Source organism: Pleurodeles waltl, chromosome 8 (genome assembly GCF_031143425.1).
Source record: "Pleurodeles waltl isolate 20211129_DDA chromosome 8, aPleWal1.hap1.20221129, whole genome shotgun sequence".
Classification (NCBI taxonomy): domain Eukaryota; kingdom Metazoa; phylum Chordata; class Amphibia; order Caudata; family Salamandridae; genus Pleurodeles; species Pleurodeles waltl.
This window is the reverse complement of record NC_090447.1, coordinates 92,234,133-92,306,221: the sequence shown is the minus strand read 5'-3', so window position 1 is coordinate 92,306,221 and position 72,089 is coordinate 92,234,133.

The following is a 72,089-nucleotide window of genomic DNA, read 5'->3' as shown; positions in this document are numbered from 1 at the left end:
ACCCGCAGCAGCTACTGTTATCGACACAAGCCTCCAAGCAGCGCGATTTCTTGAAACCGTGCAACCAGATTTTGAAACAACATTGCTGGCTGCGGAAAATCAAAGCAAAGCCTGCCCGGACCCGAGGTGCCTGTAGAGATTGACAGATCACTCTCTTGTGGGGGAAAAGAAACGATGCACGTCGGCCCGACCTGAGAAGGAACGACACAGGTTCTCTTGCGGGTGAGAAATTGGCGCATCAATGGCCTTTTTCGACGCACACTCGCCCGTGCAGCTTTATTTTTGTCGCTTCCCGGGTATTTTTGCACGCTAACAGCGTTCTCATTGTTTCCTAAAGGATTTAACACTCTTTTGCTTTTTAAATTCATATTTTGACTTGTGTATGTTGGATTTTTGTCGTTTTGGTCTTGTTTTGTTTAGGTAAATATTACCTATTTTTCTAAACCTGTGTTGTGTCATTTTGTAGTGTTTTCACTGAGTTACTGTGTGTGTTGGTACAAATACTTTACACTTTGCTTCTTAAGTCTAGACTGCCTGCTCTCTTCAAGCTTCCAAGGGGGTGAGCAGGGGTTAACTGAGGATGATTATCTCATACTCTGACTAGAGTGAGGGTCCTTGCTTGGACAGGGGGTAACCTGACTGCCAATCAGATGACCCCATTTCTAACATTGCTGATCATGTTTTGGGATTGGACTTGCATTTGTACTTGACATACAATAATTAAGTGTACACTACTGTTTTCAGTGCAGACCACCACGTGACCACACACTACTTGTCTTATGATTCCTGCTTTTTGTCTTTTTTGGATTTTTCCCTACTTCCATATTTTTGGTGATCACTTTATTAATTCTTTGAACTCTATTTGCAAACTTCTTTTTTTGCCTTTGGAACTTTGCACTTTCAACTCTTCTCAGTATGGAGATGCATCAGCTTTTGCTGCTTTTGATTTAGGAAAACTGGAGAGCTACACAGTAGTCCAGTTGAAGCAGTTCTGAAAAAACCTTGCTTGTCCCATTAAGGGCTCCACCAGGAAGGAGGAGCTGCAAAAAGCACTGAGTGCCTGGGTAACAGCCAAGGAAGCTGTAGGGCACACAGAGGGGGAGGAGGAGCATGAGGAGTAGGAGGTGCAATCCATTCACAGTGGTATAGTGGGTGGGCCTGTTATGTCCAGGGAGAGGGTCTCCAGGGCAGGTAGCAGTGTGTAATCCGAGGGGCTGACTCCTGAAGAGTTACAGGACAGACAGGCACAGAGGGCTCACCAGTTGGAGTTGGAAAGGTTTTGGATGCAAAGGGAGATGGAAGAAAGCAGGATGGCCATACAGGAGAAAAAGATACTGCTGGCTCATGAGCTCAGCTTGAGGGAGCTGTATAAGAGGATCCAGTCCAGTAGGGATGGCGGCAGTGCAGCCTGAGAGGAGGGTATACATTCTCAAGGACATTGGGAAGGATTACAAAAGGGAGGATGGCATACCGTTGTGGTTTAAGGGGTATAAGTCTGCTGTCCATATGAATCTGGTCCCTGAAGCTCACTGGGGGGGCGGGTCTGTGGAAGCACTTCGAGGTAGAAGGAAGGGATACTCTGACATCTCCAGGGGCCCACTTACCCTATCGTGAAGGATGCCCTGATCACTAGGTATGGTCTCACCCCTGATCAGCATAATGACAAGTTTAGGTCCTATAAGAAGAAGGAATGCCAAACATGGTTGGAATGTATTGATTCTTTTTGCAGGTCACTGGATGGTTGGGTGAAGGGCAGTAAGGTAACAACAAATGAGGGGCTTTACAATTTGATTGCTTGGGAGCACTTGTACAGTTTATGTTTTCCAGAGCTGTGCCAGCACCTAATTGACAGCAAGCTGACTGACCCCAGGAAGTTTGGGGAGGAAGCCGACCGTTGGGAGAGCACCAGGGTCCAAAAGAGGTATGGGTGAGATCATGCCAAGGGTGGGCAGAGTCCCCATCAGAAGAAGTGGGGGGTAACGGTAAACAGGGGGAGTTCTCTAAAGGGCCCCAACCTAGTTCTCAGGGTAAAGAATCCCAGCAACCAGTAGAAAGGAAACCATTTGTCTATACAGGGAAACCTGCAGAGAAGGGGTCCCGCAAGTGCTTTGCAAGTGATTAGGAGGGTCGCATGAGGGGGGACCACAAATGTCCTAAGTGGACACTGGCACCCACTGGTGCTCAGTCACAGGGTTTGGCCAGTGTAGCGCTTGGGGAGGAGTTGGTTCCAGGTGGGTGGGAGCCAGCTGAGATGACCCTTGTCTCACTAGGGGACAGTGAGGATGTCCAGAGGACCCTTGTGCCTGATAATACTAAAAAGTACAGGCTGTGGGTGACCATCAATGCACAAAGGGTGGAGGCTCTGACATGAGGCACAGGAGCCAGTGTGACCACAGTGAGGTGTCACCTGGTGTCTGAAGAGCATATAGATCCCTGTGTTCTTCACCGAGTAGTTGCAGTGGACATCTCAGAGCACCTGTGCAGAGTGGCGCAGGTTGCCTATGAATGGGAGGGGTCTCAGGTTCCTTGAAGGTAGCTTTAAGTCCAACCATGCCTGTAGATTGTTTGCTTGGCAATGACCTGGAGGGTTCCCCTTGGTAGGAGGTAGAACGCAGGTCACACTTGGAAATGTTGGGTCTGCCCGGTCTATGGCACCCCCTAAGGGTGATCAGGAGACCCTGGAGCCTGAAAGAGTGGCCCAGGTGTCTTCCAGAGGGAGGAAGGGCAAGGGCCGAGGGAAACTGGACCCATAAGTTCCCACGGTCCAGGAGGAGGCAGAACCTGAGGGGGTACCCTGGAGCCTATAGGGGAACAGGTGGCTGAACTGGGTGAGGTCCCTGAGCTGTCACAGTGGCAGCAGGAAAGGGGGCCCACCAGGGAAGCATTCTGTGAGGCACAGAAAACATGCCCTACTCTGGAGGGTTTGCGGCAGCAGGCTACAGACCAGGTGCCTGGCAAGGAGCCTGGATCACATTTGATTTACTGGGAGGATGGTCTCCTATATACAGAGACTATGGTTCCTGAGCCTGGCTGAGCCCGTGTGCTAGTTGTACCCCAGTGCTTCAGAGCCTTCCTACTTGGTCTGGCTCATGATGTGCCTTTAGCTGGTCATTTGGGGCAGGACAAGACCTTTGAGCGGCGTGTCACCCACTTCTATTGGCCCCAGATGTGCAGGCACTCTGATGCTCATTAAAGTTGTTGCCAAACTTGTCAGGCAAGCAGCAAGAGTGGGGGGAATGCAAGGCTCCCCTCCAACCTTTCCCTGTGGCTAGCACCCCCTTTGAAAGGGTTGGTATTGACATTGTGGGGCCTCTAGATTCCAAGACAGCCATAGGAAACAGGTTAATCCTGTTCTTGGTGGACCATGCCACCCGGCACCCAGAAGCCATTCCTTTGAAATCACTCACTTCCCCTGGTGGTGGGCTGTGCATTGATGGGGGTTTTTACCCGCATAGGGTTCCTAAAGGAGATGGTGTCCGATAGCGGTACCAACTTCATGTCAACTTATATGAAGTCTCTGTGAAAGGTGCATGGGGTAACGTACAAATTAAAAAACAACAGATGATGAACGGAATGCAGAACAAATCAAACATTCACCCCCAGTCACAGACCTGGGTTTAATCCATCTGTTTTTTCGCTTGCCATGCCATTCCAGTTTAGACCCAGCCATATGCAAATCAGTCTTGACCCTGTTCCCCATGGGAACAGTCCAGCCCGAACTGCTGGGACAGGTCTCTCCTGAACCAGAAACAAGCATCCTGGGACTGATTTCAGGGAATCACCCTTCATCAGCCAGGCTAACTTGAATCTGGTAGCATACCCTTGCCACTTCGGGCGACAAATGCAAAAACAACAGATGATGGACGGAATGCAGAACAAATCAAACATTCACCCCAGACACAGATCTGGGTTTAATCCATCAGTTTTTTTGCTTGCCATGCCATTCCAGTTTAGACCCAGCCATATGCAAATGAGTCTTGACCCTGTTTCCCATGTGAACAGTCCAGCCCGAACTGCCAGGCCAGGTCTTCCCTGGACCAGAAACAAGCATCCTGGGACCGATTTCCAGGTATCACCCTTCATCAGCCAGGCTAGCTTGAACCTGGTGGCATAGCAAGCACGGGACCCACATCTGGGCATACCCTTCCCATTTGGGGCGACAAATGCAAAAACAACAGATGATGGACGGAATGCAGAACAAATCAAACATTCACCCCCAGTCACAGATCTGGGTTTAATCCATCAGTTTTTTTGCTTGCCATGCCATTCCAGTTTAGACCCAGCCACATGCAAATCAGTCTTGACCCTGTTCCCCATGGGAACAGTCCAGCCCGAACTGCCAGGCCAGGTCTTCCCTGGACCAGAAACAAGCATCCTGGGACCAATTTCCGGGTATCACCCTTCATCAGCCAGGCTAGCTTGAACCTGGTGGTATAGCAAGCACGGGACCCACATCTGGGCATACCCTTCCCACTTGGGGCGACAAATGCAAAAACAACAGATGATGGACGGAGTGCTGAACAATGCAAACACTCACCCCCAGTCACAGATCTGGGTTTAATCCATCAGTTTTTTTGCTTGCCATGCCATTCCAGTTTAGACCCAGTCATATACAAATCAGGGTCAAGACTGATTTGCATATGGCTGGGTCCAAACTGTGGTGGCATGGTGAGCAAAAGAACGATGGATTAAACCCAGATCTGTGACTGGGGGTGAGTGTTTGCATTGTTCAGCACTCCGTCCATCATCCTTTTGTGTTGCTATAGTTGCCCTATGTGGGAAGGGTATGCCCAGACGTGGGTCCCTTGCTCACTGTGCCACTGGATTCGCGCTAGCATTGCTGATGAAGGGTGATACCCTGAAACTGGTCCCAGGATGCTTGTTTCCAGTCCAGGGATGACCTGGCTTGGCAGTTTGGGCTGGACTGTTCCCATGAGGAACAGGGTCAAGACTGATTTGCATATGGTTGGGTCCAACCTGGGGTGGCATGGTGAGCAAAAGAACGATGGATTAAACCCAGATCTGTGACTGAGGGTGAGTGTTTGCATTGTTCAGCACTCCGTCCATCATTCTTTTGTGTTGCTATAGTTGCCCTATGTGGGAAGGGGATGTCCAGATGTGGGTCCCTTGCTCACTGTGCCACTGGATTCAAGCTAGCCTGGCTGATGAAGGGTGAGACCCTGAAACCGGTCCCAGAATGCTTTTTTTCTGGTCCAGGGAGGACCTGGCTTGCCAGTTTGGGTTGGACTGTTCCCATGAGGAACAGGGTCAAGACTGATTTGCATATGGCTGGGTCCAAACTGTGGTGGCATGGTGAGCAAAAGAACGATGGATTAAACCCAGATCTGTGACTGGGGGTGAGTGATTGCATTGTTCAGCACTCCGTCCATCATCCTTTTGTGTTGCTATAGTTGTCCTATGTGGGAAGGGTATGCCCAGACGTGGGTCCCTTGCTCACTGTGCCACTGGATTCAAGCTAGCCTGGCTGATGAAGGGTGATACCCTGAAACTGGTCCCAGGATGCTTGTTTCCGGTTCAGGGAGGACCTGGCTTGGCAGTTCGGGCTGGACTGTTCCCATGAGGAACAGGGTCAAGACTGATTTGCATATGGCTGAGTCCAAACTGGGGTGGCATGGTGAGCAAAAGAACGATGGATTAAACCCAGATCTGTGACTGGGGGTGAGTGTTTGCATTGTTCAGCACTCCGTCTATCATCCTTTTGTGTTGCTATAGTTGCCCTATGTGGGAAGGGTATGTCCAGACGTGGGTCCTTTAATCACTGTGCCACTGGATTCAAGTTAGCCTGGCTGATGAAGGGTGATACCCTGAAACCGGTCCCAGGATGCTTGTTTCCGGTCCAGGGAGGACCTGGCTTGGCAGTTTGGGCTGGACTGTTCCCATGTGGAACAGGGTCAAGACTGATTTGCATATAGCTGGGTCCAAACTGGGGTGGCATGGTGAGCAAAAGAACAATGGATTAAACCCAGATCTGTGACTGGGGGTGAGTGATTGCATTGTTCAGCACTCCGTTCATCATCCTTTTGTGTTGCTATAGTTGCCCTATGTGGGAAGGGTATGCCCAGACGTGGGTCCCTTGCTCACTGTGCCACTGGATTCAAGCTAGCCTGGCTGATGAAGGATGATGCCCTGAAACCGGTTCAAGGATGCTTGTTTCCGGTCCAGGGAGGACCTGGCTTGGCAGTTCGGGCTGGACTGTTACCATGAGGAACAGGGTCAAGACTGATTTGCATATGGCTGGGTCCAAACTGGGGTGGCATGGTGAGCAAAACAATGATGGATTAAACCCAGATCTGTGACTGGGGGTGAGTGTTTGCATTGTTCAGCACTCCGTCCATCATCCTTTTGTGTTGCCATAACGTACAAGTTCACCACACCTTACCACTTCCAAAGTAATGGTCTGGTTGAGAGATTCAACCGCTCCTTAAAGGGCATGATTATGGGCCTGTCAGATCATTTGAGGCATAAGTGGGATGTTCTCTTGCCATGCCTTCTGTTCACTTACAGGGAGGTGCCTCAAAAAGGGCTTGGCTTTAGTCCTTTTGAGCTGTTATATGGCCACCCTGCGAGGGGACCTTTGGGTCTGATAAAGGACGCTTTGGAAGAGGCCCCTAGTAAACTCCCCCAAAATGTATTCAGTTACATGCTGGCCCTGAGAAACCAGACTGCAAGCTTCAGAGCTCTCGCACACAAGAACCTGGAAGCAAGCAAGGAAGACATGAAACAATGGTATGACCAGAATGCCACTCTGGTTGACTTTCAACCTGTCAGAAAGAGTGGGTGATGGCACCAGTGGAGCCTAGGGTGCTCCAGGACAAATGCACTGGGCCATTTGAGTTGGTGGAGCGCAAGAGTGAAGTCACCTACCTGGTGGGCTTGCAGACTCTCAGGAGTCCCTTTAATGGTCCTGCATGTGAACTGGCTCAAGCCATATTTTAAGAGGACTGAATTGTCCATGCTCCTACCAACAGATGATAGGGTGGAGGAAGAGAGTGAGCCTCTTCCTGATCTCTTGTCTGCTGGAGAAAAAGATGGGTCTGTGGAGGGAGTGATCCTCTCCCCCTCCCTGACCCCAGAGCAGCAGAGGGACTGTCACTAGGTTTTTGGTCAGTTCGCCTCCCTGTTCTCCTTGATTCCAGGGGTCACACACTTGAGTACACATGATGTGGACACTGGGGACAGTCCTCCTGTTAACACAAAGTTTACAGAGTGACTGACAGGGTAAGGGCTAACATTAAAGAGGAAATCTCTAAAATGTTAGCATTGGGGGTTATTGAGTTGTCAAGCAGCCCTTGAGCAGCTAAATCACATTACCCCAGGTGGATGATTTACCCACTGTGAATGCTGAAGTCTACACAATGGGACACATACCACATGTGATTGGGGCCATTAACAGGACCCATATTGACTTAGTCCCTCCCAGGGCAAATGAACAGGCATACAGGAATCTCTCAATACCAGATGGTGTGCCTTGCTGACCAGTACATCTCCCACGTCACTGCCAAGTATCCTAGATCTGTGCATGATGCCTATATCTTGAGGAATAGCAGTGTCCCACAGGTGATGGCATGACTACAGAGGCACAGAGTGTGGCTCATAGGTGACCTTGAGTCCCCACCCAATGTATATCAGTGCATGCCTACTAGAGTCATACCCCATGCCATTATGCATGGCTAATGTGTGTCTCTCACTTCTTCCTGGTGACTCTGGCTACCGAAACCTGTCCTGGCGTTTGACCCTTGTTAGGAATCCAAGAACAGGGGCTGAAAATCGATACAATGATGCACATGGGCGTACCAAGAGGATTATTGAACGCACTTTCGGTCTCCTGAAAGGCAGGTTTAGGTACCTCTATTTGATGGGTGGATCCCTATGCCACTCCTCTAAGAACATGTGCCAGATCATGGTGATGTGCTGCATGCTGCACAATTTGGCCCTCAGACACCATGTTTCCTAGCTGCAGGAGGAGGGTGGTGACAATGCACCTGTGGCAGCAGGGTACACTGACGACAGTGAGGAGGAGGAGGGTGTGGACAATAGGACACAAATCATTTAGCAGTACTTCCAATGACACTCAGGTAGAACTGTTGTTCAATGCATGTCTCCATTTTGATAATGTGCTGTGTAGCTGTTGTGTTGTGCAACTCATGACCTTTGCATCCCCATTGACTGTCACCTATGCCTTCCCTTATTGCAGATGTTGGTGTGGTCACAACAGTGCACTGATGGGATGTCTACGGACTGCTGGAACACATTTGTTGGTGGATTGACACATTACAGGATATTTGCAGAGGTTAATGCAGTTGAATACAGATGAAAACATTGCACATTTCCAAATGATAATGCACTATTACTCTAGTTGTGTGCAAGGGTGTCTAAAATAGATTGGGGTGATGGTTGGAAAAAGTCCAGTGTAGTGGGCAAGTCCTTTAGTAGCACAGGTCCATAGTTAGGGGACCAATGACAGTTCAATGTGAATATGGTGAATCAGTGGAACACAAGGGGGACATTCTGGAGGTGCTCATTTCCTGGCGGTGGTCTTGGTCTTGGCAACTGTCTCTGGTGCCTGTTTGGGTCACAGGGAAAGTTTGCGGGGTGGTTCACCTTCTGCAGGGGGAGGAGTGCTGGTAGCCTGTGAGTCCTGTGGCAGGGCCTCCTGTCCACTTGCTGCAGCAGAGGTGGAGGGCTGGTCAGTACACTGGCTGGTGGAAAGGGCCTGCCGGTGTGTTGTGTACTCATGCATGATGTTCACACTGTCACTCAGCACCCCTGCAATGGAGGCCATGGTGGTATTCATGGCCTGCAATTGCTACATGACCTTCTGTTGGTGTTCCCCCTGCAGCCGCTGGTTCTCCTGCATGATGTTGATCACCTCACCCGTCCTGTCCTGGGATTGTTAGTATACCCCCAGGACATTTGTGAGTGCCTCTTGGGCAGTCTGTTCCTTGGGCCTGTCCTCCTCCTGGCGCACAGCTTTCCTCTGACTGTCTCTGGCCCCCTGTGCCTGTGTCCCCTGAGCGGTGTGTCCACTCCCACTTATACCAGGACCCTCATCGTCTTGCCTGTGTGGTATTGACTTGGGTCCCTGTACAGGGGGGCACGCAACTGATTGACATGTCCTGGGGACAGAGGTTTTTGAGCGCTGACTGGCTGCTGTAGTGTTTGAGTCTGAGGGTGGAGTCCTGTGGTGGACCGGCTGTGGGATGTGGTAGCCAACTGACCTGTGGTGCCAGATGGGCCAGGGAGTTCATCCAGATCAAGTCCTCCAGAGTTGCTGTCATCACTGAGGGCATCATCTGGTGGGGAACTGGGTTGCCGTGGCTCCTCCTCGCTGCTGACATTGGCTGGTGCACCTGTGGGGATGTAAGTGATATGTTAGGGTGATTGTCTGTCACATATTCTGCATTTGTACCTTTCCCAATTGGTTTGGTGTTGTCCTCACACCTTTGGTAGTGTATGGTGATGGATTGTGGGATTGGTAGTTCTAGATGCTGTCCATGCATTGGTGGTGGGTGTGCATGCAGAGCTGGGAGGGATGTGCCTGCAGTGGGCATAGAATGCAGGGGTAGACATTTAGGTGTGGAAATATGGGGTGGTGCACTGTGTGGGATGGAGTGGGGTGTAGGGAGGCAGGGTGAGGGGGTGACATCGCATGCAGGTCTGGATGGTGGTGGGTTGTCAATGGTGACTCACCAGTGTCCAGTCCTCTGGGTACACCAGTGAGGCCCTCAGGATGCAGTATTGCCAAAACTTTATCCTCCCACGCTGTCAACTGTGGGGGAGAAGGTAGGGGTCCACTGCCAGTCCCCCTGATGGCAAGCTGGTGCCTTGCTGCAATGGAACGTACCTTGCCCGTAGGTCATTCCACCTCTTCCTTATGTCATCCTTTGTGGGTGGGTTTGTTCCCACAGCGTTCACCCTATCCACGATCCTCTGTCATAGTTCCATCTTCCTGGCAATGGACATCTGCTGTACCTGTACTCCAAACAGCTGTGGTTCCACCCTGACTATTTCCTCCACCGTCAGCCGCAACTCCTCATCACTGAAACGGGGGTGCCTTTGTGGGGACCTGGGTGTTGTGTGGTATGTGTGTCGTGCAGAGGGTGATTTGTGATGTTGTGGGTCGTGTGGTGCACGATGGATGAATGGGTAGTTGTGGTGTGTGTGCAGTTATCTCTGGGATTGGCGTGGCAAGGTGCAGCGGTCTTCTCGTGTTTACAAAGGTTTGTGGGTGTTGTGGGGGTGTGTTTTATAGTGCTGTTGGTGGGTGTGTGGGGTGTGTGTATTTGTGTCAGGACTGGGGTTTTTGTTCTGGCCAGTGTTGTCTTGTTTTGTTTATGAGTGGCCATTTTGGGCATGGTGGTGTGCACTGCCAATGGTTTACCGCTGTTGAATGTCCGCTGTGGTGATTCGTGGGTCTTTATTTGGAGGGAGTTGTTTTGGTCATGTAACGGTATGGGTGCTAGTTCCCACAGTTTATTGCGTTCGTTGGGTCTGTCGGATTTTGTGGTTGTGGCTGGTTTCTGTCGGTTTTGTGTGTGTATGTCATAATCTGGCGGACAGATGTTCGTCTCCATGGCGATATGTTGGTGGCCGTCACTGTTGCGGTATTCAGAATTTACCGCCAATGTCATAATTAGGGCTATAGTGGCAAATTAAAACTTTTAATGCTTACAAATACCTTTGGAAAGAAATGTGACTTCACATTTACATGTGCTATTTGAGATAAGGTGGACAAGATAAATTACTGCACAAATATAGAGTAGTGTACTGGGTTCCAGAAAAGGTGGCCTGATGACCTACACAGGACAGATAGAAAGACTGGCCAGGGGTCGTTCACTAATGTTTATCAGGAAGTTATTCTTTGGAAAATGGGGAACTCTACATCTTTCTCCTCCGATGAGTGTTCTGACTCCCCTGGAAGTTGTGGTGTTGGAAAGGAGGTAGCTGAGTGATGTTATGAGGCTCAGGCACACAAACATCAGAAGGGGAAAATTTAATTCCCATGCTCCCAAAAAAATTTGTGAATGCCCGTGGAGCAGCACGGTAGTAACTGGCAAGGGTTTGCTCGACGGCCAACAAAGTAATGATATTTCGATTGAGGACACTTGTTGATGCTATGAATGATTCAATCTTGGACTCCAGGGACTGGGTGGATATATTGATGGCTCCCAGCTCCCTGACATCACTGGTGTTAGATGAAGAACTCTGATGTTGGTTTTCCTTCTGCAACATGACACCAGTGATGTCAGCTAGTGAGTCATTAATCCCATGGAGCAAAGAACAGATGTTTATGATAGCTTTGGCAACCATTTAGTAGGGCTAAGACACCTACAGACTCATTCAGGAGTACCCACTATGGTCCCCATCCCCAACCGGGCTTCATGAGCCAATCGCTGCTTCAATCCTACCACTCACTATTGAAATGCAACTTGGCGTTCCATAGAGTCCTCAGCTGTTATTGGCAAGGTTGATTTGGAGAACCAACAACGACGTCTTCCCTTGCCAATACCAGAGAAGATGTTTCAAAAGAGTTCAGGAGCTGTTGGAAGGTATCTCCATCCATGGAGTAGCAGGATGGTGTCATCAACAAGTTGGACATCACAGACAGGCTTATCCCCAGGAGATGTTGTTTGTTCCTCTGGAAAGAAATAGAACATTTAGAAAGATACGATGATTAAATATGACATTAGTAATTTCTATTACATTTGGATGGTATTTTTCTTCACACTCAAGTACACAGGGATATATGAAACATATATTTCTACAAGTGTCCAGTCTGAAAGAGTGGGTGCAGGAATGGGCCACATAAAACAAGTTATTGCTCATTCCTGCTCTCTACTTACAGTTATGCTAATTTGTCTGCCTACACAACTGCAGGGACCATTGCAGCATGCAGCAAGGGTGCCTGCATTTGCTCAAGTCATCAGTTTGCATTCTAGCACTAGCCAAGAGATATCATGCACCATACATTGTTAATGAGCACACATTTGTGCACTCTACATTTTCACGATGCACAACACATCAAACTGCCTTGATGTAGTATCTTGCATGCAATTTGTGCATTATTGTGCCCTAGTGGTCATATTTCACAAACATGAACACAATTCTACACAGCAAACCACCTTGCTGTACTGCATGAAAAGGGAAGGGTATTTATAGGCCATATTTGAAAAAAATCATGGGAATCCTGTAATTTCCTTGCACACACAGTTATCTCCAGACTTCACAATACAAAAAATGATGGATCATCTCTGAAGTGGATAGCCTCCTACATAACTGGAATTATTTAACAGCCCAGGCTTACTCCATTCCCTCAGAGCCCAAGGAGTTCATTTGCAGAGTCCCACAAGGCTCTTTGCTCAGCCCCACTCTCTTAAACTTATACATGACCCCTCTACTAAGACCCAAGGACTCTACATCATCTCTTACACTGATGACACCCAGATCATTCAAAAACTCTCAGGAGATACCAGTACCACTGAAAGTTGATACAATATGCTGTTGACCAACATGGTTAACTCTATGTCATTCTCAACCTGATAGGATAGAAGTAACAATATTCTACAACATGAACTCACTCTGGTTGCCCACATAACTAGGCTCAAACCCCTCACCCTCCAACCATGCAAGAAACCTGTCCATCATCCTGGACACCAGCCCTACCATGAGACATCAAATTGCCACCATCTCCACCTGCTTTTACATATTTGAATGCTCAGAAATTACACTTGTTTCATATGACTCTCCCCTGACAACTTAAGGCAATCACCCTGACCCACATCATATGTAGACTGTACTACATCAACGCCCTCTACTAGAGCATCTCTGCACACCTGTTATACAAGAGGCAAACTATCCATAACACGACTGCCAGACCTACCTTGAGGGAAGCACATAACACCTCACCTCTGACGAAAATACTTGATCCGATTCAGACACACTGCCAGTTCTAGATGCTCACCCACACCTAGAAGGCACTTTACTACAAGGGACCCACCTAGTTCACCCACCATCTACAATTCCACCAACCAATCATGAACCTCCGCTCTACATCACTTCCACTCACCCACACCCCCATATTCATATGAGCAAGGCAGAAGGTAGGGAGTTCTCTTCCATGGCAGGTTACACATAGAACATCCTCCCCCAGCACATCACAACAGCTATGTCAAATATGGATTTTTGCAAGAAACCATACACTTGGTTCTTCAAGTGTTCCTACTTGAAGAGCATGCACCTACTGAGCACCTGGGTGTCCTCTCGGGTGACAAGTTGACCCTCTACAAAGCCACAGTAACTGAATTTACATTAACGTACAGGTCTGGCTGTCTAGCATCAACACAATCATATTTGTATTATGGTGCAAGGAGGCCTGCATTGGCTCTGGCACATCTGCCAAGTTTCCTAGGTCTGTGCATGATGTGCTGCTCCTATCCAGATTTTGTACTTTTGTATTCTGGGCCTTGTGGTCCTGTTCCATAATGGAATAAATTTCACTAAAAGTCCCAGTATTCAAAGGAAAAACCTAGACTGGAGCAGCACATAATGCAAGGGCCTGGGCAAAGTGGCAGGGCTCGACTGGGCCGGAAAAAGTTGGTACTGTGCAAGGAAAGGACAGGTATGTGAAGGATGAGTTAATGGATGAGACATTCCTGCTCTTTCCCTTTCAAACAGCACAGCGCAGTGCAGCAAAGTGTCTTGCTGTGTTGTGCTGCACAAGTTTGGAAAATATGGTCCCTTGTTTTCACTAGCCTTGTACTACTTGCTGGTCCTCTACTTCAGCACTGCCCAGATCTTCCATACCAGTTACCAGCTCTGTTGGAATGAGGGATGTCACTTGTTCCTCCAATGGGTCGAACTTCTCTTGGACATCAAGGCGGTCATTCTGACCCTGGCGGTCACAGACCGCCAGGGCCGGGGACTGCGGATGCACCGCCAACAGGCTGGCGGTGCATCCAGGCCAATTCTCACCGCGGCGGTAAAGCCGCGGTCAGAAAAGGGAAACCAGCGGTTTCCCGCCGGTTTTCCCCTGGCCTGAGGAATCCTCCATGGCGGTGCCAATGGCATGGGCAATGCAGGGGCCCCCTAACAGGGCCCCACAAAGATTTTCAGTGTCTGCATAGCAGACACTGAAAATCGCGACGGGTGCAACTGCACCCGTCGCACCCTTTCCACTCCGCCGGCTCCATTCGGAGCCGGCATCCTCGTGGAAGGGGGTTTCCCGCTGGGCTGGCGGGCAGCCTTCTGGCGGTCGCCCGCCAGCCCAGCGGGAAACTCAGAATGACCGCCGCGGTCTTTTGACCGCGGTACGGTCTTCTGGCGGTTCCAGAAGACCGTACCATACAGATTAGTATGACCCCCCAAGTCCTTCCTTCAGGTTCCTGGGCAATTTTACCTTGATCCTGCATTTGTAGTCATGCCACCTCTTCTTACACTCCAGTATAGCCCCTTTTATGTGTGCAACACAGTTTTTCTTGTCCACTATGAATTGCCAGATGACATACTTTATTGCTAGTGGCAATTGTGAGGTGACAAATAATAGGTGTTCATTCTTTGTCACCTCACTGATTAGTATCTTGTTCCTCTCCTCGTTGAAGTTGGACTTCCTCTTCCTTTCCCCCTGGGTTGAGGCAGGTCTTCAGGGTTGGGGTTGTTGCCCCTGGCTTCCTGAGGCTACTTCCATGCTTCTCTGCATTCAGGAGTATTGGTTGTTGTTGGAAAATGGGCCTCTCTAAAGGGCCATCCCAAATGTTTTTCCTTCCTCCTCCTCTTTTTCTGACCTCGTTTTTGTTGGCTTTAGGGCTCTGGGCAAAGCACAGGTGTTTTCTCCCTAAAACAGGCACATGGTAACACTGGCTCACACTCAATTGGCATATTTAATTTGCTTGTAAGTCACTAGTAAAGTACACTGCATTTACCCAGGGCCTCTAAATTAAATGCTACTAGTGGGCCTGCAGCACTGGTTGTGCCACCCAAATAAGTAGCCCCTTAACCATGTCTAAGGTCTGCCATTGCAAGGCCTGTGTGTGTAGTTTCACTGCCACTTCGACTTGGCATTTAAAAATACTTTCCAAGCCTTAAACTCCACTTTTATTGCATATGTCACTACTAAGGTAGGCCCTAAGCAGCCCATAAGGCAGGACCCTATGTAAGTAAAAGGTAGGACAATTACTTGTAGGTGCCCTGGTAGTGAAAAACTCCCAAAGTTGTCTTTCACTATTTTGAAGCCTGCTCCTCTCATAGGCCAGATTTGGAAATTCCCTTTTATACTTTTAAGTGGAGTGGCATTGTCATGTTTGGTATGGTTGGAATGGTAGTGGGAAATCCTCTTTACTGGTGAAGTTGGCTTTTACCTTACTATTTAGAAATGGCACTTTTAGAAAGTAGGCATTTCTCTTTTCTTATTGCTCTCTGTGCCTTACAGCCTGTCTCCAACCCACGTCCGGTCTGTGTTGTTTGACTTCTCCCCTTCCACCCAACAGCCATAACCACAGGACACTCAACTGCATTTGCATTTATCTGCATGCTGTTGAGTCTTCCCAGGCAGGGAGGGTGGAGGCACTCTCACTTGCACTTCAAAGGCTAGTGGCCTGACCTCACCCACAGGGCTAATTACCCCTCACAGATCTCCTGGCAGACAGGGCTGGGTTGAAAGGGGAATTTATGCACTTCAAAACCACTCTTTGAAGTTTTGTCCACTTCAAGGGCACAATTCAGTATATATACTGGGTCTCTGACGGCACCAAATCAGACACTTCTGGACCTGCAACTGGACTCTGTCAGAGGGTCTGCCTTGCTGCTCACAGGGCTCATCTTGACTGATTTTCTTGAAGGACAGCTCTCCTGCTTGTTGCCCTGCCACCTGCTGGCCCCTTGCTCTGGCTCTGGTGGAAGGACTCTGCCTTCCCCCACAAGTGTTCTCCAAGGACTTGGACTAGGCTTGCCTCCTTTACTGAAGTCTCAGGGCCATCAAAGACTTCACCAAAGAGAGAAAATCCAGTACATTGGAAAATCAATGCAATGCCTGCAAAAATTGATGCAATGTCTGCCTCGAGGCTGAAAAATCACAGCATTGCCTACCGGATTGACACAGCGCCTGCTCCATCTTACCAGAGAATTTTGGATTTTTCACACATCGTCCCTGGGCATCAGAATATCCCTGAATCATAGTGAGGAAACAAGGCTGAACTACAGGAAAGTGACGCATCACCTTGCCATGTGGAAATAAACAACGCATTGCGTTTGCAGCACCAGAAAAAAATGGTGCATCGCTTTATTTTCAGAGACATCTCCTTCTCTGCAGTCTCTCTGTGTCATTATTTTTGGTGCATCTCAGGTGCTGTGTGTTAAAAGGATACAACCCCTGATTATTATGGATTAAGACTCATCTAAATGTTTTAAAACTGACTTGTGCATATTGAGTTTTTGTTGTTTGGGTCTTATTTTATTCCGACAAATATTAATTATTTTCCTTAACTGGTGTGGAGTACATTTTGTGCTACTTGTGTTACTGTATGAGTTATTGCACAACTACTTGACATATTGTTTTCTAACCTAAGCCTGCCTGCTCTGTGCCAAGCTACCTGAGTGAGCACAGGATCCTTAATGTTCTGTTGTGACATAATCTGACTAGGACTGTGGTCCCTACTTGGTTAGGGTGCATAGCTCTGCCAACTAGATACACAATTTCTGACAGCTGTGTACATTCTGTTGCTCTTTCAAACATTCCTATGATGCAATGCTGATTTGCAGCATGTAGAGCTGTTTTACAACATGCAAGTCAACTTTGCGTCGCATAGGAAGAACTTGCATTGCAGCACTGTGCACCAACCTCACAACCTTTGCATCAAAATTTGTGACACAACTCAGAACCCTGTACCATGGTGTGCTGTCTCTTAAATATAGTGTATCCATGGCGCAGGGAAAAGATGCAACACAGTGCTAAAATTTCGGACACAAAGCTGCCCAATGCAGCATTGAAGCAGTAATGATAAATATGCCCATGGGAGAGAATTCTAAATTTGTCTTGGGTCTTGTTAAAGGAAACAGTGCTACAAGCTGGTTTCCTTTTTGAGCAATCCAAAACGGAATTTCTTCTCATTTGGTGGGTGCTTTACCCATAATGGCATTAATAGTAACCAGACTAATTGCAGGCACAGCTAACTGTGGCTGCACGGTTTGAATACCCCTTGCTAAGGGGTTGTTATTTTATACATAATGAACTGCATTAAGCATCTCTACAGTCTAACTAGACCTGTGTAAGGGTACAGAGGTCTACATTATTTAAAGGTTCTAAATTTGGGTATGGTGTAGCTGGCTAAAACTGGTAAGGTTGCCCCATATTGCCGAGGGGACCCATTCAGATATTTTGTAGTGCATTTAGTAGGGCACCTTGGAACCAATTTGGATGTTCCTGAAATGTTAACAGTGCTTCTGAATGTTCCTAAGCTCTATATTGCCCTACTATTGCTGCTTCAGTGTAATTGTGAAAAGTTTGTGTGTTAGCATTAGCTGCAGGAAAGTGTACCCAGTAATACAAATGTTTCACTTTTAAAAGCCCGGTGTGCCTCAACCATGAAAGTAACATCTCCTTAGCCAGAGGCAACCCCATATCTAGTTAAGTGTACAGCTACTGTCTGTCTACAGTTAACATGAATAGCAATCACTTGCCCCATATTTAATGAATGGTATTCCAAGAAAGGCAAACTACAGCTAGATATTTCTTTTACATGTTCAGGTTTGAACAGCCTATAGGCATAAACAGGTGCTTCCTCTTAAGATGGGGAGGATGAATCCCTTTCAAAACTGATGTCTACATTTAGAGGTGAAACGGAAACCTTGGGCATAATTGAGAAAACTACTTAGGAGACCCATTAAATAAGTACCTGATCTAAAACGTTGATGCCGGGATGTCATACAGTTCCTACTAATAGAGCAGGAAGGTGTTTCAGACCAACACAAAGCTTGCAATATAAAGAGTCATCATAGTGTTGTAGTTTCTTGGCTATCTCACAGTACCACATCCAACGCCGAAACAAAACGGGGCAAGATGTTGTTCGCAACCTCAAACATGACATTGATCCCCAAGGAATCTCTGGAAACAGATCAGACCCTTTCACTAGTTACTCTTACACACCCAAGGTAAACACAAGAAAGATATGAAATGTATTTTCAAATCAGCTATTGAAATGATCGTATTCTTGTATAAAATGCATATACTGTGCATATTAGCAAGATGAGACATACTAAAGTAATCGGCATTGTTAAATAAAATGGTGATTAAGATAAACAGTTCAACCATGGCTAATATTCCTAATGCTGAGGTTTGTGTACTCCTATCTGTAGCTAAAGCTATACTAAAGATAGCATAGTGGGAGTACCCTCTGTCAGATCAGTGGGAATGGTCTAAACCCCATAACTTGGTGTTAGGGTCTGGAAGATAGGATACATTATCCTTCTTGGCAGGATGCAGGTCAAAGTCAGCACAGCTTCATCTCAATCACAGCTCGTCACAGCATGTAGAGGTTCCATGATATTCCCGGGATGGAAGTGCTCCTCTCACCAAAAACTGCACAGAAGCTGTTTATAACTAGCATAGATCGGCTTGTTCATTTTGTCTGGCTTAAGTGAGTTGTCTCCTAACAAGCACAACAAGAAAGAAAACAACTGACATGGTGTTCCCAAATGTGCGACCCCGAAACTAGCTGTTCGGATCACTGTGCACATACAGCACATTCATGCACTAAGGCGTGGCAAAAGTTACTATCAAAAGAAGAATTTAATGAGGTCAATCTGCCCCCCAGGAGGGAAGAAGCCACTAGACACCAGGGAATTTTATTTTACGTTAGGAATGAAGGGGAGCGACACCTTGAGCAATGTATGCTCCCCTGGGGCCATTTTTTTATTAGGCCATTTTTGTCCCCCCTGGGGGCAGATCGGCATATTTTAATTAGGCCGGTCTGCCCCCAAAGGGGCAGAAGCCACCAGACACCAGGAATTTTTATTTTTACCTTAAGAATCATGGGGAGCTACCCCTTGAGCAAGGGTCACTCCCCTGGGGGGCAATTTTTTATTAGGCCATTTCTATCCCCTCCCCTCCCGGGGTCAGATCGGCCTATTTTAATTAGGCAGATCTGCCTCCAAGGGGGGGGGGGATAGAAGGCACTAGGCACCAGGGATTGTGTTAATTGTTTAATTTTTTACAGATGGGTAGCGACCCCTTATTCAGTAGTTGCTCCCCTGGGAGCAAATTTATTTTAGGATAATTCTGCCCCCCATCAGCTTATTTCTGTTAGGCCCATCTGCCCCGGGGGGGCAACAGCCACTTAGGCACCAGGGATTGATGTGTGTGTTTTTTTTGTTTGGGGTGGGCAGCCCCTTGGCAAAGGTCGCTCCCCATGGGGGCACATTATTGTTTCCCATTTCTGCTCCTCCGGTGGCAGATCGGCCTATTTTGTAAGGCCCATCTGCCCCCAGGTAGGATTGGGGGTGGCCATACCTCCACCCACAAATAAATGGGGACAAGGTTGTTCTTCTCACCGGTGGGCAGATGGGTAATTACCCCCGATCAACTCCCCTGGAGAGGGGCAGAAAGCCTACTAGATGCCAGGTAACAAAAAACAAATTGGGGTGGTGGCTACTGTAGGAGGCTGGCCTGGCTTATAGTGGTACTTACATCTTGTGCCAGGTCCAGTTATCCTTTATTAGTAGATTAATAGTGTTCTAGCAGCTTAGGCTGATATAGGTAGCTATAGCAGAGCAGCTGAGGCTGAACTAGGAGACATGCAAATCCTACTATACCACTTATATCACATAGCACTATATCATAAGAATCACAATACTCAGAGATACTACAAATAAAAGTACTTTATTTTAGTGACAATGTGCTAAAAAATATCTCAGAGGATATACTCCCTTAGGAGGTATGTAAAATGCACAAAATATACACACAAACCAAAATAATGTAAGTAAACAGTTAGAAAAGTAGTGCAAACACTGTAGAATACAATAGGATGCAATAGGCCTAGGGGCAACACAAACCATATACTAAGAAAGTGGATTGCGAACCACTTAGGGACCCCAGGGCTAGTGTAGTGTTTAGAGGGTCGCTGGGAGTGTTTGAAAACACTAAGGGTGTCCAAGATACCCCACCCCAAGACCCTGAAAAGTAGGAGTAAAGTTACCCTAATGCCCCAGAAACACACTAAAGTTGTGATAGGAGATTCTGCAAAGACCACAACTGACTGCAAAGCACTGAAGACGGATTCCTGGACCTGAGTACCTGTAAAGGAAGGGGACCAAGTCCAAGAGTCATGAAAGTGTCCGGGGGGAAGGAGCCCACTAAACCCCAGATGAAGGTGCAAAATGGCTGCCTCTGGGTGGAAGAAGCCGATGATTCTGCAACAACAGACGATGCCAGGAACGTTTCCTATGCACAGAACATGTCCCACGGCGTGCTGAAGGATGCAGATTGTTACCACGCAGAAAGACCGCAAAAAAGCCTTGCTAGCTGCAAAGGCCACAGTTGAAGGAAATGGGTGCTGACCAGGAGGTCGCCCCTTGGAGGAGGAGACAGAAGGGGCGCTCAGCAACACAGAAAGCCCATGCAGAAGCAGGCAGCACCCGCAGAAGTACTTGAACACAGGTTCAAGAAAACTGAGCACGGCGGTTGTCTCAACACTACATTGGAGGGTCCCAGGAAGCCAGTGGTCAACTCAGCGAGTTGAGCAATGCAGGACGGAGTGCTGGGGACCTGGGCTGTGCTGTTGAGTTAGGATTCCTTGCAAAAGTGCACAGAAGCCCGAGCAGCTGAAGTTCACGCAGTACGCAGGATTACTGTCTGGCGTGGGGAGGCAAGGACTTACCTCCACCAAATTTGGATAGATGGACCACTGGACTGTCGGGGTTACTTGGATCCAGCTCCTGTGTTCCAGGGACCACGCTCTTCACGATGAGAGGGGACCCAGAGGACCGGTGATGCAGAAATTTGGTGCCTGTGCTAGCAGGGGGAAGATTCCGTCGACCCACAGGAGATTTCTTTTTGGCTTACAGTGCAGGGTGAAGGCAGACAGCCCTCAGAGCATGCACCACCAGGAAACATTGGAGAAAGGCGGCAGGATTAGGCAGGATTAGGCGCTACAATGTTGCTGGTAGTCTTCTTGCTATTTTGTTGCGGTTTTGCAGGCGTCCTGGAGCAGTCAGCGGGCGATCCTTGGCAGAAGTCGAAGAGGGAGATGCAGAGGAACTCTGGTGAGCTCTTGCATTCGTTATCCGACGAGAAACCCAAAGGAGAGACCCTAAATAGCCCTCAGAGGAGGATTGGCCACCTAGTCAGGTAAGCACCTATCAGGAGGGGTCTCTGACGTCACATGCTGACACTGGCCACTCAGAGACCTTCATTGTGCCCTCACAGCTCTGCATTCAAGATGGCAGAGGTCTGGGACACACTGGAGGAGCCCTGGAGTGGTAATGGACAGGCGAGTGGTCATTCCCCTTTCCTTTGTCCAGTTTCACGCCAGAGCAGGGGCTGGGGGATCCCTGAACCAGTGTAGACTGGTTTATGCAAGGAGGGCACCATCTGTGCCCTTCAAAGCATTCCCAGAGGCCAGGAGAGGCTACTCATCTCAGGCCCTTAACACCTGTTTCCTAAGGGAGAGGGTGTAACACCCTCTCTCAGAGGAAATCCTTTGGCCTGCCTTCCTGGGACTGGGCTGCCCAGACCCCAGGAGGGCAGAAGTCTGTCTGTGGGTTGGCAGCAGCGGTAGCTGCAGTGAAAACCCCAGAGAACTGGTTTGACAGTACCCGGGGTCCATGCTGGAGACCCGGGGATGCATGGGATTGGCACCCCAATACCAGATTTACCATGGGGAACAATTCCATGATCTTAGACATGTTACATGGTCATATTCGGAGTTACCATTGTGAAGCTACATATAGGTATTAAGCTATATGTAGTGCACACGTGTAATGGTGTACCTGCACTCACAAAATCCAGGGAAATTGCCCTGAACTATGAGGGGGCACCTTGGCTAGTGCCAGGGTGCCCTCACACTTAGTAACTTTGCACCTAACCTTCACCAAGTGAGGGTTAGACATATAGGTGGCTTATACGTTACTTAAGTGCAGTGTAAAATGGTTGTGAAATAACGTGGGTGTTATTTCACTCAGGCTGCAGTGGCAGTCCTGTGTAAGAATTGTCTGAGCTCCCTCAGCAATTGCTGCAGCCCATAGGGATCTCCTGGAACCCCAAAACCCTGAGTACCTAGGTACCATATACTAGTGATTTATAAGGGTGTTCCAGTGTGCCAAACAGAATTAGTAAAAATGGTCACTAGCCTGCAGTGACAATTTTAAAGGCAGAGAGAGAATAAGCACTGAGGTTCTGATTAGCAGAACCTCAGTGACACAGTTAGGCACTACACAGGGAACACACATTCAAGCCACAACTATGAGCACTGGGGTCCTGGCTGGCAGGGTCCAAGTGAGACATATAAAACACACTGACAAATAGGGTTTCCACTATTAGCACTGGGGTCCTGGCTAGCAGGATCCCAGTGAGACAGTAAAGACACCCTGACACATACTCACAAACAGGCCAAAAGTGGGGGTAACAAGGCTAGAAAGAGTCTACCTTCCTACAGCTACCAACCAGTATGGGCATGGTTATGCCCCCACTCCAACTGAAGGTGGAAACAGTTTTTCAGCTCTCCCCCTCACACTAAATCATCTTATCCCACAGCAAGCAAGAGGACTGTGATGGGCAGACGCTGCCTAGATCGGACCCGTCATACCCCGGGGGCACCAGCACTATAGGGTTTCCTGACCCGGATGTCCTCCGGCCGGGAACCAATCAGCATGGACTTCTGGGTGATGGCAGGCAGCAGCAGCCACTTCGCGCCGTCACCAGGATAAAAATAGATGACGGAGGCGAATTTGTGGTGGACGAAGGTGGAAACAGCGGAGAAGACCCCGGCAGCGAGACGAACAGAGACGGCAGAGAAAATTTCAGAGGATGGAGCAGAAGGTACGGCAGGAGAAGTTTTGGCGGCGGTTTGTCAGTGGCGAGCGAGGGAGACACCGGGAACACCACCAGCACCGCGAGACGCCGCAGAGGGCCAAGAGGCAGTACACCAGAACTCCGGCCACGCTCTAGGTAGAGCGTGGCCTCAGCAGGTACGTGGGCAGGTCTCACCAGTGGGAGGAAGGTGGAGGGGGGAAGAAAGGAATACAATAGAAGAAGGGGAGTAAAATCAAGGGGACGGTCACCGGTTGGGGAGTTTGAAGGCTAGTGTTCTTGCTGGCTGTCCAGTTATTTTTGGTTGTGTTATTTCCCTGGTAGTGGTATTATTTGGTTTATTTTGTTGTTTGTGTGTCTTGTGGCATATAAGACCCCAGGAGAGGGAAGGTTACAGACAGTCCAGAACTGCACAAGGAGAACGGGACACCCCTGAACCACAGGAGGATAACTAAGACCAGTAAAAGTCTTGTTCTACGGCCAGAAAAAGGGAAGAAAGAGAAAAAACAAAGGAGGCTTAGACGAAGAGAAAGACCTAGACGCAGAAATTAGGCAGAAGGGAGAATACAGAGAAATTAGAGAACAAACAGAGAGGAAACAGAAAGAGAGAAAGAAAGGAATAAAAAGAATAATAAAAGAAAACAAAAACAACACTCACCAGGCCACTTACCGTTGTCCGTCTCCGTTTTCGCCCCACATGGGCCTCCTGTGAGCCCACCTGTAAAGAAGAAGGCAAGAGGTGAATATCAGAGGAAGAGCGGCCGAACCCCGTAAACACAAGCAAAGAATAACCCTTAAATCTTAAAATAAAGTCTACATGTGTACTATCTGACCACAGGCTTCATTGCGACACCCTATTACAAGGACATTTGATTATTTTGGGTTTTGATTTTACATTAGGGCCATGAGAGCTTGTCTAATACTCAAAATTGCCCCACTTGGAATGGTGAGGGCTGCACTTTTTGGACTTTGGGACGCTGCCATGTAGAAAAATCTACAAGACCTAGACACATCTGAAAACTGAACATCTGGGAGTCCAGAGTGGTGTGCTTCACATGCACCCCCCACCATTTTCCAACCCACAATCCCCTGCAAACCCCAACTTTGCTTGAAATCAAACATTTTTCCCACATTTTTGTGATGGAACCTTCCGGGATCTGCAGGAATCCACAAAATTCCTACCACCCAGCATTGTCGCATCTATACCGATAAAAATTCTGCCCCACTTTTCAGTCTAAAAATGTTTTTTTTTCAAACTGCCCTTTTGGACCCGCTTTGGTTCCACCTAATTTTTTACATGTTTTTGGCTCTTCCCTGTCACAGGCACTTGGCCCACCTACACAAGTGAGGTATCATTTTTACCTGGAAACTGAGGGGAACGTTGAGTGGTAGGAAATTTGTGCCAGTGCACTGTTCCCCACACAGAAATGTGGAACAAATGTAATTTTTCCTTTAATTTGAGGTTTGCTGAGGATTCCGGGCAAGAAAACACTGGTGTATCCACGCAAGTCACACCTCCCTGGACTCCCTCGGGTGTCTAGTTTTCAGAAATGTTTGGTTTTCCCTATATGTATTATATAGAATTTCCCTGCTATGCCTCGGACCAAAAATGCAGGTGCCCCCCACAAAAACAGTTTTGTATTTGATAATTTTGATGTGTCCACATAGTTTATTTGGGCATTTCCTGTCGCAGGCACTAGGCCTACCCACACAAATGAGGTACCAATGTTATTGGGAGGCCTGGGGGAACGCTAGGTAGATGGATGGAAGTTTGTGGGTCCCCTCAGATTCCAGAACTTTGCAGCACCAAAATGTGAGGAAAAAATGTTTTTTTGACAAATTCTGAGGTTTGCTAAGGATTCTGTGTAACAGAGCCTGGCGAGAGCACCACAAATTACCCTAGGTGTCTAGTTTTCAAAAATGTCCAGGTTTGCTAGGTTTTTCTAGGTGCTGGCTGAGCTACAGGCCAAAATCCACAGCTAGGCACTTTCCAGAAAACACGTCAGATTTCAATGTAAAAATGTGATGAGTCAATGTTGCGTTTCCTGTCACGGGCATTAGGCCTACCCACGCAAGTGAAGTACCATTTTTATCGGGAGACTTTGGGGAACACAGATTAGAAAAATAAGTGTTATTGCCCCTTGTCTCTCCCTTCATTTGTTTGATCCAATTTCAGACAGTGTGTAAAAAAGAGGTCGATTTGAGAAATGCCTTGTAATTCATATGCTAATATGGGGACTCCGGAATTCAGAGATGTGCAAATAACCACTTCTTCTCAACACCTTATGTTGTGCCCATTTTGGAAATACAAAGGTTTCCTTGATACCTATTTTTCATTCTTTATATTACACCAAATGAATTGCTGTATACCCAGGGGCATATTTATACTCCGTTTGCGGCGGAATTGCGTCGTTTTTTTTTGACGCAATTTTGATGCAAAACTAACTCCATATTTATACTTTGGCGTTAGACGCGTCTAGCGCCAAAGTCCATGGAGTTAGCGTCATTTTTTAGCGTGGACACCTACTTTGCGTTAATGAAATGAAAGGTAGGCGTTCACGTCTAAAAAATCGACTTTGAGGCATGTGCGTCGGATTTATACTCCCGGGCAAAAATCACGCCCGGGAGTGGGCGGGTCAAAAAAAATGACGTACGGACGCTTTTGCGCCGTTTTTTAGCACCTGCAAAAGGCAGGCGTTAAGGGACCTGTGGGCTCTGAAGGAGCCCAGAGGTGCCCTCCCATGCCCCCAGGGACCCCCCCTGTCACCCTTTCCCACCCCAGGAGGACACCCAAGGCTGGAGGGACCCATCCCAGGGACATTAAGGTAAGTTCAGGTAAGTATTTTTTTTATTTTTTTTTGTGGCATAGGGGGGCCTGATTTGTGCCCCCCTACATGCCACTATGCCCAATGACCATGCCCAGGGCACAGAAGTCCCCTGGGCATGGCCATTGGGCAAGGGGGCATGACTCCTGTCTTTGCTAAGACAGGAGTCATTTCTATGGGGGTTGGGAGTGAAAAAAAAATGGCGCAAATAGGGTTGAGGCGCAAAAATTGCCTCAACCTGACTTGCCCCATTTCTTGACGCCCAAGCTCCATTTTCCCCTACGCCGGCGCTGCCTGGTGTACGTCGTTTTTTTTAACGCACACCAGACGGCGCCGGCGGTTAACGCCGGCTAACGTCATTCAATAAATACGGCGCCCGCATGGCGCTTCAGAATGGCGTTAGCCGGCGCTAATTTTTTTGACGCAAAACTGCGTTAGCGCAGTTTTGCGTCAAAAAGTATAAATATGGGCCCTAGTATCAAATGAAAACCCATTGGAAGGTGCAGCTCCCTTTTGCTCTGGGCACCTAGGGGTCTTGATGAACCTACAAGCTCTATATATCCCCTCAACCAGAAGAGTCCAGCAGACATAACAATATATTGCTTTAGAAAATCTGACATGTCAGGAAAAAGTTACAGATTAAAACGTGGAGCAAAATGGCTGTTTTTTTCAACCTCAATTTAAATATTTTTTCATTAAGCTGTTATTTTCTGTAAGAAAACCATGCAGGATCTACACAAATGACCCCTTGGCAAATTCAGAATTTTGTGTACTTTTTATAAATGTTTAGCTTTCGGGTATCCAGAATTGGTTTCACACCCATTTCTGTCACTAACTGAAAGGAGGCTAAAAGCACAAAAAATTGTAAAAATGGGGTATGTCCCAGTAAAACGCCAAAATTGTGTTGAAAAATGTGGTTTTCTGATTCAAGTCTGCCTATTCCTGAAAGGTGGGAAGATGGTAATTTTAGCACCGCAAACCCTTTGTTGATGCCATTTTCAGGGGAAAAATCACAAGCCTTCTTCTGCAGCCCCTTTTTCCCATTATTTAAAAAAAAAAAAAAAAAAATTTGCTGTATTTTGGCTAATTTCTTGATCTCCTCCAGGGGAACTCACAAACTCTGTGTACCTCTAGAATCCCTAGGTTTTTGGAAAAAAGGACGCAAATTTGACATGGGTAACTTATGTGGACAAAAAGTAATGAGGGCCTAGTTGCGAAGTGCCCCAAAAAGCCAAAAGAAGGCTTGGCACCCGAGGGGGAAAAGGCCTGGCAGCGAAAGGGTTAAGAAGCTGATTCTAAAATGGCAATAGCATACAAGCCACACTACATGTGGAGCCCATCCCAGGGGCAGAAAAAAGTTCCATTTGTGTGAAACAATCAACCAACGGACTGGCCCTGTAAAGCGGGCCATCAGGCAGTGTCCCGTCACCTGACAGGACAGTCCAACCCTGAATGTAAAAAAAAGATGTTCAAAGCCCCCACCCTTCCTGTTCTGGGAGGATTGGAGGACTCATTTCTGCCCATTCATGTCAGCCTATTGTGTGCTCCTGAGAAGCATTTCACACCATTTTCATACCTGTTCAAATGCTAATTACTGGCTTGCAGAAGTTGGAGCACAAATTTAAATTTAACCTCCAAGAAATTCAGGCAGGGATAGGGCAACTTTCTAAATGTTATGTTTCTTCAATGTTTAATCAAAAGTGGAATTAACCATCAAATTGTATTTTTATTAACTATTCAAAAAATGTGTTTAATTATTTTTCTTGCTAGTCACATTATGGAGAAACCGTATTAGGATATTTAATCTGTAGTCGATGCTTGTTTACATATGACTGCTAGGCCTGCCACAGTACAAAAACACCTTTTATATGATAGTCACTCTGAGGACATGTTAACTTTAAGGGTTATTTTTTGCCACATACAAGGAGACTTCTAAATAAGCTCCGACATTTCTACATGTCCTACTTTTAAACACTATGGTGGTCATTCTGACCTCGGCGGTAAAAGGCGCCTACCGCCGGTCAGAAATCCTCCATAATCCCGCCGCGGTCGCGGAAACCCACCACGGTCATTCTGACCCGCAGAAGGCAAACCTCTGAAAATCCGACCGCCACAACAGACCGCCAGACCAGCGGTCGGCGGAAAGGTGGAGGTGACCAAACCTCCACCGCCACGCCAACAGAAATACGCCCATCCCATTACGACCCACGAATCCACGCGGCGGTCTTTCAAACGCGGTATTCCATTGGCGGGACACACCGGCGCGGTCAGAATACACACAAACGAACAAAACTCACCCACATTGGACGATTTGAATCCCACACACCTGATACACATACACACACCACTCCCACACACACAATACAATATAAAACACACACCCACATCACCCACAAACCCCTACGCTTACAAATTCGTAAAGAAGGCAAGAGCGAGACACCAGCATCCAAAACATAACAGCCACAGCCACTCAACACCATCACCCACACACTATCCACACACAAAACAACACACACCACCACACTCAACTCACTTAAATACACATACTCCACCCCACACATCATACACACCACCCCATGGCACCCCAAAGACAACCCCGCTTCACAGACGAAGAACTCAGGGTTATGGTGGAGGAAATCGTTCGTGTAGAGCCCCAGCTGTTCGGCACACAGATACAATACACCAGCATTGCCCGGAGGACGGAGCTATGGCAGAGGATTGTCGACAGGGTGAACGCAGTGGGACAGCACCCCAGAAATCGGGAAGACATCAGGAAGCGATGGAACGACCTACGGGGGAAGGTGCGTTCCATGGTATCCAGGCACAACATCGCCGTGCAGAAGACTGGCGGAGGACCCCCACCTCAACCCCCACAATTCACATCATGGGAGGAGGAAGTCTTGAACATCCTGCATCCTGACGGCCTCGCAGGAGTCGGCGGAGGAATGGATACTGGTAAGTTGAAGCTTCAATACTGCTTCCCCCCCACCTGCATGCCAAATCAGACCCCAACCCTCACCCCCATCCTCGAACCCCACCCTCACCCCCACCCCCATCCTCACCCCCACCCTCACCCCCACCACCATCCTCACCCCCACCACCATCCTCACCCCCACCCCCAGCACACCTATTCCCCGCCAATGTCTCACCATCACAACCCACACATCCCAAAACCTAGGCCTGCATGCGTCCACTAAGCATGGACACCCATCACCAAAGCATGCCCAATGCATATACACATCCCCCCCACAAGCCACCCTCACCAAAGCCCCCACACACGAATGCCAGCACTTGGGGACACGGGAACCCACAGATACACCCATATGCCACACATTGAAACTATAACCATACCTCTATACCCCTGCAGGACCCGACCGTCAACACACCGCGGCGGAGGGGCCAGAATTATCCACACCCCCCACCCAAGAGGCCGTCAGCGATGACAGCAGCTCTGTCGATCTGGACACCGATGACCAGCCCGGACCATCGGGGACCTCTGGACAGTCGGTTCCCCTCACACAGGCACAGGCCACTATAGACCCTAACCCCTCTGGGAACACCAGCACAGCTCCCACCCAGCGGGCCCATGCCTCTGTCTCCAGGGCGCGTCAATCTGCGGTGTGTCTACCACTACAGGGCACCCAGGATAACCCACCACCCCAACAACAACAGGGACCTGGGGGCAGTGGTAGTGGGCACACCGGCCAGGGGGCAGAGGCCCAGGGAAACAGGGCAACTCGGCGGGCAGCTGTGCGACAGGGGGGGGAGGAGAGGCCCAGGGAACCCACTCTCCACGAGGTCCTCACCACCATCATGGGAGCATACAACCGCTCCCAGGAGACGATGGCGACGGTACTGGCCCGGTTCCAGGAGATCCAGGTGCTGCAGGAGGAACACTATCGGGGGTACAGGGAGGACATCCGAGCCATCAACACCACCCTGGTTACCATGGTAGGGCTGCTGCAGGACCTCGTAAACAGCAGGGCGGACACTGAACAACACCCAAGGGCCCCTGCCACTAGCCTGGACCAAGAACAGCCATCCACCTCCGCCGGCGCTAGTGGACAGGAGGCCCCCGCACAGCAGCAGCCCACCAGACCCCCACCTCCTGCAGGAGAAGAACCACCCCGCAAGAGGGCCCTGAGATCTCGCAAGACAGAGTAGGATGTCAAGACCCCCGCCAGCAATGGATACCACCTGATGTCATCCCACTGTCCCACATTGTCACCCTGTCCATCCTCGAACTGCCCATGCTCCATCTCTCCACAGGCCTCTGGACAATGCACCTGTGTGACTGTTACTCTGGACTCTGCCATGGACATTCCTTCACCATAGCCCCCACCCACTTGAAACCACCCATCCCATTTTGAGCACTTCAATAAACACCGATTTTGCACCAAAATATCAGGAGTCTGGCTGTGATTTCAATAGATTGTAATTGACATGACAGTGCAAATATGTCCTTGTACATGGTGAAGTCAACAAACAGCTGCCACAAAGCTGTAGTCCATGGGGAAACGAAGCACAGGACTCGTAGTGGGGACCCCAGATCTGAAATAGGGAGGGAAAAGCCAAAACTCAGTCATCATACACTGGGGCAAATAGACAGGCAGCAGAGATGCTGCAGAGTAGTTAACATTTACTAAATTATCTTTGAAATGTTACCTGTGTCCTATTGGAAGTACTGTTCAATGATTCTGTCCCTGTTGTCTGTTTCAGCCCCGTCGTCTTCCTCCTCGTCACTCTCCTCAGGTTCCACCGCTGCCACAACACCACCGTCTCGACCATCCTCCTGCAGGAAAGGCACCTGGCGGCGCAAAGCCAGGTTGTGAAGCATGCAGCAGGCCACGATGATGTGACACACCTTCTTAGGTGAGTACATTAGGGATCCACCGGTCATATGCAGGCAGCGAAACCTGGCCTTTAGGAGGCCAAAGGTGCGTTCGATCACCCTCCTAGTACGCCCATGGGCCTCATTGTACCGTTCCTCTGCCCTGGTCCGGGGATTCCTCACTGGGGTCAGTAGCCACGACAGGTTGGGGTACCCAGAGTCCCCCACTAGCCATACACGGTGTCTCTGTAGCTGTTCCATCACGTAAGGGATGCTGCTATTCCTCAGGATGTAGGCGTCATGAACTGACCCTGGGAATTTGGCATTTACATGCGAGATGTACTGGTCAGCCAAACACACCACCTGGATGTTCATTGAATGGTAACTTTTTCTGTTCCTGTACACCTGCTCCCTGTCTCTTGGGGGAACCAAAGCCACATGGGTCCCATCAATGGCACCAATTACGTTGGGAATATGTCCAAGGGCGTAGAAATCACCCTTCACTGTAGCCAATTCGCCCACCTCAGGGAAAATGATGTAGTTCCTCACGGATTTCATCAGGGCAGACAACACTCTGGATAACACCTTTGAAAACATGGGCTGAGACATCCCGGAAGCAATTCCCACGGTTGTCTGAAATGACCCACTTGCCAAGAAATGGAGTACTGACATGACCTGCACCAGAGGGGGAATCCCTGTGGGTTGGCGGATGGGGGACATCAGGTCGGGCTCCAGCCGGGCACACAGTTCATGGATAGTGGCACGGTTAAGACGGTAGGTCAGGATAATGTGGCGTTCTTCCATTGTCGGCAGGTCCACCAGCGGTCGGTACACGGGAGGATTCATCCGTCTCCTCGCCCAACCCAGCGGACGGTGCCTAGGAAGGACAACATGGAGCACACAGTCAAGCAACCCACAGGTACGTACTCACAGCTAGCACAGTATACGATTCTCTATGCAGTGAATGGCGTGTCTGAGTGGCTACGCAAGGCCTAGGCCTGTGTGACGCAGTTGAAATTGAGCCATGTGGGCCCTGGAAATGGCGGCTGCCTGACCTGTGAAGTGTGACAATGGGATGTGAGGTCAATGCGCTGGCGTGGCACACCGCGGCGGGCGGCGGGCGAAGACCGCGGCGCGAAGCCGCATTGGTTAACATTGAAGCCTATGGGTTTCAGGAGCCAATGGCGAAGGGCGCCGGCGGTGGCGGGACGCACCGCCGCGGTACGCACCGCCGCGGACGTGACCGCCATTTTCTATCTACTTATCCACTTGCGACTTGAACTTTCACAGGAGAGGACCTATACTGCAAGTGTTGCTGTGACCTCGGTCTGGAAGGGACAATGGCTGCTGCGACTGGGGAAAGGGCCCCTGCCTTCACTGGAGAGGAGTTGGAGAAACTTGTGGATGGGGTCCTCCCCCAGTATGCGCTACTCTACGGTCCTCCAGACCAACAAGTGAGTTTAATTCAATCTGGATTTGGGGCCACTGGCTGGCTTGGGGGCCTGGCGGGGGTGGGGGGCATGTTGGGGCTGGCGGGGGGCCTGGCGGGGGGCCTGGCGGGATGGGGGGCATGTTGGGGCTGGCGGGGGGCCTGGCGGGGGGCCTGGCGGGGATGGGGGGCATGTTGGGCATGGCGGGGGGCATGGCGGGGGGCCTGGCGGGGGCCTGGCGGGGATGGGGGGCATGTTGGGCCTGGCGGGGGGTCTGGCGGGGATGGGGGGCATGTTGGGCCTGGCGGGGGGTCTGGCGGGGATGGGGGGCATGTTGGGCATGGCGGGGGGCCTGGCGGGGGGCCTGGCGGGGATGGGGGGCGTTGGGCCTGGCGGGGGGTCTGGCGGGGATGGGGGGCATGTTGGGCCTGGCGGGGGGTCTGGCGGGGATGGGGGGCATGTTGGGCCTGGCGGGGGGTCTGGCGGGGATGGGGGGCATGTTGGGCATGGCGGGGGGCCTGGCGGGGGGTCTGGCGGGGATGGGGGGCATGTTGGGCATGGCGGGGGGCCTGGCGGGGGGCCTGGCGGGGATGGGGGGCGTTGGGCCTGGCGGGGGTCTGGCGGGGATGGGGGGCATGTTGGGGCTGGCGGGGGGCCTGGCGGGGGGCCTGGCGGGGATGGGGGGCGTTGGGCCACTGGAAAGGAAAATGCTGAGTAACTTGAACGTGGTATTTCTCCCTCCCTGTACGTGTCACATAGGTCCGCGCCCATGAGAAGATCGGGATTTGGCGTGCCATCGCCAAGGAAGTCCGGGCCCTGGGGGTCCACCATCGACGGGGCACCCACTGCCGCAAGAGGTGGGAGGACATCCGCCGCGGGACCAAGAAGACCGCCGAGTCTCTGCTGGGGATGGCCTCCCAACGTAGGCGGGGTGCCTGCCGTCAACTGAGCCCCCTGATGTTCCGGATCCTGGCGGTGGCCTACCCTGATTTGGATGAGCGCGTGAGGGCAGCACAGCAGACACAAGGGGGTGAGTCCAAGCATTATCTACTCTGTTGTCGCGCAGTGGAGGTGTCTGGGTGGGGGAGGAGGGCTGTGGGTCCCCCTAGGCCAGGGCGATATCTGTAGGCTGGGCACCCCCGTAAGCCCCTGTGTCCCCAGCCACCCCCCTCAGTAGTTTGTCAGTACAGCCATCCCTGGGCCGTGTCATCCATGGGTGCAGTTGTCAACTCTAGGCGTGTAGGGCATGTTCCACGGAATGCGTAGCGGACCCCAAGTGCGCAACTTAGTGCAGGGGGCATCTGTGTCTGTCATGTCCGCTAACTGTACCGGAGATCCATGTACTCAATATCCCTTTATTTCTCTCTCCCCCCCCCTTTTTGTTTGTCTTTCTGTGCTTGTGTGCATCAGCATCATCAGGCGGAGGAGAAGTGGCATCGGGGCAGGAGGGAGCTGCATCTCACATGGCCCAGGAGGGCCATGCCACAGAGTCAGACTGGACCAGTGAGACGGAGGGCGAGGGGAGCTCCACGACGGGGACGACTGGAGCCTGCAGCGACACGGACACGTCCTCGGAAGGGGGCTCCCTTGCGGGGGTGGCACCATCCGTGCCCCCCGCCATTACAGGTACAGCCGCCACCCAGCGCACCATCTCCGCCCTCCCAGCAGCCCCTCCGCGTTCGCCCCGTGCCCGCTCTGCCAGGAAGCCGGGCATCTCCTTCGCCCCAGGCACCTCAGGCCCTGCCCCTGTTACCCCCGCTGCCCTCAGTGAGGAGGTCATTGACCTCCTCCGAACGCTCATTGTTGGGCAGACTACCCTTTTGAATGCCATTCAGGGGGTGGAGAGGGAGGTTCATCGCAGCAATGCGTACCTGGAGGGCATTCATTCGGGTCAGGCTGCCCATCAGCGATCGTTCCAGGCTCTGGCCTCAGCACTGACGGCAGCCATTGTCCCTGTCTCCTGCCTGCCTCTACTAACTCCCTCCTCCCAGTCTCCTGTTCCTCTGCCTGTCCCACCCACACCATCAGACCAGCCTGCACACACCTCAACACCCAAGAGAAGCTCATCCAAACATAAGCACCACAGATCACGCAGACATTCACACACGCAACATTCCGATGCAGACATGCCAACAGTCACTACCACCTCTGTGACCCCCACCTCCTCGTCTCCCTCCTCCCTCCCTGTGACGTCTACACTCACACCTCCATTCACCTCACCATCAGCCAGTGTTTCCATCACCAGCACACCCTCCACTCCAGTCCGCACACGTGCAGTCACCACCCCCACTGCCATTTACACGTCCCCTGTGTCCTCTCCCACTGTGTCTGTCACCCCCTCTTCCACACCACACAAACGCAGCCACCCACCCACCCAACAGCCATCCACCTCACGACAGCCTATCCCTCCTGCACCTGCACCCAAAGACAGCAAACGTGACTCACCTACAACCACATCCTCTCCCTCCACTCCCATTCCCACTGTACCTACCACTCTCCATTGTCCCAAGAAGCTCTTCCTCGCCACTACTAACTTCTTTCCTGACCCTGAGCCCCCCCCTCCTTCTCGTCGGGGTAAGAAGAGCACCTCAGCCACCACCAGCCCTGCAGCCCCCTTGACAAGGGTGCAGGGGTATTGGAGCCCGCCAGCCCGCATGTCTGGATCTTCGCCCAGCAGCAAGGGGACAGCCAGCCCACCCCCTGGGAAGAGGAGCAGAAGGCGGAAGGGGCGCCGCAGGAGCCCGCCTTCTACATCCCCCCCGGACACCACCCAGAGACAGTCACCAGCCACAGCTCCAAAGGGAGGAAAGGGCCACAGGCCGACGACTAAGGAGGGCAAGGGCAGCAAGTTGGAGAGGTCAGGCAGCAGGCCTGCTGCCCAGGAGGAGCCCACAACCCCCATAGCCGCTGCCCCGGGAGGAACCGGCACAGCTGCCCCGGGAGAGCCCACCAGCCCCATAGCCGCTGCCCAGGGAGGACCCAGCCCAGCTGGCCAGGAGGGCCCCACCACCCACAGCCAAGGTGGGCAGTGAAGGAGCACCATCCCCGCTGCCCAGGAGGGCACCACCAGGCATTTAGCAGTTGGCCATAGACCGTCCGCCGTCTCAAGAACCGCTGAACTGGGCCCTTCAAGGCAAGAACCGCTGAACTGGGCCCTTCAAGGCAAGAACCGCTGAACTGGGCCCCGCCGTCTCAAGAACCGCTGAACTGGGCCCTTCAAGGCAAGAACCGCTGAACTGGGCCCCGCCGTCTCAAGAACCGCTGAACTGGGCCCTTCAAGGCAAGAACCGCTGAACTGGGCCCCGCCGTCTCAAGAACCGCTGAACTGGGCCCCGCCGTCTCAAGAACCGCTGAACTGGGCCCTTCAGGGCAAGAACCGCTGAACTGGGCCCTTCAAGGCAAGAACCGCTGAACTGGGCCCCGCCGTCTCAAGAACCGCTGAACTGGGCCCTTCAAGGCAAGAACCGCTGAACTGGGCCCTTCAAGGCAAGAACCGCTGAACTGGGCCCCGCCGTCTCAAGAACCGCTGAACTGGGCCCTTCAAGGCAAGAACCGCTGAACTGGGCCCCGCCGTCTCAAGAACCGCTGAACTGGGCCCCGCCGTCTCAAGAACCGCTGAACTGGGCCCTTCAGGGCAAGAACCGCTGAACTGGGCCCTTCAAGGCAAGAACCGCTGAACTGGGCCCCGCCGTCTCAAGAACCGCTGAACTGGGCCCTTCAGGGCAAGAACCGCTGGCCCTTTGGCAGACGTGGCAGGGCAGGATCTATCTCGGGCAGGGCTGCAGGATGTCCTCTGGCCAACTTGCCTCCTCCAGTGGCAGTGGGGTCTGTTATGGACTGTATGGACTGTGGCTTTGCTCTCCCCAGGATGGCCCAGTGGGCAGGCCACCCACTGTATGGACTGTATGGACTGTGGCTTTGCTCTCCCCAGGATGGCCCAGTGGGCAGGCCACCCACTGTATGGACTGTTTGGACTGTGGCTTTGCTCTCCCCAGGATGGCCCAGTGGGCAGGCCACCCACTGTATGGACTGTATGGACTGTGGCTTTGCTCTCCCCAGGATGGCCCAGTGGGCAGGCCACCCACTGTATGGACTGTATGGACTGTGGCTTTGCTCTCCCCAGGATGGCCCAGTGGGCAGGCCACCCACTGTATGGACTGTATGGACTGTGGCTTTGCTCTCCCCAGGATGTCCCACTGGTCATGGAGTCCCCTCGTGGATCTGGCGTCGTGTACTCAAGTGGCTGAGGTGCCCCCCCTTCCCTTCCCCCTGAGGTGCCTGTCCTATTTTCTTTCTGATGCCCCTGCAGTGTTCTCTCCGTGGAGTTCTTGTCGTGGGACTGGGCCTTGCCCCTTTGCACAGGACCCCTGTGATCCACGGACAGTGGTTGGACTACATTTAGTAGCTGTATATATTTTGTACATAGTTTATTTATTTTTTGGGATTAATGGCGTACATATTTCAATATATCTGCCCGTTTATGATCTCTTCTTTTGGTCTTTGCATTATTTCGGAGGGGGGTGGTTTGTGGGTTGTGACAGTGATCTGTGGGAATGCATTGATGTGTGTGTTGTAGTGGGTGTGGGTGGGTGGGTGTGTGCCGGTAATCTTTTCCCTCCCCTGTGTCGTAGGTGCAGTACTCACCGATGTCTTCCGCGCCGCCGGGCGTGCTCCTGGTATATGAGGAGGAATAGGAGTGCGGGGATGACCTGTAACTCTGGCTCCATACTGCCGGAATCTCGCGTGGAGTGCGTAGAGGTGAGCGTTTTCCCGTTCGTAGTCTGTTTCCGCCGTGTTCTTATCGGCGGTGCTCCCGCCCCGGAAAAGGTGGCAGATTGGTGGGTCGTAATAGGGTGGGCGGTACTTTGTCTGCCGCCGGGCTGTTGGCGGGAACCGCCGCGCTGTTTGTTTGTACCGCTGTGGCGGTCGGAGTGTTAAGTTGGCGGGCTGTGTTGGCGGTTCCCGCCAGGGTCAGAATTGCATATTTTAGACCGCCGGCCTGTTGGCGGCTTGGCCGCCGCTTTATCACCGACCGTCAGGGTCAGAATGAGGGCCTATGCACTCTGCCTTATGGACTGCAAGGCCTCCATAGGGATGACATTAATGTTGTAAATGGTAGATTTGTCCAGTCAAAAGGGTTTATTCTGATAGGGTGAACTGACGTTTTCACAGTGCTACTGTCAGGCTACAATGGGAGATAAGAAGGCATGTTTGAACTGTCATTCTAGTTGATGGTACAAGGGCTCCTGCAGTCCACTAGTGACATTTAATTTACAGGCCCGAGGGACATTTTGTTCAATAGTATATGGACTTATAGGGAAGTTAAATACACCAATTAACAGCTAAAATATAGGGTGCAGCAAAAGGCAGAAAATACAGGGTGACCACACAGAAATGCAGATTTCCTACTGTTACCCCACACTATAATGACAACATCATCACCACATTCTGTAACCAGTGCCATTGGAATTATGTAATTCACAGCCACAGAGTTCTCTGTATAATTAAAGGATTGCTGCATTTGCCATATAATTTGTCATCTACTGCATAATGCGCATAGTTCACTGTAAAAAAAAGTTTCTATCACAAGCAGATTAAAATGTACTGAACCAAAAGCATCACACATGGCTCCACTGGGGTTTTAAATGGTTACCTGTCAGTTGATGATTTCTGTTCAGAGACATTAAATTGATACTACTGTCCTGCTACTTTGCTTATACGGTATTGATAATGTTTAAAATAACAAAATAACCAAATAATGCTGCTGCAGATCTGGCCACATTATGCAGAATAATTTTATTTTTCTTGCTCTGTAATTTAGTCATTGCTTCCTGATAATTTGGTCATCTACTGTTGCATAATTCCCATAGAGGTATTGCTACATAGGATCACGTCATCTTAGTCTAAAGCAGAGGTCTTCAATCTGTGGGGCGTGTTAGCGCACCTGACCTTAATAAGTAAACTTACAAGGGGACGTGAATAGGTTGATGAACCTTTTGACTCGCAATTATGATGTTCTTACCATAGCTCTAGTACATGCAGATCAATAATCAATAATCAATATATCACATTGTTAATTAGCAATGATCAATAACATTAATAATCAATAATATTAATCAGTAATAGTCATACACCATGACCATTCAGTCATGAATAACCACGCCTTTTAGTAAAAGTTAGAATATTTATTCCCCTATAGTAACAATGCTAAGGTCAAGGAGATTAATTTCAAAATCAAATGAACAACATACAGAAACAACACTGGCTGTCCAAAGTGGCGGAAGAAACGTAATCTAATCAAAGCTTGAACTACGACACATTCTAAGGTTATTGTGCAAATTAATAACAAAGTAAACTGCGTCAGAGTGATTACATAATTTGAGTTCAGCAGAGAAATCCATGAAGCATATTTCCCCATTAGTAGATTTTCATTAGTGAGGATCCTAAACCAGCATCAGATTAGCATCAGCATGTTGGGATTCATGCAAAACAATTTAGTAACACAAATTTGGAAAAACATCTAACTATGGATCTATCAAGATAGATACCTAGAAAGAAAATGCAAATATGCGTAATAATCAACAGTCTAATTCATAATACCTATCCTCAGTGTGGATCAACAAGCAGAGTCAGTCTTCGTCCTCAGGACATCAGTCGATCAGCAAGGCATCAGGATTCATCATCAAAGGTCAGATAATGCAAAGTCTTTAGCCAATAAAGTTTAGCACTTCTCTTGTCAAGATGCATAAGAAAATGACAAGAATATGGGCAAAATATCTGTATTCTCTCAGTATAAACTCATTAAATTCAAATTACTAAAACTGCTTCCCAAACCCCATTTGGTCAAGGGATCGCATGTTCACACTTCGTCCAATAAAACTAAAACTCCAAATCTATGAATTCTACTATTACTCCGTTCACATGCCGTTGATTGGTTGTCCGGCAATGTCCTCATCATTCGGCTTGTTAGGTAACAATATTGTTGCAGCTTCTACTCCCGTCAGTGTTCTCATTGTTCTCCTCCTGAGAAAGTCTGTCTCACACACATTACACACAAAATGTTACATTAGCAATAACAGCATCTTCTAGCAATCGGTTCTCATGAGAAACGTTCAGTTATGAGCACATTTACACAATGCAATGGAAAATCACAGTTTAACTCTCTAGGACAGCCATTTATTAAACGTTAAGAAATACAGCTTTTGACATGAGGCCTGGCAAGTAGGCCAAGACCTTCGTTAAGTTAAGGCCTACCATTAATTAAGCTAAGACATAATGCAAAACCCTTAATATGACATATTACTGCTTTAGCCAAACATATATTCAACATTTCACATTAGTAGAATATTAATAAGTATACCTCGTGAACATTGGCGACCACTCATCATATTCACATTTTCAAATGCGTACATTATTTTTCTACATTATTATATTTTCTATGCAAACCCATTATTCAGAATACATGAACACTCATTAATAATTATTATTAAAACACCTGCGCTAGCACGCGTGACTCCCTAGGGGGGCGTTGAGTCCTGGGCAGAGGGCGTGCATTCCTCCATCCTCACTTCGTCCAATCGTTAAAATGCTTCAGCTGAACTTTGAATCAGTGAGCTGAAGCCACACAGACAGCTAAAGACACCTTTTTTCAAGGGGGCCTGCCTCCTGAATGAAATGCAAATGTCCGCTACAAGCTGATCTGCAAATGTAACGGGTAATCTGCAACTGTGAAGGATGCTTGGGAGCCTGTTCTGGCTTTTATTAATCAAATCACTCAAAGCTGTGTGATGACTAACATTTATTATTTTTGAGTGGTAGTGCAAAGAGTTAACAACTGCTCTGTGAAGTGTATGCTGTTAATTGTAATTGTATTTACATTGTGCTTACTTCACCTGGAACTGCTGAATGGACAGCTATTAAAAAAAAGAATAGCATATGCTCTGGTATTTTTTAAATCTACATTTTGAAAGCACTGTTTTATCTTAAACCTTTTTGCAGTGACCTGTCTTATACTATATGTAAATCAAACATAAAATAATCCCTTCAATATTCACAGTGCTTTCTGTCACAAGCTGTATTCTCATGACACTAAAAATACACAAGTAACTATTCTCCACTGCATCAACAAAGATTTGTTTCTGTTGCTCTCTGGTTACACACAGACCTCTGCAGTGCATTCAATATTAGAGGTTTCATCATGCACTGCAGTGCATTTCCTCTTAGTAACAACTTTATTTTATTTGTTTTTCATTCAAGCTGGCTGTTTTGTACATGTAGCTACCTGAGGGTGAAAGACCTAAAATACCTCACAGAATATTTTGGGGCTTATTTATGAGAGGCTTGCGCTGTCGGAGCATCATTGTTTTGATGCTTTGGTGGCACAAGCCTCTCAATCATACCTAGGAGGTGGCGCAAAGTCACCCTGCGTTGCTTTGCATGGCCTCATAGATATGAAGTAAGGCAAAGCAGCGCAAGCCGCTGCGTTACCTTACTCTGCTTTAAAGGGGTGTTCCATGGGCACTGTGGTGGGTGTTCCCATGCAACACCTATGGATTTTGACGCTGCGCCAGATTTACAAAATCACACAAACTAGAGCAGTGCCAAAACCATACGCCTCCACAGAGCATGCAGAATGAGGAGAAATGTTTTAATTTCTCCTTGTTTTTTCCTCTATCCATGTGTGTAGCATTCTGCAGCACACATAGAAAGAGGAAAATGCCTCTCTGAATGCCTCTCTGAATTGTTTTTGCACAGAAGGTGCTCGCTCCTGCACAAAAACAATCCTGACTACATAGGTGCTAGGCAGCGATTTATGCACCAGTGCAGGGGGAAAGAACAGGAATGCACTGTATTTTATAAAAACGGCCCACCCTGCCCTTTTATATTGGCATAGGACAGTGTACGAAGAAGACACTGCCCTACGCCAATTCTTCATAAATGAGGACCTTTGCTTTTAGCCACACCTTTGACCATGCCCCCACACTCACTGACCTTTGGTTTGCTAAACACTGTTTAATATTATTTCCTCACTGTAAAAATTATTTGCCGTGGGAATGGGGGATGTTTATGATTGTCGATGATGAGAACCAGGTTCTAGAAATTTTTGCCAGGGTCTTTTACACCCAAAAATTTTTGAGAGGGGGGTCCATGCATTAAAACGTTTGAAGACTTCTGGTCTAAAGAGACAGTTTGCACATTTCCATAGCCACACCTCTGGGTGGGCACCGAGACCTCTGACGAGGAGAAGAAGTTCTGCTATGTTGGTTTTAGGGAAAAGGGGGTCCTATGGGATGGCTTACCGTAAAAAGCACAGAAAATGCTGCGAAAATGTTGCAAAAATGCTGTGCAAATGGGTAGGGTCCCCATGGGAACATTTACCCCATTGGCTAGGGAGTGCCCAGGAGTTTCCCCCACCCATAAGCTGACACTGGGCATAGACATGGTACCCCAGTACCCTCTTCAGAACACCTCTGGACCTTTGGGCCTATGGAAGATAAAAGAAGGACTGCACCTGCTGTTGTTACCTAAGAGCAGAACCCTAAGGGCTGGACTTGCTCCCACTTGTAACCAAAACTGAGAAGTGAACCCCAAGGGCCAGTTGGCTGACCTCCAGATATGCTTCAGGGACACCAAAGCTAGAAAAAAGCCTACTTTCCCGAGTGAGCCCGGCTGACTAGTTATAACAGTGTCTGCCATGGACCCTACTTCTGCTGGAGTGAGTACTGCACTCTGAGAGGAAAGCAGTTTAATATATGGTGTGGTTGTGAGACCTCACTGTGTAATAAAGTCACTACCGGTACTGGGTCCAGTCAAATTTGTCCTAAAAAAAACTCTGCTCAACGCTGAGTAGCTGAGGCTCTGAGCAGTTAGGCTTTTTCACATTAAAACATGTAAAGAACTAAGAAGTGTCTAAAACAGCTGAATAAGAAAGAAACCAGACTCAATAAAAAACAGACACCAAATTAAAAAAATAGTTTGAATGTTTATCTGTAAAATGGCACCTCAACTCAACTGCCCCTCTCTCTTGCCCACTATGGCTGTTGTGCTGCCACTAACTCTCAAGCTTGCCATCCATGGCCTTCTGTGCTTCAACAGCCTCTCCCACCTGCCCTGAGTGGTCAGCTTTCTGCCCCTGACCCCCTCCCACTTTCTCTACTTTGTCTGTGTGTACGCCATTACAGTTTCACTGTTACCCTCAATGGTGTGGTGTGCTTCCAGTGCCCAGCCCGCCTGCCCTCCATGTTCAACTTGGTCCTCCAGACCTGCCGCCTTTCCCCCATCCTCTGATTTACATGTGCAGGCCCCTATTCCGTCCCTCCTGCCTTGTCTGGTCTGTTGTCATGGCCCTCCCACCTCCCTCAGGCCCTTCATGGTCTGTTATTCTACAAGTGTCCTCCTGTCAGCCTGGTATGATCAGCTTGCTGCCCTTGCCTCTTTCCCCTATGGGCTTTGTTGTCCATGTGTATGGCCTGTCCCCTCTCTATTGTTTTCCATGGTCTGTTGTGCTGCACTGCTGTTAACACTGAATTTTTATTAATGAATATTCATGTCGTCTAAGTGTTGAATCTGCATAGAAAATGAGTTAACAGAAAAAGAATACACACATTTGAAAATGTGCCTACTTGAGTGATCACCAATATTCATGAAGTGTACTTATTAACATTATTAATGTAAAATGGTGATCTCATGTTTGGATTAATGTAGTGGTATGTCATATTAATGGTCATGTATTATGTATTTGCTTTATTAATGAAATGCCTTAAATTAGCGAGGTCTTGGGCCTAGTTGCACGGTATCATGTCAAGCTGCATTGCTTAGGCATTTTATAAAATGGCTGCTTAATAGAATTAAATTGTGATTTTCCACTGCATTCACCAAATGCTTGTAGCTGAAATTCTTTCCCATGAGAACGGCTTGCTAGAATATGTTGTACTAGCTAGGGATACATTGGATAACTTAGTGTGTGTAAAGACTACCTTCCCAGGAGCAGACAATGGATGCACTGACTGGAGTATAAACTGATACAAATTTGTTTCCTGACAAGCCCAACAATGGGACGAGGATAAGAGGAGCAAATCATCGACATGTGAACAGTGGACTAGTACATTTTTAGATTTGGGGTTTTATGTTCATTGGACTAAACGTAAACGTATGATTCTTTGACCAATAGAATTGTGGGAAGTAGTTTTAGGAAATTTATCTTACCCAGACTGTACCGAGAGGAGATACGGCATTCGCTCCTTCCTTCCTAACGGTCCAGAGACCCTATTAGCTATTATTCTTTCTGTACTGCTTGAAGAGACTTTGCTTTCCTGAATTTTAAAGCTGAATTCTTATGCCTTGCTGACCGAACTGATGTCCAATTGACGAAGACTGTCACAGCTTGCTGAACTATACTGAGGCAAAGTACAAGACAATGTTAATAATTGTTATGTCTATGTGCTTTTGTCCCTAGGTACCAACTGCTTATTTTGATAGAGCCATTGTTAGAAATGGGGTCTTTGGTTGACAGTCAGGTTACCCCCTGTTCAAGCAAGGACCCTCACTCTAGTCAGGGTAAAAGAGAATCACCCTCAGCTAACCCCTGCTTACCCCCTTGGTAGCTTGGCAGAGCAGTAGGCTTAACTTCAGAGTGCTAGGTGTAAAGTATTTGTACCAACACACACAGTAACTTAATGAAAACACTACAAAATGACACAACACAGGTTTAGAAAAATAGGAAATATTTATCTAAACAAAACAAGACCAAAACGACAAAAATCCGACTTACACAAGTCAAGTTATGAATTTTTAGAGATTAAAGTAAAAAATAGCCTTTAGAAACAAAACTGCTTCGATGAGGTGTTAACACAGTGCCGTGACGGAGTCGTTTCCAACAAGCCGACACCAGTGGCGCCGGACACGGAGTAGTGTAGACCCCCAAGTACAGTACCTTTGGTGAAGAGTGAAAACAAGCCGATGCGCGAAGTCGGGGATCGCGGCGTCTGTGTGAAACGTTGAGTCCACGCACTTCGAACGGCGTCAGTCACGACGTGGTGCGGCGACTTCCACGGAGTCGCGGACTTCAGCGGGGCAGCAGCGGCATCGGGCCTGCAAAGAGAGTCGCGTTCCAGCAAAGGTTACGGCGTCGGGTGCAGGTGGCGTCACCGGATTCAGCAGCGGCGTCGGTCCGGAGTCGTCCGAAGTAGATTTCCTTAGATTTCCACCCGCTTTCCTTTCAAGGGCCCAGAGACTGGATAGGGCACCACTTGTCGGAGTAGGAGTCTCTCCAGAGTACCCAGGTGCTGGCAGAGAGAAGTCTTTGCTGTCCCTGAGACTTCAAACAACAGGAGGCAAGCTCTAACTCAAGCCCTTGGAGATTTCTTCACAAGTCTGAAGGCACACAAAGTCCAGTCTTTTCCCGCTTACTCTGGCAGAAGCAGCACTGCAGGAAAGCTCCACAAAACACAGTCACAGGCAGGGCAGTGCTTCTTCCTCAGCTATCAGCTCTTCTCCAGGCAGAGGTTTCTCTTGGTTCCAGAAGTGTTTCTAAAGTCTGTAGATTTGGGCGCCCTTCTTATACCCATTTTAGTCTTTGAAGTCACCTTTCTTCAAAGGGGACTCACACCTACTTGTGAAATCCTGCCTTGCCCAGGCAAGGCCTCAGACACACACCAGGGGGTTGGAGTCTGCATTGTCAGAGGCAGCAACAGTCCTTTCAGATGAGAGTGACCACTCCACCCCTCCCTCCTAGCAGAGATGGCTAATCAGGAAATGCAGGTTACACCCCAGCTCCCTTTGTGTCACTGTCTAGTGTGAGGTGAAAAACAACCCAACTGTCAAACTGACCCAGACAGGGAATCCACAAACAAAGCAGAGTCACAGAATGGTTTAAGCAAGAAAATGCTCACTTTCTAAAAGTGGCATTTTCAAACGCACAATCTTAAAATCAACTTTACTAAAAGATGTATTTTTAAATTGTAAGTTCAAGGACCCCAAACTCTATATGTCTATCTACTCTCTAGAGGAATCTACACTTTAATCATATTTAAAGGTAGCCCCCATATTATCCTATGAGAGAGATAGGCCTTGCAACAATGAAAAACGAAGGTGGCCGTATTTCACTGTCAGGACATATAAACCACATTACTATATGTCCTACCTTATCCATACACTGCACCCTGCCCTTGGGGCTACCTAGGGCCTACCCTAGGGGTGCCTTACATGTAAGAAAAGGGAAGGTTTAGGCCTGGCAAGTGGGTACACTTGCCCAGTCGAATTTACAGTGTAAAAAAAAGAAAACACAGACACTGCAGTGACAGGTCTGAGACATGATTACAGGGTTACTTGTGTGGGTGGCAAAACCAGTGCTGCAGGCCCACTAGTAATATTTGATTTACAGGCCCTGGGCACCTCTAGTGCACTTTACTTGGGACTTAACAGTAAAAAAAATATGTCAATCATGGAAAACCAATCACATACACATTTTAAACAGGAGCACTTGCACTTTAGCACTGGTTAGCAGTGGTAAAGTGCCCAGAGTAATAAAAACAGCAAAATCAGAGTCCAGCACACATCAATAACCTGGGGAACAGAGGCAAAAAGTTAAGGGAGACCACGCCAAGGATGAAAAGTCTAACAGCCATAGTTAGATGTTTTTCCAAATTTGTGTTGACTAAATTGTTTTGCATGAAGCCCAAACATGCTATTCTAATCTGAAGGTTAGTTAGGGTACTCACTGATGATGCTTTCTGCATGTAATAACAGTTGATGTATTTTCTTTGCTGAATCTAAATGTATGCCATTTCTCTTGTGCAGTTATTCTTGCTATTGATATGTACCATAACCTTAGAATGTGTAGTGGTCCAAGGCTTGATTAAATTGCGATTCTTTAGGAGATTTGGGCAGCCAGTATTGTTTCTATATGCTTACACTTTGATTTTGGGACTAAGTTACGTGATATTTGCATTGTTAATATAGGGAAATAAATATTCTAACTTTTCTAAGATGTGGTTATTCATGATCGAAAGGTCATGGTGTGTGAAATTACTGACTCCTATGATTATTGATGCTATTGATTGTCATTGCCGTTGATTTGTATTGGTATGGAGTCTCATGCTGGGAACTACTCTGAGCGAAGTCAAAAGGTCCATCAACTTACAAACGCCTCCCCTTAGAAATTAATGTCAATTAACTAAATAAAGTCAGACTCACTAGAAGAGATGGTAACAGAGGATGGGTTGTCTCCTTAAGAGCCCATCATAGAGTCCCCGTACACGAGTAGCCCCTAAAGAGAAAATTCACAGACAGTTTGGATTTTTCAGATTCGATGGTACAAAGTGGAGAGAAAATGTGGCCCAGGTACTTAGAATGACTTTCCCATAACCTTAGAGCTTGCCAATGATTGTTTGAGGATATTTGATAGTGTGAATGAAATAGGTTTTGCGCTTGCACAGCTTATGCAAATCGCAGGTGAACTGTGATGTCTGTGAGGGTTTTGGGAGTTGGGTACTCCAAATGAAGTTGTAGAAGGAGGGAGAGTAGGGAAGTCGTCGAACTTCACATGTGTGTGGCGCTTTGTGCTCAAAAAGTGGTCCATGTGGCTGTTGGTATATGGACCCTGCATTGTCTAAGACTCCAAACTGTATTTAAAGTGTATGAGAGACACTTGTTTTTTGTTGTAATTTGCCTGGTTTAATAGGTTGATCGGGCGTAGTCGAAGAGTCAGAGTGTGAGTCAAAGTGAGCGAAATAATTTTTTGACTGAGATCTGGTGAGTCCTATGTGCACCAGGACAGACCCACTGATCAGTTGAGAGTGAAATTTGCGGGTCGAATCTTGCTTGCAAATCAGGGAAACTGATAAAGAAGGAGTAGCTGCTAGAGCGAAATGCCATCAGTGAAAAATCTGTAAGGTTTCTGAAGCAATTGTGTTACCCTACCTGTAATAAACGGATAAATTGGGTTTTGATTTTGTTTAGTGCTCGCAATAATTTAGCATTAGTCCAGTGTGAATCTGAGGTTAGGAGGACAAGCCACAAGACTTTGTCAGCCGCAGTACGTGTGAGTGTGACGTCATTGGAGCCGCGCTGAGATAGTTTGGTTAGTGAGAAAGGTCGTGCACGGATCAGTGGACAACCGTGAAGTGCAATTGGTTGAGAAGGTTGGTGAAGAGGATTCTGGGATTAAAGTCACTTCCTGATTTGATTTAAAATAATATAAAGGTCACAGAAATTAAATTTTTTAAAGCTTTAAAGAGTGCCTTAAGGGGAGATAAGTACATTACAACAAGAATAGAAGATATTGCACCACCAGAAGGTACACCAGCTTACACTGTGATCAAAGAAAAGGGTGCTGCACCATGTCTTTTGGCTGAAACAATGGTGCAAAGTGACAGACAAAGACAGGAATTTAGCATGTCCTGCACACGGAACATTCAATTGTAGGAGTTTAGAGAATCTGGGGAGCACGCTGTAAGACCTGAAACCTCTTCAGAGACAGCACAGTTCGAGGCATTACCAATCTGGGAATTAGTAGCCAGACAGCAACAGCAACAGAAGTTTGAAAGGAGGATGAAAAAGGCAAAAAAGACACTAGCGGAGGCTAGATGGGACAGCGATCAGAGGTTTTGGAGAACCGAGATTTTACAGGGGATTAAATTGTTTCCTGCAATTACTCAGGATAGCAAGAGAGATGGAAGGAAAGCCACCAGAAAGACAAACAGAAGTCCTGCTGAGAGTAGGGTGCAGAAATCAAAGGAGTCTAGGAGATCTTTTATACTTGAGGAAGAGTCAGATGATGATGAGTTTATTTTACAGTTACTGAGAAATCGTCCCCCACCATATGCAGCACAAGAGAACGGTCCGAACAGCAGAGTAAACTCTTCAGCACAGACACTGGTTATCATAACGATGAGTCCAGTGCAGATTAACTCTAGCATAACACAGAGCCCAATGCAGAGCAGTCTTACCTACACCTGTAGCACAAAATCAGATGCTACAGCTGAATGTCCCGATAATTTACCATGATATGCCTATTATGGAAACTGCAACAAACCTAATAGTGCCAATAGGATAGGTTTTCCCAAAACTGACATTTGTTCAGACAGAGTCGACTCCACTCTTACTGCCTCAAGTGCAGTCACAAGCAAAGCCAAAGTATACTCCTGTAACAGGGACACAGACAGATATGTCTGTACTGATGAGCCAGAATATGGGAATTTTGCACCCACAGAACCTGAATCTTAGATCAAGCCCAGACACTGTATCTGTACCTGTCACCATTGGCCCAGTTGTACCTTTGTTTGCACAGGAGAATAAGAGAACACGTGGACAGGGAGCCCTGAGTCAGAATTCAATGAGTCGAGGACTCAGTGAGAATACTCAAATAGTCTCTCCTGTGGGACAGTCCTTTGATGGAACCAGATCATTGCTAGACCTTAGTCCATTCAGAGTTTCTCTGGAAACTATAACAGGGTCGAACATCAGTCACAGCCTAAAATTCCTGACACTGGACTCTCCAAATGCAGTTGTACAGCTGTTGTCTAATACTCAGCCCCACAACATTTTATTGCAAGGGTTGACAGTCCAACAATTGACTGAATGGTTAGATTAACTGAATACCCCGCAGGGTGCCCCTAGAGGAGAAGAGTACTTGAACTATACTAGACTGTGAATGGAAGCGGGTGAGCTCATTGAAGGAACTAGGGGTGTGAACAGACTCGAATCTTACACGGAAGCAGAACTGAAATACCTGTGCCCGAAAATTACACGGGAAGCGAGCAATGTGCATGAAAAGGTAGCAGACCTGGCAGAAAAGTACGGCATAGAAATAGAGAAAACAAAACATTTTGAAGAGGAGTTACAGGTTAGATTTTGGACACATGAGATCTGCAGGAATGAAGGCACACCTTAGGAGGTTACTCCATAGTGTCCAGACATGGGGAGCATTAGACAAGTGGGAAGGCAGATGTGTAAAGAAGAGAGATAAAAGAAAAAGGAATTCTGCAAATCCTCAAAATGTGCAGCATGGTGAGGGTTCATTGAAAATGTTATCAATGAGAGAGATTCCAGGAGGGAATTTTGTTCATGTCCCTCAGAGCAGAAGTGACATTCTATCCTTTACAAATGACTATCCCAGGTTGAGAGAGAAACTAGTAGAATGGTACAAGCAGAAAGACAGGTTCATGAAACTTGCAAAATACCTGTGGGAAGACTGGTATACTTGAAGCGTTCTGGCTTCTAGGAGTATATTTTGCACAAATATCGGAACTGGTAGCCCTTACTAGTGCGTGCCATGTTTCAGTGCAGCTTAAAGTTACTATTTACACGGATAGCCAGTATGCATTTGGGATAGTGCACGATTGTGGCCATTTGTGGTCACAGAGAGGATTCCTGTCTCTTCTGCTTCACCAGTAAGAAATGGTGACAGAATTCAAGAGTTGTTGCAAGCTATCCAAATTCCTGAAACAATTGCTGTGGTGAAATGCAGTGCTCATCTGAAATCGCAATATTTCATGTCAATGGGAAGTGGATATGCAGATCAAGTCGCAAAATTTTGTACATTGAACTGTATATCATTCAAGGATAAGTGCGAATTGTTAGCTAAAGAAGATGAGACATGTCCAAGTTATGCATTACTTGTAATAGATACTTTGGAAGAACTGAGAATATTACAGAATAATGTTGACAGGGAGGAAAAACAGCCATGGGGAAAAATGAAATGTGTACATCTACAAGATGAAGTTTGCGTTTCAGAAGAGGGTCACTTGGTTTTGCCGAACAGCTTGTTGACTCAAATGCTAGATATTATCATGGTCAAGCGCATGTTGGGAGGGATGCCATGATTTGACTGTTCAAACTAAATTGGTTCAATCCAAAATTTAGACAGGTTGCTGAAGCAGTTTGCCATTGTTGAGTCATTTGTCAATAAATGAACGTGGGAAAAGGACAGTAGTCAATTGAGCCACACTGGGAGAGCAGGAGGTCCATTCAGCACAATGCAGATGGATTTTATTGAGATGCCTGTGTGTGGAGGATTGAGATATGTGGTGGTGATTTTCTGCATCTTTAGTCACTGGATTGAAGCTTACCCTACACGAAGAAATGATAGCCTCACAGTAGTGAAACTACTGCTTAGGGAACTGATGCCACGTTTTGGGTTTCCGATCTCTTTATAATCAGATAGAGGAAGTCACTTCAACAATGAAGTAGTTAACTTACTATGTGCAGCCTTAAACATTGAGCAGAGGTTGCATTGTAGTTACCGCCCTGAATTATCTGGACTTATGGAATGGTACCTTGAAATCAAGAATGGGGAAAATGTGTGCGTTCACGAATCTGAAATGGCCAGACGCACTACTCTTACTTCTGATGACAATGAGAAACACACCCGACAGAAAGACAGGATTGTCACAGCATGAGATCCTCATGGACAGAGCAAAGATGTTGCAAGCAGTTCCTGCAAATGCTCTTTAAACATAACAGATGATGTTGGACTACTGCAAGGGACTGGCTGATGTGGTTCACTTTTTCTCTCATCTAGTGGAAGCCACCACACTGCAACCGTCTCAAGATCAAGGACACAAATCTGAGAGCTGGTGATTGGGTTGTGATCAGAAAACGCTTGAGGAAGACGTGTTTGGAACCTCAGTGGAAAGGCCCTTTACAGGTAGTTCTGATCACTACTACAGCTGTGAAGTGTGCTGCAGATCCAAACTGGAGCCACGCAAGTCATACGAGAAAAGTGGCATGTCCTTGGGACAATGAAGAGGAGATGTTGAGAGTACCAACAACGACCAGACCAACCTCAGAGCCGGAAAGCGATGAAAGAGGAACTGGGACTGGATCTGAGCACATTGAGAACGGTTCAGTCATTCCTGTGAGAGACGAAAGAGAAGACCTACAGGAGAGGGAAGTGAGCCAATCTCAATTGAGGCAGCAGGAGACTCTAGCCAGAGGAGAGCTCTCCCAGAAGTAGACGATTTGGAGAGACAAACAGAGCAAACACTAGACCCCGAGGGGGAAAGAGGTGAGGCGGATCAAAGCCAATGTGGTCTGAGTCCTCCTGAACAAGTTGGAGGTCCGCCAAAAGAAAATCCTGCAGATTAAGAAGAAGTTTCAAGTTCAGCACTGAAAGGAGCATTGACCAAGGTTCCACTGAAAGGAGATAAGTGGCCGGAGTCACAAGCAAAGAGAAAGAAAGCAATTGGTGTGACAACGATTGAGGAAGAAATAGACACAACAAGAAGAGAAGACCTGAGTGAAGGAGAGTTGAACGGAGACCAAAAGTTGAAAAGAAAGAGAATAGCAAGTCGAAGGTACGTTGGTCCTGAATGGGCGTACGCAACAATAAGTGAATGGCAAATACAAATGTTGTCTTTTTTTAGTTATCAAGACATTCCAGGTCAATATTTTGGTACTTGAAGGCAATCAATGAACTGAACTGTTGAGACCACAGATTGAGAAAGGTACTAAGAAAAAGAAACTGTTGGAAGTAACTGGAAAAGACCTGATTTGACAAGCTGCTAAACCGATTTTTGACAATGTTACCGATTTTGACAAAGGGTCCTGGAGGTCAAACTGAAAGCTGTAAAAAGATTGAAGGTTTTGTTTTTGATTTTGCTGCATAGTTACTAAATTTTCTCTTCGACTTTCTGATTCTTTACAGATTATGAGTAACATTAAACAGCAGGGTAGGAAGAATAGGTGCTGTAAATACATGAGTATTGGTTTGACAATTGTGTGTGTGGATTTGTGCTTGATATTGATTGTGGGCATGACCGTTCTTGACAAGAGTAAAGCCAACCATACTTCAGCTTTATAGATAACTACTGCACTAACAGAAATAGAGAAGTTCAGGTTAGATGAGAAGTATCTGCACGTAAGCAATACACAAGGGCAACTTTCTTCTAATGTTTTATATTGCTTATTGAGTGAGTATGTTGAGACAATGGGTGTGAGAGATTGATATGTATGCATGCAGATTCCTTAACGGTCGAAGAAGACGTTACCTATCATAGTTTGCCTCTCACTTGTGGGATAAGTTGTAGTCTGTTACTAACAAGATTCTATAACCAAGAGTATCTTCAGTATTTCTATTCTAACCACAACATTGTGTTTTCGTTTGTCCCCATAATTAAGTACCTGAGTAGGGTAGCTAAGCAGAACAAAATAGAATTAGTGAGATGATTATTTGAGCCTACATTAACCTTTGGCACAGCATATGCTCACAAGAATAACGTGACATGCTTGCTTACACCATTAGAAAAGAGCTTCTAAAATCAGACAGGCGACAGGAGAAAGGCATTTAAGGAGAAGCTAGAAAAGGGTTTAGAGAAAGGACTTTTATAAATGATTACACATTTAGTGAAATAAAAACATAAGGGAAGTTAGCTTTACATGCGCAACACGTAGGAAAGCTTCGTATACATAAGCCTAAATCTAGTACTGATACTTTGGTTGTGTGACCAAGTGAATGTAGACATGTGTTTTTGTTTCAAGGTAAATGGACATTTATGTTGAATGGACAGGATCCAGCGATTCCTGGCATGTATTAGATCTTTAGTCCAAATGCTTATTACCGTCTTCCAAGAGGATGGTATGTCACATGTTATTTGGGGATAGTTTTCCCAAAGATATTCCAACTTGAGTACTTGAGAAGATTACCGAAAATGACTGAGTCACATCACATTAAACAAAAGAGAGAGTCTCCCGCTAGCATAGTGGGAGATATATTTAGAGTAATGATTCCTTCAGTAGGAGTCATTTTGAATTCTATAGTAGTTGTCTACTATTGTGGATAACATATTGACCAATTGTTCAGGAGCCATGATCCTAATGGATACAGAAATGGCTGCGGTAAGATCTATGACTCTTCAGAACCGCCTTGGTTAGACATTTTTTTTTAAAAGGATGGCGGAGTTTGCAAAATGCTTAATTCAGAGCATTGCTGCTCCTATATTCCTGATAATAGCAAAGAAATGATATGCTTATTTACTAATCTGATTAATGAAAGTGCTGATTTGAAAGAGCTGAAAAGAAGCAGGTGTTTGGGAGAAAGTTGGCAAAGGTTTTGCTTCAGTGGGAAATTGGCTCAGCTACATCGGGAAAGGGATAATATTGAAAATAATACAAAGGATATTGATTATTGTGATTTGCATAATTGGAATATGAGAAATATGAAAATTGTGTTGCATGATTACATTAAAGAAAATGAAAAATGATAAGGGGAAAGAAATGAAAAGGGAAAATTCAAAGAGGGAAAGAAGATTTGAAGGGATAGAAATGACAAATTTTAGCTGAAGCAGAACATTTGAGTGGGAAGATGTAGAAGTGATGACACATGTAGTCCTCAGAGTAGGGATTGTTAACGCTGAATTTGTATTAATGAATATTCATGTATTCTGAGTGTTGAATCTGCATAGAAAATGAGCTGACATAGAAAAATAATACATGAATTTGAAAATGTGCCTACTTGAGTGATCACCAATAATCATGAAGTGTACTTATTAACAGCTTATTAATATAAAATGGTGAGCTCATGTTTGGATTAATGTAGTAGTATGTCATATTAGTGGTCATGTGTTATGTATTTGCTTTATTAATCATAGGCCTTAAATTAGCGAGGTCTTGGGCCTAGTTGCACTGATTCATGTCAAGCTGCATTTCTTAGGCAATTTATAAAATGGCTGTTTAATAGAATTAAATTGCGATTTTCCACTGCTTTGACCAAATGCTTGTAGCTGAAATTCTTTCCCATGAGAACTGCTTGCTAGAATATGTTGTACTAGCTAGGGATACATTGGATAACTTAGGGCCAGATGTAGGTACTTTGCAAATTGCGACTTGCAACAAAGTCGCTATGGGGTCGCAAAGACCCACCTCATTAATATTAATGAGGTGGGTCGCAAATTGAGGCCCCATAGCGACTATGGGCACTCACTGACATGGAGGCCTGCTTGTCCGTGACTGCTTGTTAATAAAGCAGTTTTTTTTTTTCAAGTGTAGCCCATTTTCCTTAAAGGAAAACAAGCTGCACTTAAAAAAAAATCCAAAACCTTTTGTTTCGGAATTTTTTCCACTACCTGCCCTGAAAAAATATTTTGTGGTCCATTCACAAAGGGAAATAAATATTCTAACTTTTACATAAAGCTGTGGTTATTCATGATCGATAGGTCATGGTGTGTGAAATTACTGACTCCTATGAATTTTGATGCTATTGATTGTTATTGCTGTTGATTTGTATTGTTGCAGAGTCTTATGGTGGGAACTACTCTAAGCACAGTCATCGACATTCAAACACGTCCTCTCATGAATTAATGTCAATTAACAAAATAAGGTCAGATGTGCTAACACTGCCATCCCACTTGCCCTGTGTGGTGTATTGTGCTGCTGCAACCCCTGTAGTGCCCCTGCCCATCTCCGTCTGGCCTTGTGTTATCCGAGCCCTTATTGCTACAATACTCCTCCTGCCATCAAGGATCCAATGTACCATACTTGCCAACATTTTGAACTTGGTAAGAGGGAGATTTTGAAAACAAAACCTGGGGAATTGATTTTCTCCATTGCCTTAACCCTGAAAAAGAGCAGATTTTAGGTAGGCAACAGCTAAAATAAAGCCCTTTTCGCCTTATAAAATCAGGAATCTCCTTCCTGAATTGGATCCATTTGCATGTATGGTTGTACTGCCACTGCCTTTTCTTTCTGCCCTCACTAGTCTGTTGTATTGTCACAGCTTCTATTGCCTGTCCTGTATGGTTGATTTGTTGTCCCTGCCCACTTTCCCCTCTCCTCCATGCTCCGTTGTGCTGCCACTGCTCCTCCCACCTGCCCAGCATGACCAACTTGTTGGTTCTGCACCCTCCTCCATGCCCTCAGTTATATGAGTCTGTGTCAGTGACATCTGCCTTCCCACAGTATTCTTATGAACAACTAGATTGCTAATATTCTATATTTATTACAAAAGCGTGGCATGCCTGATTTTATCTTGATGCAATCAAAACTGTAATACCTAAAGCATTTCCTTTAGAATTTATAAAAATCAGAGGGTCTTATTCCCATAGAAATTGTGATATGGTGCGCGACCCCTCTGTTAATAATGGACACCACACTAGTGAGCTGCACTCGGTTGATTGTCGGGTCAGCAGCACCGCCTTTATCTTTATAACCTTGGGTGAATGCCCACCTTCATGCCCTAACTGGGAAAAATTGTATAGGGGAGCTCGAGTGGCTCCCTTTATCCCTCCTAGGCTTTATTAAGAAGAAGGAAAAACCATAACCCCAGAAAGAGTGAGCATATAACTGAAGAAAAGACCCCAACGGTAAATAGAAAAAAAGGGAAAATAACAATGCAACCATACAGTGAAAATAGAACCTGTTGAGCTTCATATCACATGCTGTATACTAGCAGGCAAAGTCTCTGAGTCTCTGGCTAGGCAAAGGGTTTGGTCGTAGATGATACCTCTCACTCTGCCAAAGAAGGCATCCCACCGCCAGGTTTGTCTGTTGTCGATGAAGGAAGAGGACTAGGAGCACCTTGACTACCAGACCTCTCACTCGTCCAACACTCTCCCCCTCCCACTGCATCATCTTCCTCTCCGACCTCACCAGGGGTTTCCACTCATTTGAAATATGACACATTTCTTGTAACTTGCCTCTCTCCTCTATGAGCAGTCACCATGGTCCCCTGTACCACCACCACCTTCCACACCTCGGGCTCGTATGTGGTCTGAAATATCCCTCCTGGACGCTGGTTTCTCACCACCACTGGGTCGCCCACAAGAAGAGCAGGGCCTCTTGTTCTCCTCTGGGCGGTCGCCTCTTCTGCTGTCACCATCCAGTGAATGAGATGATGAAGATGTCTTCCTTGTCCACTTCCTTACACATGCCTTATATTCTTCACAGTGACGTCCTTTCCTTTAAACTCCCTCTGCCAGAATCTCCCCATTCTGCACATTTTGAAAAAATTAGTTCCTTTCCCACACTTATTTCAAGTCTTTCTTCTCTCCGGGCAGCCGCCAGGTGTCTTGTGTTCATATCCGCAGCTGCCATAGGTACTCTTCTGAATGCTTGTCGACCTCTGGGGAGTCTGGAGCGACCCTTGACCCTCGGGTAGGTCGATTCCCCGCCGCTGCAGCTCCACCTGCCCAGGCCCCTGCCACCTCTTGTAGGTCGTTGGTGTTCCTTTGCGCTTTGTTCCTTTGCGCTTTCTCCTGTCCATCTCTTCTTTCTCTCCTCTCCATTTGGCTCTCCTCCTGTGAATTTTCTTCCTCTACACTCTGCCATTGCGCTTTCCCCTCCTGTGAATCTCGTCCTTTTCTCTCTTCCACTGCGCTTTCTCCTCCTGTGTATTTCGCCCCTCTCTCTTCCACTGCGCTTTCTCCTCCTGTGTATCTCGTCCTTTTCTCTTTCCCATTGAGCTTTCTCCTCCTCTGACTTTCGTCCTTTTCTCTTTTCCAATGCGCTTTCTCCTCCTCTGACTTTTCTATTTGTCTTGCCATTCTCGCCTTTCTCCAGTGAATTTCTTCTTTTTCTCCCTTTTTCACTTTTCCCGCCTCCCCGCTTCCCGCACTCTGCTTTCCTGCCTCCCTGCTTCCCGCTTTCCCGCCGCTTCCACTTCGCTTTCTCCTTCTGTGTATTTCGCCACTCTCTCTTCCGCTAGACACACGCTCGACCCCATCTTCTCCACCAGCAACCACGTATCCCTCAGCCACTCCTCTGAGATACACTGGACCGACCACAGATGTGTCCACTTCACCTTCAGACGCAAGACCCACCACCTTCGCGCACAACCTATCACCTGCAGACCCTGGAACAAAATCTCCACAGAACAGCTACTCTCCACTCTCAACCATAACCAACCTGCCATCCCCTCCGACGCCAACAACGCAGCCGTCAAGCTCACACAGTGGATCACCAACTGCGCTGACAACCTTGCCCCCCTCAGACGCCTCCCAAGACAGACCAACATCAGGAAACCTCCTTGGTTCACAGACGCCCTCAGAGAATCCAAGAAAACCTGCCGTACCCTCGAAAAAACCTGGTGCAAAGAACACACCGCAGAAAATGTGTCAGCCCTCAAAACCGCCACCCGCGAACACCACCAGCTGATCCGCTCCACCAAAAGAGCATCCTTCAAAGAGAGACTGGACAAGAACACCCACAACAGCAAAGAACTCTTCAACATCATCAAAGAGCTCTCCAATCCCAACGCCAGCTCCAACTCCATCACGCCCTCACAAGAACTCTGCAACTCCCTCGCTACCTTCTTCCATTGATAGATCACCGACCTACACGACAGCTTCGGACCACAGATCCCGCCGACCACCACGGAACTCACAGCCCCAACCATCACCCTCAACGCCTGGACACCCATCAGCGCCGAAGAGACTAAAACAACCATGAACACCATCCACTCCAGCGCCCCCTCGGACCCGTGCCCACATTACATCTTCAACAAAGCCGACGCCAGCATCACCCCCTATATCCGGAGCATCATCAACAGCTCGTTTGCATCTGCCATCTTCCCCGAGAGCTGAAAACACGCGGAAGTCAAGGCTCTCCTGAAGAAAACTACGGCGGACCCCAACGACCTGAAGAACTTCCGCCCCATCTTGCTCCGCCCCTTCCCGGCCGAGGTCATCGAGAAGGCCGTCAACAAGCAACTGACCAACTTCCTCGAAGACAACAACCTGCTCGACCCCTCCCAGTCCAGCTTTAGGGCCAACCACAGCACGGAAACCGCCCTCATCGCAGTCACCGACGACATCCGAACCCTACTAGACAACGGAGAAACAACCGCCCTCATCCTCCTCGACCTCTCGGCTGCCTTCGATACCGCCTGCCACCGCACCCTAATAACCCGCCTCCGCTCCACAGGTATCCAAGGACAGGCCCTGGACTGGATTATCTCTTTTCTCTCGGACCGATCCCAAAAGTGTCTATCTCCCGCCCTTCCGCTCGGAACCCACTGAGATCATCTGCGGCGTCCCACAAGGCTCCTCGCTCAGCCCTACTCTCTTCAATGTCTACATGAGCCCCCTCGCCGACATCGCTCACAAACACAACATCAACATCATCTCCTACGCCGACGACACCCAGCTGATACTCTCCCTCACTAAAGACCCAGCCACCACCAAAGCCAACCTGCAGGATGGAATGAAAGACGTCACAGAATGGATTAAGCTCAGCCGCCTGAAGCTGAACTCAGACAAGACGGAAGTCCTCATCCTCGGAAACTCCCCGTCCGCCTGGGACGACTCCTGGTGGCCCACGGCCCTGGGCACCGCACCGACTCCTTCAGACCACGCACGCAACCTTGGATTCATCCTGGACCCCCTTCTCACCATGACCAAGCAAGTCAACGCCATCTCATCCTCTTGCTTCCACACACTTCGCATGCTCCGAAAGATCTTCCGCTGGATCCCCGCCGACACCAGAAAAACTGTGACCCATGCCCTCGTCACAAGTCGCCTGGACTACGGAAACACCCTAAATGCAGGAACCACCGCAAAACTTCAGAAACGTCTTCAGCGCATACACAACGCCTCTGCACGCCTCATCCTCACCGTACCCCGCCACAGCCACATCTCCGCCCACCTGAATCACCTGCACTGGCTACCCGTCAACAAAAGGATCACCTTCAGGCTCCTCACCCACGCACACAAAGCCCTTCACAACAAGGGCCCCGAATACCTCAACAGTCGCCTCTCCTTCTACACGCCCACGCGTCAACTTCGCTCTACCAGCCTCGCTCTTGCCGCCATCCCTCGCATTTGCCAAACCAACGCTGGAGGGAAATCCTTCTCCTACCTGGCAGCCAAGACGTGTAATTCCCTCCCTGCCCACCTCAGGACTACCCAGGACCACCTCGCCTTCCGGAAGCGTCTCAAGACCTGGCTCTTCGAGCAGCAGTGACCCCCCCCCCCAGCGTCTTGAGACCCTCACGGGGGAGTAGCGCGCTCTATAAATACCATGATTGATTAATTGATTGGAGAGCCTGTATGGCGTCTACCTATTCCTCCTTCACGATTGGTTGCCGAGGGGTACTAGCTGCTACCATCGATTGCCCCCACACAGCTGCCATGGCATCAGCATGGACAGCCAAGAGTTCATGGGTTCGGGCCAAAATCAGGATGTCATCCAAAGAGATGCCTAGCTGCCGCAGGATGAACTTTCGGAGCATGTTTGAGTGGCTCCCCTGAAAACTTTGTGCACGAATCTCCTCGTGTTGGTTTAGGCCTCCGCACGTGCTTGCCAGCTACATCAGTCTGTTGGGCTTGTCGCAGTTTGAATCTCTCGTAATCAGGGTTAAGCTAGAGGTCAAAATACCTATTTAGCGCCGCCACCGCAGCATAAAAATCCCCAGCCTCACCTGTGTTGGGAAGGGTCACAAAGAGTTTGTAAAGCTCATAGCCTCCCATGTATAGCATAAGCGACCTGCGTACTGCCTCATCCATTTCTCTGGGTGGGCAAAAATAGTTATCAGGACGCCCAAGCCAGTGATGCCAGGGTGGCGCTGCCATGGCGGGATCCACCAGCTGACAGAATGGGGGCAGCGCAGCCACCGATGAATGGGCCCCTGCATGACTGTGTAAAGGCTCCTTCCCGCGGTCCTGCTGAGGTGCGCTCATTTTTTTTCTCAGTGTCCACTTTTTGTATGCCCTCCTTGAATTGTTTATTTGGTTGTCTTTATTGCACTATGGTTTCAAACTGGTGCTTACTAGGTGCTCTCCTTTTGTGTCTTTTCATTCAACTTTTTTTTTTTTTACTTGCCTTTTGAGGAATCAGGTGAGGCCTCAGCACATGGCCACCTGCTCCCAGTCCTCTGGGCGCCATTTCTTTCGGTCAGGAGCACTTCAATATGTCCGTCCTCTTCTGGACAGGCACAGCAGCAGACACCCTCTTCTCTACTACATGGCGGAACAACGTTGCTCTCTCAGGTCTGGTCCCTGCTGACGCTGCGCAACGCGACTCACCTCAGCTGCCTCACGATCAGCAGCTGACCGCACACTGAACCCAGCAAGCGCAACAGCACTTCAGAGAAGGAAAGGGCAAGGGCCTCTTCAGCAGTTTACTCCCCTGCGCACAGAGGCACCAGTGCGTGATCTCCCAGGTAGGCCGGGCATAGACACGCCCACTGGGAAAATGGCTTGGTGGGGTTCGCGGACCTTAGCTGAAACTGCGCAGAGCGCCGCTGGGGCTCTCCAAACATTACAGGGTTCCTGGCCCTCAGCACCAATGTGATGTGGCACACGGTCCCTCGTTTAATAACGGACACCACACTAGTGAGCTGTACTCGGTCGACCGCAGGGTTAGCACCGCTGCCTTGATCTTTATAATCTCGGGCGAATGCCCATCTTCATGCCCTCATTGGGCAACATAGTATAGCCAGAGCGGCTCTCTACAAATAAAATGGTCAGTGTTCTAAAAAACTAAAATGAGTACATATTTTCTGAGTTCTCAAACAGTGAAAAAGCACTATTAAATGATTTGCTATCTTGATGTTTTTTACCCAGTTGATCACTTGATTATATGCTACACTCAGGGGAGAGAATGTGGCATTATGGCTAGAGCTGCAGACTTTGCAAATGGGGAACCAGTTTCGAGTTTTGGCATCAGCTTGACAGCCTGTGATTCTGGGCAAATCACTTAGGCCCTCATTACGACCCTGGCGGCCAGTGATAAAGTGACTGTAATAGCGCCAACAGGCTGGCGGTACTGACCACCAAATTATGTCCATGGCAGAAAGATCTCCGAAAGACAGCCAATGTACCACAGCGACCGCCAGGGCGGAAACAACAGCCACCACGTCTTGAGCCGGCTACAGCCAGGCGTCTGTCAATGTTCCACCCACCATATTATGACCAGACATTCTGCCACCTTTTCCGGGGCGGTACCAACGACATCAAAAGCCTGGCGGAAACTGAGCTCAGAAGTTAAAGGACTCACCATTTGAGACACAGGGAAGAACCACGCCGCCATGGAACCTGAACTGCATGTGGACCCGATGTTATTCTACGTTCTGCTTCACTACGAACACCAAACGCCGGCAAAGACGACTATGGTGAGTACAGACACCTACCACACAAGGGAAGGGGGAGGAAAATGAGAGTGACACACACGTGCACCACACACACCACACACACCATACACACAACCAGATGCATTAAAAAAACAATTTAACCCTGTAACTCGCCAAATAATGCAAGGACAAAACAATTTAGCAAAAGTGTTTGTAATAAGATCAACATAGTAGAAATAATAGATATATACATATGTACAGAAAAAGGGGCACAGCCCAGTCCTCAATTTTTGTAGGCCACATGCCCACAGGCCAAAGTCCAAGCCCACACATGTGACCTGCTTCAACACGGAGAGAACACTGCAGGGGCATCAGTTTGTAAATTGGCAGGCACCTAAGAGGGACGGGGGGCACCTCTGCCGGGAGATGTAACAAGCCAACTGGTTCTGAAGGGGGCAACGTACCCTGTGCTTCTTCCTGCGGAGTGATGGGCCACAGTGTCCCAGGTGGGTGTCATACCCACTGGTTCTGGAGGGGGCAACGTGCCCTGTTCTTGATCCTGGGGAGTGATGGGTCACAGTCTCTCAAGTGGGTGTCATACCGACTGGTTCTGGAGGGGGCAACGTCCCCTGTGCCTGATCCTGGGGAGTGATAGGCCACAGTATCTAAGGTGGGTGTCATACCCACTGATTCTGGAGGGGGCAACTTGCCCTGTGCTTGATACTGGGGAGTGATGGGCCACAGTCTCTAAGGTAGGTGTCACACCGACTGGTTCTGAAGGTGGCAAAGTGCCCTGTGCTTGATCTTGGGGACTGATGGGCCACAGTCTGTAAGGTGGGTGTCATACCCACTGGTTCTGGAGTGGACATGCCACAACGCAGCCCATGGACGCAGGATTACATAGCGTCTGTCGGCGATGACAGTTGCACAGTGGTGGTGCTGCTGGTGGTGGGAGGCTCCTGCCCATCCCCTGCAACCTCGGACGGCTGCACAGTGGTGGTGCTGCGGGTGGTGGGAGGCTCCTGCCCATCCCCCGCAAACTCGGACAGATGCACAACCATGGATGTTGCTGGGGGCTCCATCACAGTTCCTGGTGCAGGCTCCTTGCCCTTCCTGCCTACTGGTGCAGGCTATTTGACCTTCCTGCCTGCTGGTTCAGGCTCCTTGATCTTCCTGCCTGCTGGGGCAGACTCCGTGGCCTTTCATGTGGTAGGTGCAGGCTCCTTGCCCTTCTTGACGGCTAGGGCTGTCTCGCTCCCCATGAGGCTGGAGGGTGCAGGCTCCTTCCCCATCATTACATGGGACCTGGATCCCTTTCCACCACGAGGGGTTGCGGTTAGGGCTGGGCCCGTGGACTGTGTGGCTGAGGTGCTTGGCTGCGTTCATGATACCCTGCCCATACGTGCAGGATGGGGGAGGATGGGTAGGGAATAGGTCAATGGTGGATAGGAACAGTTTTTTAGGGACATTGGGGCGGGAAGAGGGAGAAGGAATGGGAGTGGAGGATGAGGGAGTGGTTGTTGGAGGTGTCTGTCTGCTGCATTTGGGTGCAGGTGCATGGGCTGTATGCTGTTGTGAGGTGGATGGCTGTTGGGTGTCTGAGTGCTTGCATCTGTGTACCTTAGGAGGGGGGACAGCCACAGTTGGAGAGGACACTGGGGTCATCTGCATGGATGTTGTGGAGGTGTCTGCCAGTGAGGTGTGTGTTCTGCCTGGTGTGGTGATGATGCTGGTAGTGGATGATGATCTAGTGCATGCAGGTGTGTGTGTGGACGTGGTTGGGAGGGAGGTGGTGGAGGTGAGACAGTGGAAATAGTGGATGTTGGTGTGTCTGCAACTGGATGGTGTTTGTGTGAGGGCCTGTGGGATGAAGTGTGGTGCTTGTGTCTGCCTGTGACACTCTTGGGTGTTGTCTTGTATGCATGCTAGTCTGTATGTGTGCTTGGGATAGGTTGGGGTTGAGGGGAGTGGGACTGGGCAGTGGAAGTTGGAGGGGGGACGGTGGAAACAGGGGCAATGTCTGCCATCAGAGAGGAGGCCAGAGCCTGAATCGATCTCTGTTGGGCTGCCCTCCAGGAATGCATTAAATTATTGCATCTGGGCTACCAGCCCCTGGATGGCATTCAAAATGGTTGACCTCCCTACAGAGATGAATCTCAGAAGGTCAATAGCCTCCTCACTCAGGGCAGCAGGGCTCACTGGGATAGGGCCTGAGGTGCCTGGGGCGAAGGAGATGCCCACCCTCCTGGGTGAGCGGGCACGGGCAACTCGATGAGGGGCTGCTGGGAGGGCGGTGCTGGTACGGGATGGCGGATGTACCTGTAGCTGGGGTGGTCACAAAAGTGTGTGCTACCACCAGAAAGCTTCCATTGGAGGAGGTATCTGTGTTTGAAGTGTCCCCTCAAGTCTCCGCCATTGTGCTCCCCTCACCCTCCGCCCCACTGGTGCCCTCAGTGTCAGTGGACTCTGCCTCCTAGCTCCTGCGGGATGCATCTCCCTCCGATGTCTCTGCTTCTCCACCAGATTATGCTAATGCACATAAGGAAAGTATGACAAAACAAGAAAGAGGAGAGAAAGACATAGGATACACTGGGTCAATGGCTGCACCAACACCACTGTTGGCGTACCCAGCACCCTCACACAAAGGGAGCAGGCCTACACAATATGCATTGCACTATCAGAGAAATAGCATGCCTCCAAGGCATGGGGAGGGGCACACAACACCAAATATAGCACACCTGGGATCGAAGCAGCCCTAACCAGTAGCGGATGCCTACAAGCTAGGTAGCTAAATTTGCCTTTATGCACCCTAGCCACCAGGGGACTTACACTGCAATGTCAGGCCTGGCCTAGGGGCACCCATTGACACATGTCCCCCACCCGGATACCACCCTAACATGCATAAGTTGAAATGATTGGCACTGTACTCACCCCCTGGTGGCTGCTGTGTTGCCCTCAAGCACCCATCATGCTCTGGATAGGCCACCCCCAGTATGCGGGCCATCAGGGGGGTCAGGGTGCGACGGGCACCCCTTCCTCGTTGGGAGGCCATCCCCAGCTGGGCCTCCACCGTCTTCCGTGCTCAGCATGTCGGGTCCTCCTACTGTTTACGACAGTGGGTGCCCCGCCGGCCATAGACCCCCAGGGTCCGCACCTCCTTGGTGATGGCACGCCATATACCCTTCTTTTGATGGGCGCTGACCTGCAGAGGAATACAGACAGGAAAATAGAATTAGACAAACAGTCCTGCCTGTTACACATATGGCCCACCATACCCCTTCACATCACCATTTCCACACACATGGCTCAGCAAACAACCTGTACGCTGCCAAGAGGGCATCCACCCACCCCCCTTACACGAGGCCATCACACACACAATTCCATACATTCATGCCACATGCATAGTGCTCACAGTGTACTCACCTGTTGCTCTGGAGGCCCATACAGCAGTCTGTACTGGGGTAGGACACCATCCACCAGGGCAATTCATTTAGCAGATGTTAGTGACCTGATATATACTCCTGGTGTGATCACTACAGCCAGCTACAGGTCATTAATCTATGCTTATTCTCTGTACAGTTGATTTGCAATGTTTGTACCAGTTACAATGAATACATATTTGATATACATGACATAGTCCCAAAAAGTTTTTTTTTTAAAAGGGTGTTTATTGAAGTGCTAATATATGGAGGGGCAAGTGCAATGGGATGGAGCGATGATGGAGTAAAGTCTATGTTATTGTTCCAGTCTATTTGTAGCACAGGTGCATTGTCCAATGGGACATAGGAAGGGGAGCAATGGCAGTTCAAGGCGGACAGGGTGACAGCGTGGGACACAAGGGTGACAATCAGGAGAGTCTCATTTCCTGGCGGGGGTCTTGGCAAGTGTGTCTGGCTTCTGTCTGGATCACAGGGAACGTTTGCGGGGTGGTTCACCTTCTGCAGAGGGAGGGCCACTGGTGGCCTGTGAGTCCTGTGGCGGGGCCACCAGGCCACTTGCGGCAGTGGAGGTGGAAGGCTGTTGTTCAGTATTAGGGAAAGATGCGGAAGACATTGTAACGCGAAGGGTTAATTAGCTTGAGCAGTGTAGATGAGCGTAATGCCTGTTGAAACCCCCTCCCAAACATCGTGGAAAAGTTCATGATATTATTTTCACGCTTGTTTGTGTAGAAGACTCCGTCTCAACCTTGAGAACGAGAGTATAGCGAGAAGATGGAATGAAAACAAAGGCTGGAGCAGAGCAGAGCAGCCAAGTACTGATAACATAGCTAGAAAATGCCAGAATGAGATAGAATCCAAGCTTCGAGTTATTTAAGCACTGAAGTGTGGGTGAGGGATTTGGAAGGTTGCAGATGGAATTGTGGAAGCTGCCATGGCCCAGCGCTGCCTCCCTGTTTGCTCGTGGTGCTTGAGGGGGAGAGATGTCCAAGCTGGCGGTAGAGGGCTCCCCAGCATGTCGTGGATTAAGTTAAGTTTCCACACAGGGATAAAATACCTTTGTTTCTCTGCTCTATTATTTTGACTGATTATTTATGCCTGCACTGTGTTTATAACCTGAAGTATTCAGCTCGTTTATATTTTGCTTTCTAAACCTATTAGTGTGAACTGCTTCAATAACTGAAACATGCATTTTGGTGTGCAGTAAATCAAAGCTTAAATGAAGTATTCAGTTTGTTTATATTTTGCCTCCTGAACATCGTAGTGAGAGCCTGCTGCAGTAATTGAAACATGCTTTTTGGTGTGCAGTAAATCAAAGCTTATCTGAAGTATTCAACTAATTTATATTCTGCTTACTAAATATCGTAGTGCAATGCATTTTAGTATACAGTTAATTAAAACTTATATCTGTCAATGAATTCTTTGCTTATATATATAAATAGATGCTTTTCATTGCTTTTCTTATTCTACTATTGTTAATGTGCTAAATGCCTACATTTTACCTGCAATTCTAGTAAAGCTAAATTGTATTTATAATTGGCGTGTGGTCCTTCATTGAGCGTCCTTATTGACTTATACCGAGCAGGTGTCAACCAGACACCTGGATAAGACAGCTGTTCAGATGTCTGACTAGTGGCAAGGGCCAGCTGGTGTGAGACTGTCTCCCTCATAATGTTGGCCATGTCTGCCAGCACCCCAGCAATGGAGATCAGGGTGTTGTTGATGGCTTGCAAGTCCTCCCTGATCCCCTGGTACTGTCCCTCCTGTAGCCACCTGTTCTCCTGCACATTGTCCAGGATCTGGCCCATTGTGTCCTAGGAATGTTAATAGGCTCCAAGGATCTCTGCGGGAGCCTCCAGGAGAGCGGGTTCCCTGGGCCTGTCCTCCCCCTGGTGCACAGCAGCCCTCCCAGTTTCCCTGTTGGCCTGTGCCTCTGTCCCCTGAACCGTGTGTCCACTGCCACTGACCCCAGGTCCCTGATTGTCTTGGGGACGAGATATGTCCTGGGGTCCCTGTAGAGGTGGACACACTGCTGATTGACATGTCATGGGGACAGAGGTATGAGTACGCTGGGTGGATGCTGTGGTGGTGTTTCCTCATGGGCAGGCTCTGTGGTGGTGAGTGACTGGGTCTGGGTAACCAGCTGTCCAGTGGGCCAGGTAGGTCATCTAGATCGAGGCAACTAAAGTTACTGTAATCACTGTGGGCCTCTTCAGTTTGGGGACTGGATAGTGCTGGCACCTTCTCTTCGCTGACATTTGCTGAGGTACCTGTGCGGATGTAAATGATGTGTTATGGTTTCTGTGTCTGACATATTGTACATTTGTGGCTTCCCCTCATTGTTAGAATTTTCCCTGGCACCTTTCACATGTGTATGTTAGTGTATGGTGGGATTATTAGTTCTCTATGGTGTGCATGCTTTAGTGATGAGTGTCCATGCAGGGCTGTGAGGGGTGTCCATGCATTGGTACGGCATGCAGGGCTTGGCATTGGGATGAGTGTGATGTGATGGTGGGGTGTGTGGGAAGTAGTGGAGTGCTGGGAGTGAGAATGATGGTGAGGATATGTGATGGCATGCAGGTAGGGGGTTGATAGTAGTAGAGAGTTGACTTACCAGAGTCCAGTCCTCCTCCGACTCCGGCCAGGCTGTCAGGATGCAGTATTGCCAAGATTTGCTCCTCCCATGTTGTGAGCTGTGGAGGAGGAGGAGGGGGTCCACCCCCAGTCCTCTGCATAGCGAGCTGGTGTCTTGCTGCACTAGAACGTACCTTCCCCCATAGGTCGTTTCACTTCTTCCTGATGTCATCCCTAGTTCTTGGGTGCTGTCCCACGGCGTTGACCCTGTTGACGATTCTCCACCTTAGCTCTATCTTCCTAGTTATAGATATCTGCTGCACCTGTGCTCCAAATAGCTGTGGCTTTACCCTTTCAATTTCTTCCACCATGACCCTTACCTCCTCCTCTGTAAAATGGGGGTGTCTTTGTGTTGTCATGGGTGTTGTGTGAGGTGTGTTGATGAGGGTGTGTTGGGTGATGTGTCGGGTGTGTGATGTGTAGTGCGTGAGTGGTGTAAAGGGGTGTATTATGTGCGGCTCTAGTTGTGTCAGTGGTCTTGGTGTCAATCTCCTGCCAGTAATTATTGTTTGTAAAGGGTTATGAGTACTGTGGGTGTGTGTTTTATAGTAGTGTGTGTATGGGTATCACGTGTGTGTTGTTTGAATTGTCCAATGTGGTTTTGTTTTGTATATGGGTGTCCATTGTGAGCACGGCGGTATATACCGCCAATGGTTTACCGCTGTTGAATGTCCACTGTGGTGATTCGTGGGTCATAATGTGGTGGGTGTTGTTCTGTTGGCGTAACGGTGAGGGTTTTGATACCGCCAGTTTATCACTGACCTTTGGCGTGGCCGATTTGTGTATGTGGCTGAATACTGACAGATTGATGTGTGTGTGTGTCATAATATGGTGAAAGGATATCCGCCACGGTGGTGGTAAGTTGGCAGCTGTCAGCGTGGCGGTAAGTAGGATTTACCGCCGATATCATAATGAGGGCCTTAATCTCCCAATGCCTAAAGCCCAAAAGGAATGTGTCCTCGTGTAATGTAACTCACGTAAAGCACTCCAATGCCTTCAGGTCAAGTATGCACTATATAAAACTGCAAAAAAACAGTTAATTGTTTTGCACACTTGTGTCATTAGTCTATACTTGGGCTACATTCAGGTGTTATTTGTGCTACATTTCGGCTCTTTTTTCTCTGGTGGCCATTTCTGGAGACCTATTTGTTATGAAGCTCTCTAATCTTCTCATTTACTGCAGTATCCTCAGTAGAAAATGCTTTCAGTTTTCCACTTCGATTCAATCAAGATGGTGGTCAGATGAGCTATGCTTTTGGCATAAATTCAGAATTTTAGCACTCTAGTTCCTCATTAGAACCCTGTAGTAAGCTACATATCTCCAGGCAGCTAACTGGCAATCAGTTGCTAGTGTTGAAAGTCCATGTTTCAGTCTACATGTCAGAATGTTTTAATGAAATAGAAGCAGAAGATATTTGAGAACTCACTTAAAACATGCCCTAATTTTCTGTTCCTTTCTAAATTAAATGTTAAGTTTTACCAGTTTGATTCAATCAAGATGGTTTCAGGTGTGCCACACTTTTGTCATAAGTAAGATTGTTACTGCTCTAGATGTTCTTTAGAACACTCTGGGAGGCTGCCCTAGAACACAAGAGAATCAACGGACAGGCTGCTTCTGCTTGAAGGACATGTTTTACGGTGAATGTCAGGCTTCATTCTCATATGGATGAGGAAGGTAGTGTGAATTTACAAAAAATATGCTCTCATTTTAGCTGCTGGAGTGCCTTCCATAACCTCTATGGAAAAATCTTGAGAAAACTGTTTTCTACCAAACATAATTCATGAAATCACAGCAGAAGTATTTGTCACAGGGTAAAATAACCTTATCAACAAATGATTTATATTGTAACGAAAATCTGTTATCACCCTTTATATGTTCACCTTGTTGTAAGCCTCAAACCCTGCCATTCACTACAGAACATTTCAGTGGGTGCTATCATGTATATTGTTCCCAGGATGGTTGCCATCACTCTCTGGTTGAAGTACTGACAGCCAATAAAAGAAATTCTAGCTTACACGTCAAGAATTTTCTTTTCTATTAAGGACACAGAAGCAAGGTTTATGCTTCTCTTTCTATGCTTTATTTATCCAGCAGCCAATCACAGTAGTTTAGAACAAAACATATCTCATAAACCCTCAAACGTCACATGACTAACCATAGAGAGGGACAGTATATAAGGAGGCATCACCAAAACACTTCCTCTTTCTTTTCATAAAGGACGGAATACAACCAATTTCTCATAGGCAAAAGTGTAAAAGTCATACAAGTATAAAACCATAGCAATGTCCAAAAACATGTTGAAACAGTAATCTCCAACAGGAGAAGTTGAATCCATCCGTAGACAGAAGCAGAAGAAATAGCTCCGACAAACACAAGAGTTCTAGGCAATGAAGGACGAACATCATCAGAAGAGACAACCATAAGTCTGTAGACTTCAGAATTATTTCTGCTTGAAACTTAGTAAAAAAAAAACATATACAGAAACCATAATATCCCCTTGGGGCAAGACTAATCTATACATAGTAATACAAGCAATCCAAACTGTATGTCATAGTAGGATGGGAAAAAACAATGTTTCATCTCATAGGAAAAAGTAGTAATTAACTTGTAAAAAGAACCATCATTTTCCACTGGGTGGGATAATCCTCACCTCTGTGTCCTTAATAGAATTGAAAATTCTTTACGAGTAAGCTAGAACATTTTTCTATGTCAGGAACAGAGGCTCCGATTATGCTTGTTTAAAGCTGATCTACCACTACAGAAGCGATATCCACAATGGGTTTATAATAAAAGGCCTTGAACGTTGACTGTATTGATTAATCAGCCCCTTTCATAATGTCTTCTAATCTGACTCCCAAGCTGAAGGATTTAGAGGCCAGGGCTCCTCTGACTGAATGTGCTCCTAAGGTGAAGGTGTCAATTCCTGCTTCGGAGAGCAGCCCTCTAATCCATCTAGTCAGAGTGGCGGCCGTAACTGGGTTAAACGGTTTTAGAAGGGCAATCAAAACCTGACCTCCAGGGTCCCTCCTGAATTCACTTGTGGCCGCCTCATACGCTTTCAAGCATTGTACCACACAAAACTTGGAATTGTGGGGAAACGCTGGGTAAGATAAAGACCTAATACTAGTTTTTGTACGGAAATGGAAAAGGAGCCCCTATCCGGGGAAAAACTCCTCCCTGCTAAGTCAAGACATCTGACATCTGCTACTCAAGGTATAAGACACAAAAGTAAAGTCAACTTAGCTGATAACTGCTTGCGAGATAAATTCTTATTCTCCGACCACTTAGGAAGAAATGATAGTACCACATTAACATCCCAAAGGGACGAATAACAAGGTCATGGAGGATTAGAGAAACAAATGCCCCAGCTCCTGCAGGAGGAACAGTATTTGGGCTTCAGGGAGGAATTCAGATCCATCAATTCCACCTGGGCACCATCGTAGGGGAGCTGAAGGAAGTACTCAATGCCAGGAGGGACACTGTGACACTACAAGGGGCCCCTGACACTAGCCTGGACGATGAACTGCCCACCACCTCCGCCGGCGCTAGTGGACAGCAGGCACCGCCACAGGACCACCACACCAGCACCCCACCCCCTGCAGAGGGAGAACCACCTCGCAAACGGTCCCTGAGATCCAGGACAAAGACAGAGAACGATGCCAAGACCCCCGCCAAGAAATGAGACCACTCTGATTGTCATCCTTCTGTCCCACTTTGTCACCCTGTCCATCCTTAAACTGCCCCAGCTCCACTTCCTATGCCCATTTGGGCAATGCACCTGTGAGACTAATAGACTGCACTCTGCCATGGACATTTCTCCGCCATCACCCCTCACCATTTTGCTACCCCCTCCAATATTGAGCACTAAAATAAAGACCCTTAAGGCACAAAACAAGCTGGAGTCAGTCTGTGATTTCGGAATAGTGTATTAGCAATTACTGTGGCAAAATGCTCTTTCATTTGTAATGTCAACATACCTATGTCACACAGCTGTAGTCCATGATGAATCAAAGAAGAAGTCACACTGTGGGACACACATCTGTGAAATCGTAAGGGAAAGTGACAACTCAGTGACCATACACTGGGTGAAAACGACAGACAGTAGAGAGGTAGTAGTGTTAAAGTACATGTAGTAGGCTGGTTTGTATTCTTACCTGTGTCTCACTCACCTTCTTTGGTGAGTAGAATAGGGATCCACCTGTCATATTGAGGCACCTGAACCTGGCCTTCAGGAGGCCGAAGGTCCGCTCGATTATCCGCCGTGTACGCCCATGTGCCTCATTGTAGTGTTCCTCTGCCCTTGTCCTGGGATTCCTCACTGGTGTCAGTAGCCATGACAGGTTGGGGTAACGAGAGTCACCTGCAAATGGCGAGGGACAACTGTTAGACACACACTAACCTGTAGGGATAGACCCAGACAACCATTCCCACTGTCTTGCTTCCAGGTGCTCACCTAACAGCCACACACGGTACCTCTGGAATTGACCCATCACATAAGGGATGCTGCTATTCCGCAGGATGTAGGCGTCATGCACTGAGCCAGAGAACTTGGCATTCAAATGGGAGATGTACTGGTCTGCCAAACATACCATCTGTACATTCATGGAACGGTAACTCTTTCGGATTCTGTACACCTGTTCACTCCTGTGGGGGTGGACCAAAGCCACATGGGTCCCATCAATGGCACCTAAGATGTTGGGGTTATGTCCCAGCAAAGCAAAACTCAACGCTGTGGGATAGCATAACTGGATGGACGGAATGCAGAACCAATCAAACATTCACCCCCAGTCACAGATCTGGGTTTAATCCATCCATTATTTTGCTCACCATGCCACCCCAGTTTGAACCCAGCCATATGCAAATCAGTCTTGACCCTGTTCCACATGGGAACAGTCCA